The sequence below is a fragment of the Rissa tridactyla genome, chromosome 2 (assembly GCF_028500815.1).
Source record: "Rissa tridactyla isolate bRisTri1 chromosome 2, bRisTri1.patW.cur.20221130, whole genome shotgun sequence".
NCBI lineage: Eukaryota > Metazoa > Chordata > Aves > Charadriiformes > Laridae > Rissa > Rissa tridactyla.
In genome coordinates this window covers 16,197,563-16,269,651 of record NC_071467.1, presented here as the reverse complement: position 1 = coordinate 16,269,651, position 72,089 = coordinate 16,197,563, and the positions used below count along the sequence as shown (strand labels likewise).

The 72,089-nt window shown below is 42.5% G+C and overlaps 1 protein-coding gene across 1 annotated transcript; it reads right to left on the bottom strand.

Moving 5' to 3' along the window:
• Positions 1-17,791: 17,791 nt before the first annotated feature.
• RAD21 (RAD21 cohesin complex component) lies at positions 17,792-48,230 on the bottom strand. The gene is made up of 14 exons (XM_054192729.1): positions 48,051-48,230; positions 38,708-38,881; positions 36,724-36,853; positions 34,473-34,572; positions 30,789-30,895; positions 29,693-29,896; positions 28,984-29,109; positions 28,651-28,773; positions 27,199-27,422; positions 26,716-26,881; positions 26,205-26,356; positions 24,516-24,665; positions 22,263-22,346; positions 17,792-19,613 (listed from the first exon to the last, which is right to left on the bottom strand). Exons 2-14 carry the CDS (start codon positions 38,849-38,851, stop codon positions 19,422-19,424), a joined length of 1,902 nt encoding a protein of 633 aa, XP_054048704.1. The 5' UTR covers positions 38,852-38,881; positions 48,051-48,230; the 3' UTR covers positions 17,792-19,421.
• Between the last annotated feature and the right edge of the window lie 23,859 nt (positions 48,231-72,089).

Here is a 72,089-nt window from a genome sequence, read left to right as displayed (position 1 = left end):
TATAAGATCCCCCCTCAGTCGTCTTTTTTTCCAGACTGGAAAGACCCAAATCCCTCAGTCTTTCTTCATAAGAGAGATGTTCCAGTCCCCTAATCATCTTTTTAGCCCTTTGCTGCACTCTCTCCGGCAGTTCCCTGTCCTTCTTGAACCGGGGAGCCCAGAACTGGACACAGTACTCCAGGTGCGGCCTCACCAGGGCAGAGTAGAGGGGGAGGATGACCTCCCTCCACCTGCTGGCCACACTCTTCTTGGTGCACCCCAGGATGCTACTGGCCTTCTTGGACACAAGGGCACATTGCTGGCCACCATGGACTCACTTCATGTTGTCCACCAGGATTCACTTCTTGCCCCCAGGTCAGGACTGGGGTGCTGGTGGGTGAGAAAACCTCCATCGAACCTGGCTTCAAGGCGGAGACAGGGAGAGCAGGCAAGTGAGGACCAGGAGCTGGAGGGGACATGGTCACGCAGAAGGGACCATGGTTTGCAATATTCCCTCTGTCTCCGCCATAACTGACATGATTTAAAATGCAAAGGGCTTTCGTAATTATTGCAGCTCTACTGCAACGAGTGAAACCATGCCAATTTGTCTCCAGGGAGGATCTAAGCCTAAATGTTTTACAGAGAAAGAAAGAAGATGAGAAGTGTGCATTTATCTTTCCAGTACGTTCTCTGGGCCTCATCCAAGGGGAAAACGTCTACTTCTTGTCTCAGGACCTTCAAATCCCAGCTGTGGGACTCTGGTTAGAGACCCCCATGGAAAAGTCTTAATGAATTTACCATGGGTTTTTTCTAATTCGTTAAAAATATGTCAAATCCAGTAAAGCACGCTAGTCTGTCTGTATGTTTTTCACTTGTCCCGTAGAAGCCTATGGCAGGGGTATCATTACCCACCCAGCCCTCTAGAGTTACTCGGTGATGGCACAACCCCCACTGCTCTGCCAGACGTGATGTATTTATGCCCAGCCAGCTGAACTCCCCATCGTTACGTCATTAAAGTGATTTCAGCTGGAAGAAATCATTTGGCCGTCCTGAGTGTTCGGTGTGATCCGGTGACCACACAGGACTTCCCTGCACCAGGACAGGAATTATATTGATAATTGATGGTACCACGTCAGGTGTGGGGCCACCTTGACTAAGGGAGATTTGACCCTCTCTCTCGTGTAATAGCCTCTGCCTGTGACGATGGACCCCACTAAAAGGAGAGGCACCATTCCCTACCCTATGTTATTAGGAACACAAGGAAACAAAGGCAGAAATAACTTTGCCAGTTCACAGCTGAGGGGTAAAAAAATGACAGCATCTTGGCTTCCTTGTCCTGTGCTATTATAATGTCCTAATTCATTTTTAAAGATGTTCATCTGATGGTCACCCTCTTAACTGAAACAACACACCAGAATGGATAAACATAGGAAAAGATGCCTACCGGGACACTTTGCACAGTGAGGTGCTTAGTACCAGGGGTTTTTTTTTAAGCGTAGGCAAATGAACAGGACAATTTTTCACTTGCTCAAAGCACCCACTCCTTAGGTTTCTAATGAGTTTCTAACCAGCACACCTGGTTTCTAAAGCCACTGCTCTGAGTGACAGAAACTCAGAGTGACAGAAAACACCTTGCAAGTCACCTGTAAAGACAGTTCTAAAAATCCTACAAGCTGTCCGTCAGGATCTTCAAGCATCTTTAAAAATGCGTCTGTCAAAACTTCACCACTGAAGCCTGAACTAAATCTCCACAGGTCACTGTTTTCCTCGCGCTATTCTGTCTTGAGAAGAAAATGCATGAAATGTTTGGAAAATAGCATAGCATTTAGCTTTACAGGGTATGTTCCCCTGAAATTGCCTGGATAAAGGCAGGGCAGCAAGAAAGCCACAGCCACAGCAAGGAGGCTGAGGTCTCTCTTCTGAGAAATAGGACAGCTTGAATTTTAAAGGGACTTTAAACAAAACAAGCAATACAATAAAATAATGGTTCCAAACTGTTCTGAAGTCTCGCCACGTATCTGGCTGATTAGTGGGCAGAGAAGGGGCAGGGCGGGCAGCCCGTGTGGGGACACTTAGCCCCTTGGAGGTAGGATGCCCTGGGACATCCACATGAGGGGCTTTCTGTGTGTCACCATCAATTTGATGGAAGTTTTATACTGGACTAACGAATTCAGAGACGTGGATATTTTTTGTGGAACAGTGGAATAGCCTTTCCCCAAGGCAGACAGGTCTGAGGAGCAGTTTGCTGCTGGGAACAAGTGCCTGGGGAGGGGAAACAGCAGTTGTTCTGGGGGCAGCAGGCTCCTCTTGGTACCACTTCTTTTGTACCTCACGGAAGGAGATTTTATTCTTCCCTGGGAAGTTTCTAGCTTTTGCGGTATTTGGAGAGAACAGTTAACCCGTAACCGCTGGCAGCAACCCACTACGAAGGGGCCGTGTTAAAGAGGAACCGCGGAGAACTCACTAAATTGCATTTCCTCAAAATGAAACAGGATGGGATTACAACATCTCCTTGGCATCGGCCTAAAACCAAAATGATTCTTCACTGACTAAATAATTTAATGTGCTGGTTAGACTACAGCCTGCAGCCTGAGATGGAAAGGAAGCTGGCTTGTCCTTAAATTCTGTCCCTTGCTCTCATGAGAGCTTGAAATAGGGCTAACGCTAAGTAATTCCTTCCATTGCCACCCTCGGACTCCAGTTTGATTACTCGCTGCATTAGTTTAGCGATTCCGTGATTTGGACTCATTGGTTTATTGATTTAGTCTTAATTGGAACCCAGATGCAATCACTGTATCATTCCATATTTAATTAACTTAGCCAAATTGTAGCAGATTAGCCCTTGCTGCCTTAAGAGTAAACTCCCTTGCTCCACTTCAATAAAATCCGTCACACCAGTTTACCCTGTCAGACTGCTCCGCAGGTCAGAAGCCCAAGTGCATGTGTAATTTAGAATAAGACGTTTCCAGCTTACTTGATTCTTCCTTCAGATTAGTATGAATCCCTCCTATAATACTCGGAGAGCGAGAGCAGCGCAGAAGGGAGCACGGAAAACAAAGTCGAACAGAGGGAAAAGACCGGTTTTCTCATACTACTGATTTTTCCAGAAACACAGCATTGAATCACATAATTATTTCTAACTTAACTACTGACAGGTAGAAAAGGTTCAGAAATATGGTTTAGGCATGGAAAAAATAACTGTACTTACTGGTAGATGGATTTCCAGGTGTCAGACTATTCACTAGAGTGGTCATTGTTCATATTTGTACAGTACCTTACAGTCAGCTCTGCCATCTGTCACGTTTGATAAGGAAATAGTCCACTCACTGTATTGAAATTTCAACTGCGAGCCTCTGCAGAGAGTAATCACACATTTTGGGGGCATTTTTCATTCTTGCTAGCTGGTGCTATTATTGAACTTTTCAACTAGTTGCCCGTGCTTTTTGCAGCGTGATCATACTTTTTATTTCTGTCCCAGCGCGCTTTCTGTTAGCTGTTGCCCACAGAAATCTCCAGTGCCCAGCTACAAAGGAAGGCTGCGCAGTCCCAGACCCAAGGGCCTCTTTTCTTACCGTGCCCACATCTGAAACAGGGAGCTCCTGTGCTACGCGCATCCTTCCGGCGCCGTCTTCTTCAGTTTCCCTGGCCCTACAAGTATCACATGTACATCTGGTACTCTTGTTTGGATGAACCAGGGCCAAAACAACTCACCGCAGGCTGAACACATGCATTTGTAGGTGAAAAGCTCTACGAGGTGGTTCTCAAATTTGATTTCTGAATCAAACAATGCATAGAAAGAAGGAAGATAATGAGTGTATTGTCTGCCTAGAAAAAGTAGGATGTCCATAAATGAAAAGATGCGTAAGAAACAACCAGAAATTACCAGAATGTTGATGCAGCTCAATTTCAGTCTCCAAAACTACAGGCAAGAAAATGAACTACATCTCAATGACTTGTAACAGAAACTGGGGCATTGACTACAATGAGCTTGAAGCTGCTCTACTGAAATGATTCCATCAGATGTGAACAACAGCTGGAAGAGGAAAACGGCTGGTGTAAAGACCCTGGGCTAAATTGCTCACCAAAGTAACAGAAACTGCAGAAAAATGTCAAAACCTTTCAAGTTTCAGGGAGAAAAGGCAGCTGCTGGTCACGCTGGTGCAAAGGAAAAGGTGGCTGCCAAAAGAAATCAAAGGTTATGAGCCATGAAACGTCCACTGCATCAACGGAAGAGATCCTCCCTTCTCAGCGGCTCTCACCGGGACTTCTGCCACTTCAGGGAGCTGGGAGAACGGAGGAAAACCAGTGGCCGGAGGTTTCACCGAGCTGGTCCTGAACGTCCAATGCAGGAGGGAGCCTCCGCTGATGACAAGGCTGCTCCAAGCAAGCCCCTGCTGGTCCTGCTGTGGCAGCGGGGATGCACTGGGGACTGCTGTGACCTGCCCTGGGACTCTGCCAGGACAGTGGATGGTGGGGAAGGAGGGTGGCTTCGATCAGCCCATGGCAGGGTTTGCCAGAAGCCGGCGCGGCAGCCCCGAGGCTTTTGTTTTCCTGTATTTGATGTGTTATTGCAATGCTGTCAATATTTGAGCTAGTTTTTGATGCAGAACGAGTCCATCTGCTCTCTGCTAATGGAAATATTTCATTTATCGTCATGCTTTTTCCAGCTTTCAAACGTAGGCTGCCGAGAGAGCTCAGAGGTAATCCCGTGCATCTTGTGAGTGGGATAGAGCAAACAGAAAGGCCACGGCACTGCCAGCTCACCCACTCATCCCATCACAAATCCGTGCTTTCCTGATAAAGTGCTTTACAAACTAATATTGTACATGAAAAAGATTAAGCCTTTGAAATGAAGGAAGCAGGTGGATCACAGCTTGGTGTGCAGTGGGTGAACAGTGGCTGGAAAAAACCCTGCTAAATATCAAATCGAATGGGAACTTTACAGCATATTGTAGGAGACACTTGGTTATGTTAAATCTTGTACAGTGGACCACCCTCACTCTATTCACACACACACGCGGAAGTAAATTAGACAATACTTAATTTCCTATATCTCCCATGGAAGAGTAAGAGGCTGGGTCAACCTAGCCAGAAGAAATGTGATTCCAGAGAGTCCCCACAGTTCCAGCTCAAAGCTCCGATCAATACGGTATTCCTGCGCCTTAGAATAAAGACTTGTAAATATGTACTTGCCACCTGATTCTCTTTGTAATATAACCAGGGGGTATGTCTCAACAAGTGATAATTGGAAAACAACGACATGTGAGAAATCACCTTCCTTCAGAAAGGGGACAGCCAAAAATAGACCTGAGCAGATCACAGCCCAGGGCGCTCCAGGATCTTTCCACATGAATGAGAGCGAGTGGAAATGAAATGGCAAAATCAGAGCTGATGACAGCCTGCCTGCCTGCTGGATGTGACCTGCAAATGGATTTTAAAACATCTCCAACTACTATCACAATTCAGGCTGCAGACCCTCATTACCTGCACGGAGAGGGACATTTCAGAGGGAAAGGGGTGGCTTTTTTCCTCGTTGTGCCTCACGGTGCGTATGAGGTATCCCCAGACTCCTTGGCTTGATCTGCGGTATCTGCTCTGCATCTTTCTGCGCCAAGCAACTCCCATTTCAAGCTCAGCAAACCATTTTAGGAATAACGAAACTGCCATTTCCATCAGACGTGAATGCTGTGCCAGCCCTGGCTTCACGCTCAGGAGCAGAATCCAGCATGGGCGGTGGGTCAGACGAGGAGGCTCCAGCTCCCTTGCCAGCCAAAGCGAGAAGATAGCCCATAAATTAACTGACCAAATTGGCTAATGGCCTCATAATGATAGCGTTTGAATGTTAATTGTGTTCTCTCAGCATAAGGAATATCCACCGGTTCCCTTAATCCTGACAAATCAGCTTTTCGGTTTCTGACAGTGTCGTTTATTAGTCTTGTTTTAAACCATCAGGTTTAAAAATAGGCTTTGAAGGGGGAGCACTGGATCCTGCCTGGGAATGGGTGACAGGGTGAGATTATTAAACCTCCTCTGGCACAAGGAGGAAAAGGAGAGGGTGAGGGGGCAGCTGATGCCGTCCCAGTGCAGTCCCCTGGGGTGAGGGCGGCACTTGGTCACAGAGGGTCACATCCGCCCGCATCCTCTTCCCATGGGGTGATGACGACCAGCGTTCCACAACACCATTTCTGTTCGTTACAGCACCCGGTGGCAAGCAAGAGAGAGCACTGACACAGCACCGGCTCCTGTGGGACGTGATCACCAAGGCTGTGGGGTGTCCCCTGGACAGCCCAGATCCATGGTCCCAAAATCCAGGACCGAAACTCTGACTTCACTGAAACCCATCGGGAAATTTCCACTCGCTTCAACAGCACTGGCATTTTTGCTTCATGTGACAAGGAGCCACACTTGCCCAGAATGAATGGTTTTTCTCCACGTAGCAAAGTTTCTACTAGTATTGGATAGACTTTCACCTGCCTTTGGCCTGGAGCACGTGAGATTCCATACCTGGATGAAGAAAACGGAACATTTATCCTGTAGTTTGAATTTAATAAATTAAAAGAAAAAGGAAAAGAAAAAGACATAGAGGAAGACAGAGCCCCAGCTGAGGATGCTGGGACACTTGGAATGAGAAAGTCCGAAGGAGATGGAGCATTAGAAAGACAATAGGTCAAAGCTGCACAATGAATTTATCACCAGGCTCTGTTATTTTTGACATAGTTGTGTCATCCATCACAGGGAAGTTTCCTCTAAATGAGTGACGTATACGGCAAGCTGCCCTCACAGTTATGCGCACATACAGAAATAAAATACCTTGTCATAATTTTTTGCCAGAAATTTCCTGGTATGCTAAGAACACAAGGAGATTTATTTTTTTTTTCTGATTCCACTTACTATAGGAACATCCTTTTCCCCCTGTTTTATAATAACCCTGCTCCGAAGGTAGGACATCAGTTGGATTCACTGTACTTCATTTATCAAGTTTGCAAAGATACACAGAAGACATTTCCCGAGGGATGAGAAGTTCTGACACTTAGAGAAATAAAATTTAATATCTACTTTGCTGGTGTAATGGAAAATTTTATTACTTTCAGAAATATATTTCAAGTTGGGAGACAAAGGTTTTAGGCAGATCATTCGGAGAAAATTGTGTTTTATTGAAAATGGATATAAAAGTGGATTAAGTCTCTTCCCATACATTAATGCAACATATTTTAGTTTGCTTCAAGAAGTCTGACCAGCTTGTGAAAATGCAAGCTTGTCAAGTTTATCAGGAGACATCCTACAGATAAGCCCAGTGCTCACATGAAAGCGCCCTGAGCTCTGGGAAGTGGCTGTAAAACCAGACAAAAGAAAACAAAGCTGGACAATTAGAAAATCCATTGTAATTGAAAAAATACATATAACAAGCACCTGGGCAAAAATCTCAAAAGCTGTAAAGTAACGTAGCACTGGTAACTTCAGCACAGAAACTGGAACTGGTGCTTTGGAGACATAAGCACAGTTTTGTCTTCCGCTCTTCTGGCAGTGCCTACATAATCAGCTAAGATTTATACCATTGCCGGAAAATTAGATAACTCAGAGAAAAACGCCATCCGCTGGCATGAACGCTCTTCTTACTTGCCAGTAGACTTGCAAAGCAGAGAGGGCAGGGCATGACCACTGAACTTCATCTGTGGTGAGTCTCTTTCTTAGATGGGATTCTCATCACCACGAGAGTCTGAGACACCCATCTCGGTGCCACAAAGGGATGCAGAGGTAGGTCCAGCGCAACCCTGTGATGGGCTGCAGTTGGCACCACTGCTAAGGAGGCTGGCTGCCCTGGGTGCTGCTCTGGCATGGCGGCAAAGTGCATCACACCTGCCTGAGCCTCCAGTAACAAACAGGTTGAGAAATGACAGCCTCTAGAAAAAGAACATGGTCTTTTTCTGAAGGATATCAGGGAGAGAAGCTGTTATTAAACTGGTGCCTTAAAAAAAAACAGTCCTTGACTACAGGAAAACTGTTGTTCCTCCCTAAAATTCTTCTGAACAAATCTGTTCTGCCACACGTTCCTAAGGCTCACCAATACAAACTCCTCTGCGCAATTGCCCCCCAATTCTAGTGTACATCAACACCATTGTCCTTGCCTCCATCCTTCAGGACAGTCAACACCTTCCCATACTTCATACAGGGACGGTGCATGAATGGCTCCCTGCCCAGGAGGTTTCCCGACAGAGCTGTATTGGAATGAGCCATCTTCCTTCCTGCTGTTTCTCTTAGAACCAAAAGCACCAGGTTCTTCCACATGTCCCTACGTTCCAGCCAACCGACAGCGTTTTGTACCAGGGAACAGGCCGCGCATGGACCTTGATTAGCAGTCAACACCTATGTACACTTTCAACTTGGTGAACAATCTGAAAAACTGGAATGTCACTTGGACACTGCTTCCATTGCATCTACAAGAGAAAACTAGAAACACAGTGATTCATATGGGGAAAAATAGGAGGGAAGTCTTTTATGCTACTGGAGCTGGGTTTGTGATGCTTCGCTAAACTAAGTGTTGCTGTTGATAGCAGATCTGTGCCAGAAATACCCCGGAATGGGAATTTATGGGGATGAAGGGACAGCAATTGCCAGAAAGGGAGGTACAAATAGTCCTTCAAGGACTTTCTTGTAAAGAACATTCCCGCTGAGCTGTTTCCTCAATGGATAATTCCAATGGAGATTTTATATTCTCTGTCCAGGATATTTTTCTCCTATGGGTTGTTTTTATCAGTTGAGTAGTTTGGGTAATTTCCTTTGTGACCTGTGATTATCTCCAGGGTGGCTTGCTTGTCCTTTCCTGGGAGGTTTGTGCTCCAGAGATGATGTTATAGAATCATCATAGAATCATAGAATGGCTTGGGTTGCAAGGACCTTAAAGATCATCTAGTTCCAACCCCCCTGCCATGGGCAGGGACACCTCCCACTAGACCAGGCTGCTCAAAGCCCCATCCAGCCTGGCCTTGAACACTTCCAGGGGGGAAGTGCTAGTTCTAGCCACCTTGAGCCTCCTAAAACTTTCTGAAACCTCCCCTTGCTCAGGAGCAGTCCTTCCCCGTCTCGCCTGGCTGTAAACGCCACCCTAAGAATGGCAGCTCCTTGAATAAGAAGCTGGTGCCTATAATCACCTGTAGTTGCCACCACTTTCTGAGTGTGTGGATGACATTGGCCTCTGGGATTTCAAATGAAGGCTCCAAAAAAGCTAGTTAACCTAAATCCAAATTAAGAAGGAAGTGAAAATTCCTTTCAAAGTTTTGCCACATGTCTACGTTAGTGGGAGCATTGTTAAGATGTGGACTGGTTCTAACTAGCAGGGTGAAGTGACCCAAGAAGCCTCTTCTGCCTAGAAGGCCTTTCAGATTTGAACACAGAAGAGGAAGGGAATAGAAAGAGTCTCAAAATCTGTTTTCTATACGACTAAACTTCTCCATGGCAAAGAAAGCATATGGTATGAATGCAGAAACTCATTAGTGCAGACCTTTGGGAGACACCATGATTAAGCAAAACAGAGCCAGATGAACATTTGAGAGAAACAACAAATTGCCAATGCTGGAGAAAAATAACTGAGTGCCACGTGACTACAGTTGCAGATTCATGAAAAGAATATTCAGGAATGTGATTTCTGAGAAAGACTTTTTCTGAGAAAGGTTTCTGGCTCTGTGAGACCAATCCAAGCACGGAGGGAGTAGGTTAGCTCCGTCCTCAGTGGCGGTACGGACAGATACTTAGGTTGGTAGCAGAGAGCTGATGACGTTTTTCTGTGGACTGTTTCCACCTCATAGTACTTTAAGTATTTCAAGAATTTAAGATCCTTCCCTGGATTGCTTAGATTCTTGGTCCTTCTTTTACAATGAGGTCCTCTAAAATTAAAATATCAGCGCAGAAATGCTATGAAGACAAGTTTTCTTCCCCTTTCAGAAGGAAATAAGGAGTCACAATGGAAGATAAATAGATGTGACTTCACACTCATCCTTCAGTCAGCAGGAAATTAACTCCTTTAAATCTTCTTTTCTTGGCATTTTGCCCACTGTTCCACGGCTTTCATCAAGAAGTCGTTGTGCTTCTAAACCCTAAGCCTGAAAAAGAAGATCTAATTTAGCTGATTGGAGGAAAAAATATGGAGAAACTACAGTTTGTAAGGGATTATTTTAAATGCCAGCAACTTCTACTACATCAAACTGGGATAGAATCATAGAATCATAGTATTATTTAGGTTGGAAGGGACCTTTCCGGTCATCGAGTCCAACCATCAACCTAATGCTGACAAAACCCATCACTAAACCATATCTCTAAGCACTATGTCTACCCGTCTTTTAAATACCTCTAGGGATGGTGCCTCGACTACTTCCCTGGGCAGCCTGTTCCAATGCTTGATTACCCTTTCAGTGTAAAAATTTTTCCTAATATCCAGCCGCTCTTCCCCAAGCCTGTAGCGCTGCATGGGGTTGTTGTGACTTGGCCTTGTTGAACCTCATACCATTGGCCTCGGCCCATCGATCTGGCCTGTCCAGAGCCCTCTGCAAAGCTTTCCTACCCTCAAGCAGATCAACACTCCTGCCCAACTTGGTGTCATCCGCAAACTTACTGAGGGTGCACTCGATCCCCTCATCCAGGTTGTTGATAAAGATACTAAACAGAAAAACAGCTAGAAAAAAAATCTAGAAGCTGATTATAGGAGGATGTGTTTTAAACACGTGCAGACTATGCATTGTAGCGATGATTTGTCAAATGATGAGCCAATTAGTTCTGCAATCAAACTTCCCAAACTTCACTGTACCTTTTGGTTAAGCTGGATTTCTCTGTCCTGTGTTTGGAACAGAATTCTTCCAGGCAGAATTAATTAGAAGCTGAAATTTTCAAATAATGTACAGTTTTTGTAGCAGGCTATTCCAATGACCTTAAAACATCATTTTTTGCTTTACATGTCAGCCGCAAATTTACTGTAATATTTTAAATTACCTTTTTGGATTTAAAACCTGGTGCTAACTTGGTAGCTCTCCACTGGAGTAGGTGGAAGAATCATGAACGAGCATTCTTGACTCGCATCTGTGTAATGTACGGGTGAAACCAGCTTGATTTCTGCTTAAAAGTTGCATTGTTTTCACTTTCCTACTATAAAGCAGAAAGACATCTTCTTTTGTCCCTTGCCCTAGTCCTGGTATTCTAGTCTAAGTCTTACCCAAGTGATGAAGACCTGACTGTGCATCAGTGGCTTGGGTGCAAGGACTCTGTCCTAACTGTGAGGCTCCTGGTGGGAGACGCTCTCTCCATCTGCCTCCTCGGCTCTGCCTCTGGCAGGTCGTGCTGTGACAGGGGACAGAGTATTGGCTTTCCTCTGCAGCCGCGACACGCTTGAGGTGACAAGACATAGAAGTGAAATGGCAGGGCACACACCTTAGTCATCTTTACAGGGTTCTCTCACATGGGCTTCACCCACCCTGGCTGGCCACGATCGGGCTTTCTAGTAGGACAGGCTGGGAAATTGCTCTGCTGGAGAGGAAGGAGGGCGGGCACTTCGTAGTCCAGGTGCCCGGCCAAGTGCCGTTCATGAAGGAGCGTTTACACACATGTCCTCACACAGTGCATCCCCTGCCAGCTCCCATAGAGCAGGCAAACCCCGAGTCCAAGGCTGCCAGGGAACTCTTGGCAGCTCACAGTTGAGTACCAGACTTGGAGCCGCCATGTAAGAGCATCCATTTTCTCTTTGGGCAGAACACTCAGGCCAAGGTTTTTACCTGCGTACTCAGAAATGATGTGTGTGTTGGTCACCGTACCACAGGAATCCAACAACTTGAGCAGCGCTGTCTCCCTCAGCCAGACACAAACACTGCTACCATGGGCCCATTTTCTTCACAGATGACAAGTTATGAATCCCACGTACTGCACTGACACGTATCCAGGCGTTTGGCAACCCAGCTCCTCTCACTGTAAGGAAGAAAGTGTTAGGTTCAAAAAATTGCTGTTGTTTAGTCGTTAACTAAAACCACACACATTAATGCAAAAATAGAAGTGCCACACTTAGGAGGTAGGAGAATGTAACCACCAAAATCTGAAGAGTAAGAGTAGTCTCGTCTTTCCTTCCAGTATGGTAAGCATGTCTTGGTTGTGTTTTTCTACCGAGGATGCCTGATGTGCACGTGAGGTAAAGGTGTGCTTTTCTATCCAACGCAGAATGAGCACACGTAGCCCTGGTTGCAGAAATCCGGTCCTTTGACACAAAAAGTCTTAGCCCTAAAATTAGGCGTAAAACTCTCTGTTACAGCTGAAAAGCTGAGCACGGAAATGGAGAGGGGTTTTGCAGAAGGGCCGCCGAGACAGCACGTTCATGTTTGTGCCGGTGGATGTTTTGAGCAGGCGGGTAAGTTTGTCATATCCTCGGCCCGGCAGCCAAACTGCAGGCCCTGGCTCTCACCCTGCCGAATCCACCTCCACAGCTGGCAGAGCTTATGCCTCCACCCTGTTTGCGATGAAAACCCACGGTTCATAGAATCATAGAATTGGAAGGGACCTCTGGAGATCATCTAGTCCAACACCCCTGCCCAGAGCAGGGTCACCTAGAGCAGGTTGCACAGGAACGCGTCCAGGTGGGTTTTGAATGTCTCCAGAGTTGGAGACTCCACCACCTCTCTGGGCAGCCTGTTCCAGTGCTCTGCCACCCTCAAAGGAAAGAAGTTCCTCCTCATGTTTAGGTTCTATCCCTTTCACTCCAGCCTCGGGGTTTCAGAGCCCAGTGGCTCCACTGTACGCACGCCCAGCGCATCTGGCTGGGTTTGGCACCCGCTGGATCTCCCTTGGGGTGGGGGGGACTGGTCTGCACGTCACACTGAGCCAGAAGGGCCCTTTCCTATCAGAAATGGCATTACCAAGCCATCAGAACAAAGTCTGCCATAAATGCAAAATAATTTTAGGTAAGGAGACATTCAAGGCCAGGCTGGATGAGGCTCTGAGCAACCCGATCTAGTTGAAGATGTCCCTGGTTACCGCAGGGGGGTTGGACTAGATGACCTCTAAAGGTCCCTTCCAACCCAACACATTCTATGACTCTAAGGTTATCCGCATACCTATCTAGCTAGACGTAACGCTGCCCTCCGAGGCAGGCTCAGCCTCCTCCTCCTCCCCGGGCTCTGCGTGTTGGGGGCAACCTGCACCTGCCACCCCCAGGGAACATGGAACTCCCAGATCAGGACAGGGAGCTCGAAAACTTCCCCCGCAGCCACCTGCACCAGAGACCGAGCCGCTCGCTCCCTCATGCCTCAGCCAAAGCAGCTCGTTGGGAATCAGTAAAACCCGTCGAACATCTGCAGCACTCCGATGGTCGCGTCACCCCTGCCCAGGGGACAGCACAGGCGAGACAGGGGGTGACGGGGGCTTTGCTGCTGACACGAAGGATGGTTTAAGTATTCCTGGTACATTCCTCCCACGCGTGGCCTTGGTTTTCAACCTTTTTTAGTATTGGGGCTATCTGCTCAGCTCGGAACAGAGCCTCCCTGCAATTCCACCGGCTTGGTGGCGAAGCCGACAGAGATCCCAGCCCCAATTCACGCCGCAGGGAGCCTGCCGCAATTAACGAACTGGAACTACTTCTGACAGATGTGAAGATGAAACTTCGCACTGGAAGCACCCGGTGTCTTCCGCACTTATTTCAGTCTTGAGAAATGATCAAGGAAAACCTGCAGCTTGTGTTGCTAAGCGCCTGCCACCATAACAAACCTTGCCATGGCTTTTCTGGCTCATTGCTGCCTCCCTCAGCATCGTCAAGACTAGCTACAAGTTTGTATTCGTGTAATTAGCAAATGCAAAATGCTACGTTTAGTTTATTTTCAGGGTCTCTCATCAGTTATTTGACCAATCAGGGAAACATTCTTAAGCTAAGCATCAAATTTGGCTTTTGAATCCAAATACTAAGCTGCTTCTCCTTCTATTTTTTCTTACAACATTGACTGTGGTTTCTTATTCCTTAAACATCAGCATTTCTTTTGTTTTGGAGATTAGTCCCGTAGTCAAGGAATATGAGAAGCAGTTTAATTTGCACAAAAACAAATTTAGCCGAGCTTTTCTGCAAAAATGCTCAGCGGTGGAACGGTTCATGGTATCCCGATAAAACGCACCGCGATGTGTGGTACACGCTGCCTGTGAAGCGCACGTTGACACCAATTCTGGCTTGCTCTCAAGTAACACGAGGATTGGGTATATTAACTTTCACAAAATGAGCAGAAAGCTTGTGTAGACACATCCGCTGGCACAGGCTGGACTTGAGCTCTGTCACAGAAATACCCCATTTGAAGGAGAACATTCAACTGCTGCCTTTGGAAAAGCAGAATTTTAACGCTGGTGTGCAAGTTGAGGATAACCATGCCAATGCACCAGTTTTAGCCAATGCTGAGCTCAAGCAGCATTAGCGTGAATAATTTTCTTAGACTGATTTAACACACATGCAAAAGTTGGCGCAGCCATCCGAAAAAGCAATCCTCACCCCTTCCCTTCTCTATTCTCCTGCCTGGTGCTTCTTGTGTTGTGCTGGCACAGGTTTCTGTCTGGCTGCCCAGTGCGCGGGATACAGGCATGGATCCAGCTGGAGGGAAAAAACCCACGTTTCTTTCGGTGGGTTTTGCCATGAATCGGTTCCCACCGTCCTCCAACCTAGAGAACTTAATGGTACAAATCATTACCAGCACTACCTGGGCACTGCAAGGCAGGGAAGGGGGAAGTATTCTGAGAGAGTGACAGCTTAATTTACGGATGAGTCCACGCCTGGAGAACGCTACTGGCCTCAAACCCCCATCTGCTCTAGAAGGATGCTAAGCGTCAGGAGCAAACCTGTGTTTCTCATCACATGTATTCTTGATCGATGTCAAAGGACATCTATAAACATCCATGATGAAAGGTCAACCACACAGTCCTCCATTATTTAGTGCTAGTTTCAGGCTACGTTATAACATTTACTGTTTTTATTGAAAACAAAAGTTGGGCAAACAAGAAGGATGGGAGAACATGTAGAGACTGAGCTCATGACAGCCAAGCTACTTCTTGTAGCCTTCCTGGCTGCTGGGGAAGAGCTGGGGCCAAGTGAAATGGGAGGGTGTGTTCTCCCAGAAAGTTTCTGGCACTTTATTCTACTTATAACACAACATTAACATTACTGTCTGGCTAATATGAACATTTTCTCCTAGCTGAGTTCTGGGTTGTTTTTTTTTCTGGACTCTGCATGAAAATGTTTTGAAATAAAACAAATGTAAGAACGGCTCCTATGAGAATAATGAAGGAAAATCTTCCCTTTTTCTACCTCCTCCTCTTGTCTCTCCAGTGGCTTTATCAGCTGTACAGAGAGAATTGTCCTTTCTTCAGTGTGTGTTAGGACAGTCCATCTCCCACTCCTTTAGCTTTCCTATATTTCACCTTGCAGACGTTCACAGCATATAGCCTAGCCCATCTCTGTAGGTCTAACAAAAGAAAAATCTTTGAAAAAAGCACAAGCAGGAACACGATAACCACTTGAGGAAATATATTCCACAAGAGCTTTGGAAACAGAAAAACTTAGTAGAACCCCACTCCTCCCCCCAAAAGGTCATCTGTTACGTACCACCACACAGACAGACGTGTGGCAGTGGGATGACAACAGGGAGTGGAGAATAACCCTTCCTTTATTTGCAGGTGGAAAGACCAAAGCAAGAAAAGGCAATCTAGTGCCTACAAAAGATGGGCCCAGCTCCACATCCTTACCACCACCTACCTGACCCTCCAACAAAGCCCCCGAAGCCAAGTTGCACATGACAGCTGCCAGCTGGTTGGTTTAAAATCTTTAAGTGCAAGTTCCAGTGATAGCTAAAAGTATTGGCTGAAGGTAAGTTAGAACCTGCCTTAGAAAACGTCTTGTGAGTTATGAAGAGTCCTCTACTCATACCCTTCCCAGAAGCAGAGCACTCTTTAACCTACAGACACAGGTAACGTTACCTGCCTGACCTCCTCCTTCCGCCCCAGCTGGCATGAGAACAGAGCTCTCTCGGGGGACAACTGGAGCAGTGCGTCTTCAAGGCTGTCAGACATGCGCGGCAGGAATTCATTCAGCAACTGAATCTCCTTGCAGGAATATTGCCTTAGATTCAGGAACTGTTTTCTTTTTCACCCACCAAAAAGGAGTAATTTGGAAAGCGGGGCATGCCCAGTAGTTACTGATGTAAATACTTCAGATTTGCAGACAGAACAAACCTGCTGCCAGCAGGGAAGACGGAGCACCGAGAGGTAGCCGCAGCAGTTCCTTCCCCTCACTGGTGCAGCGTAACGCTGTAGCCAAACACGCTGGAGACATTCCAGCCTGCAGGGTAAAGCAGCAAGGAATACGTTTTACAGGAGTGTGACCCATCGCATCTACATCCCTCACAAGAAGATTGGTTTCTGAAAAGTCGATGGTGTTACTCACTGAACTGCTAGGAAAATGGCTCCTTATCTAGTAAAAGCTAACTGAATGCTTATGGTTAATTCCTTTAAAACCATTTAGACATTTATTTGAAGAGGAACGATAATAAAATGCAGATGGTGTACTTTTTTAAGTCCTCCAATACCTTTGTAAAGAACAGCAGTCACAGGGTAAACAGAATAAATGCTGCGCAACAGACAGCCTTTCTGCATCTCATCATCTGTCTGTGCAGCAACAGAGGAGGGAAACACACTTCTTGTAGATATAGGAGAAATAGAGCGCGCGAATGGTTTGTCTATCAACATTCCTTGGACCTTATTCAACAGCTGATCAGCGGAAAGCAGGCTTCGCAGTAATACAAGAAACCCAAGTCTCTCAGTGCTACTTGCAGGCCACATTACAAACTCCTGTATGTTATAAACAAATCCTGTACATTATAAAGCAGAGCTTGCATTCATTGCCTCGGGTTATATTTAACATCATCACGAGTACACATTTGTGCAAAATCTTGTCACGCGTGCTGATCACAGTGGTGTAACAGCAAAACTGGCGACAGAAGTGTCCTAGATTATTGATACAAGAAAAAGGCAGAAATCCCCTTTCATTCTAGTGCGAGTACCCGAGTCCCTATACTTCTCTCCCTTACAGAGCTTTAACCAAAGGAACGAAAAATCAAGTCCTCATATTCCGGTGCGGATGCGTTGTACACATATGCAGACACTCAAGCCAGCTCAACCCCGACCACCCTGCACGCCACAAGGCTCACAGCACAAACAGAAGCAGCCCGGCTGCTTCCACAGGTAGCTCAGAGCAGTACAGTCACTCTTGTGTGGAGCCCAGGCACCGTATTGGATCCAGGCTGGTTCTTCAACTTCCCCAGACAGCCCGTGTCGACCCTGGGCTCCACACAAGCTCTGCAGGTAACCCGAGTGACTCTACGGGAGATGCGCTGCTTCTACAGGCTTGGATCCAAGCATCTGGATCTACCAGGAGCACATAAGTTCAGAAGCACTGACATACCCGCATGCAGAGGGGATTCTAGAAGCAAGGGAACAGCAGAGCTACAAGAATTCAAGCTGGGTAGGTTCTGGCATTCAGAAGGGATTGGCATGGAGATGAATCCCATTTTATAGACAGTCTCCCCTAATTTTCCGCACAGACATTCCTAGCATAGAATGCCTGAACAAAACCACAGTACGGTCAGCAAAACAACTCTTCCTTCTAATGGCAAGAAACCTACAACATATTCAAGTTTAAATCTCTCAGAGCTAAATCACTACACTTCCACTCCTAACACCAAAACAAGCAACCTGTAAATGCTAGGTCCCTACTACAGAAGAATCAAAAGGTGTTCAAGCAAGATACCGAGCTAAAATATAACAGCTTATAACACAACTTTTATTAGAAAAGTTATACATAACAGCATCAACTATTTTCAAGAATATTAACCTTGAAAAGCAACAGACTAAAAATGTGTAACAAGAAACTAATGACCTTTTCTATAATTAAACATTCAAGTTATCTACAGTGTCTCTTTTTACAAAGGGGGAAATCATGGTTTTACAGGCACATCATGTTGAAAATAAAGCTGCAGTAACTTTATACAATTAACTTTTTTGAGGATTATTAAAACATGGTCATCATGTAGTCTCCGATTTTTTTAAAAACATTCACATAATTTTACATTTGAGTATACACTGAAATTTCAGAGTCCCAAAATTATTTCACAAAAGTGCCAACATTAAAACCAGAACCTTCAGTGTGAATAATTTTGCCCTAAAAAAAAGTTAAGACAGGTTTCCATAATCAACATATTCACATAATTTCTGGTGCTACTTGGTCTAACAGTAAAGCTTCATTCTTTATAAGTAAAAATCAAATGGGACTTCTTTTGCAAAACCGATAAAATGTTTTGAACACAGGAGTGTGCATTATTGGAAAAATCGATACTAAAACCATAAATATATCCAAAGAGCCATTAATACGCTACACAATTAAGTGGAACTGTGCCTGTTTGTACTGTATATTCGAGTTTGTTGCCCTTTCGGTACAGGTGGTATCTGAATTTAGCATCTTTACAGAGGCAATCTGTTCAGCTTCTCTTATTCTTATCTTCATATGCCTGCTTAATAAAAATCAGATAATTTACAATCTAGAAGTCTGTTTTAAAAAGTCTGGAGTTTATATACAGCTCTAACAAACCTAAAGCATTTCGATATCTTAAAAGGTTTAAATGAAATGACTAGAGTTTTCATTTGACGCTTATTAACAGTAATTAGCCATTATCAGTAGTGGACTGTAATGAGGTGATAAGTGAAAAGGAATGTTTCGTCTAAAATGCTTAACACATGTTCCGTCTTTTCATGTATGTAACAGTATCACATAGAGGAAGTGCTTTCCACAGACACCCGTTTCCCCTTAGCATCAAGGGCTACAAAAATCCGACTGCAAAAATGCAGTGACAAAGCAAGCTGACATATCAGGCACTACCTTTCATATTGGCAGCTGTAAGAGACCCACAGTATGCACAACGATCTAGGGAAGGGGAAAAAACCCACTACTATGAGAAGCAGACCGAACATTTCAGACGAGTTTGGCAAAGTTTTTAATCAGACAATAGGTTGGCCATTCAGGTTTACTTGTATAGGTTAAAAATATCACTATTGAATCAACTAGGCAAATTATCGTAAGACATTTTCATCGATACTCAACATTACATGCACCAATATTGCACACATCTGCTCTGAGTTGTTAAAACAATCTTCATCTGGGTCCTTGAGCTGTCTGGTTTCTGCAGTTGGAACTCAAGCCACCCACCCCAGCAGTTTCACTAAAAATTTAAGTGGTAAATTTAAAATACAAAACCAAAATAACCCAAAAAGAAAACCAAGGACTTTATACAGACAATAAAATCTAAATTTTCTGCAATGGTCTTGTGGGCCCTACAGATGGGGCAATACACGTACGCACTAGTGAAACAAACACTAGCTCTGCTGTATCTAACCATTCAAATAATATGAAATCTGGGACCAGGTGTCGCAATGATGTCACTGTAAGGCTCCTCCTGTGTCAGCTCTATGGCTTGCTGTTTTTTAAGTACCAGGAAACTGTAGAATTTTGCAGCTGCTTGTTTTCTATTCGTATTTCTGCACAGCTCAAGCAAACTGATAGATTCCGCTCCAGTCTTAGCAAGAGCTCTCTGAAAAACACAAACATTGATACCACAAATTAAATGGAGAACTACATACAAACAAGGAAGTCCCTGGCAAGATTCTGTTTGTTGGCACCCCCAGGACACTGTGAGGGATTGGGAAGGACTCGACATTGGATGGGGACGTTGCAACACATACATAAAAAATTCTAGATGGATCTTATTTAAATGAAACCAAGAAGGCTTCCCAGAGATGTGTGAAAAATCAGTCTTGAATCTGTGCGACTTATAGTCACATATTCCAGAAACACTGTAGTATACCATAAGATTTCCTTTCTGCACCAGCAGCTAGCCAGTCTCTTTTGACTACAGGTCAATTATTTTTAAACAGGAACAAAAAATCCTGTTTTATTTCTCAAAATAAAAATAACTCAAAAAATAATCATGATCTGTTGTTTAAAACAAAATTTCAAGAGCTTAGGTTATTTAAAAGATGCATAATTTTCCCAGGGAGAAAGCCTGTTTATTTCTAGAACTCTTCTGTTTGTCTGAAACTAAGTACCCATGGCCACTTATATTTTTTCAAAATCTTGGCCAGAATATAAAAAAAATAATTCAGGAAAATACATCTGTTTGCTGGCTAGAACAACAACTGACGTCTTCAATTTAAAACAGAACCGTCTGCTCTGGAATATCTACTAGATGAAAAGATATTAGGCTGGCCAAACCGAATTACTTTATATTAAACAGATCTTAACTTTGAATCTCATTACAGACTTAATGTTTCAGCCATCCAGTGTGATGCTCTTCTGGGAACATGGAAGAAAGAATTGAGAGAAAAAAAAAAAAGGTAGATATGGTCCAAAGAGAGTTCTAAAGCTCTCTTCATCAGAAACTGTGATGAAACATTATGAGAAAAAACATTACTGTCTAAACATCTGTACACTTTAAAAAATTATTTTTAAGCAAGTTGCACTGGTTTGGGCTGGGACAGAGTTAATTTTCTTCGCAGTAGCTCATACAGTGCTACGTTTTGGATGGGATCAAATGTTTTCATTTTGGAGCAAGGAGGCTGGAGGTACACAAGAAGCTGGGAGGGGACACAGCCAGGACAGAAGTCCCAACTGACCAAAGGGATATCCCATACCCCATATGACATTCTCAGCAATAAAAACCAGGGGAAAGAAAAGCGGGGGGAGTGCATACATTGGGGGTTATAGCATTTGTCTTCTGAAGTAACCATTATGTGCAACAATTCCCTACTTTCCTGGAAATGGCTAAATGCCTTCCTGCCGATGGGCAGTAGTGAATGAATTCCTTATGTTGCTTTGCTTGCGCATGCAACTTTTGCTTTACCTATTAAACAGTCTTTATCTCAACCCACATGTTTTCTTGCATTTACCCTTCCGATTCTCCTCCTCATCCTACCAGTAGGTACTGAGTGAGCAGCTGTGTGGGACTGCGCTAATTACCAGCATTAAACTACAACAACAGTTTAAAACAATCTTACTTAAACTAGTGGAATTCTTGCAGGTGTGCAAAAGAACTTAGATCACATTAGTACACAATGCAATCTGAACTAAATTTAAGTGTATTTAAGTGCCATAAAGGCTCTTTAGGAGTTTAAAATTAAGGTTTCATTCTTTAGAGATGTACGCAGGTAATTCTTATGGTATAACTCGTAATATTTTCCAGAAACATAAAGCTTTTGCTTGATTATATCATTTTTGAGAAACTTAATATAATACAAAATACTACTAAAATTTCAGTTGACTGAGAACTCGATAGCAGTCCCCCCTTCCTCCCAAACCCACTTCCGTTCAAAGATACAATAATGACAATGAGCTTTTATCAGTAGAGATGGAGCCTATCAATTTCACAAAAAGTGAGGATGGCTTTGGAGAACAAAAACAGCTTAGAGAGCTGGAACTGACACACTTCAGAGACAGCAGAGTTTCAGGAGCTGCCAAAATGTTTATGGGAACAAAGGGGTAGGAAAGGCAAACTAGACTGAAAGGTAAAGGCAGTCCAAGAATATATGAAGTAAATGTAGAGACCTATATGAAAACAGACAGCAGTTTGCACTTAAGTTCAAGTGTATTCTAGGGGTGTTCAATTATCTTCTAAGAAAAAAAGCTCTTGAGCTCTAGCAAGCAATAAGCCATCCTACAAAGGTTATCTGGCTGTGCAGACTGAAGCCACATGCTGAAAGTAATGCTTGCACCTCAGCCAAGGTCAGGTTCCCACGGTTGTTGTGTATTCAGCTTATCGTAGCTTGAAGATTTTGAACCAGCCTAGCTGGGAATAAACATCCCATAAAATGGTTTTATCTCTAGACCTTGACTAGGCTTGCCTAGAGTCAAGTAGCACAAAATCAAAGATACTAAGGTTTTATTAAAAAAAAAATCATACCCAATTATTTTAAAGTTTTGATTTCTGGGAGTCTTACTTGCACACCAAATGTGAATATGAAGGTTGAAAAACAGTTAAATGAAAGATTTAACTTCAAATGTTCTTTTAAATAAAGTGTCAATTATATTATGATTTAATCAATTACAAGCGTTTTTTCCCCTTTAAGGCAGAACTGGCATTTTAAGTCTGTAACATCTACTGCAAGGAAAGCTTTTAACTCACGTCAAAAGTGTCGGTAGGCACACTCAAAAGCAGCTTTAAGAGAAAGCAGATTATCATGTGTACCTGAAGTCCATGAAGCATTTGTTGAGTCCTCTTGTTCCATCTCCTTTCTTCTTGATCCTGATCACCCCCTGTGCCATCTTCTTCCTGCAAGCAGTCAAAATTCACGCATTTACAAAACAATAATCTTTTCATCCACTGAGTTATGGAATAAATGAGGTATTTCTAGATATCACTGCAGCTTCTTCTTTTCATCAAGCCAGAAGGTTTAGACAACTTGAGTCACAGGATACATCTAGGAGAGGCAGGTAGTGGGACGGAAGAAGACACACACGTTAAGTTGATGTATCATAGTAAGGTTGCCTGCCACTATGATTATACCTCAAAACATTATGCTGACAATTAGTAAACACAAGAGTTCGGTCATGACAGCTGAATGAGAAGAGACACTTCAATCCAATCTAGGAATGCTAGCACTGAACATGGTATCAACAGTGCTTTTATTTTGCAAACATTAATAAACACAGACATGTTCTCATTTCACTGTGGAAACAGAACCATTGAAAAGCAAACCAGGTTGTTGCTGAAAGCCGCAAAGGCCAGCAGTAACAACTCACCTCTCCATGTCCTGTGAAGCACTCACCTATGCAGAACGCTACTTGTTTATGGAAGATGTGTTATGCTTTTAAAATTAGAGCTTTATTTCAAACCAGCAATTAATTAATGAAAGCGACACATGCAAACTACTTTGTTTCTAGTCTTAACTCAGGAACCTCAAGCTGTACAGAAAAACTGTTTGGCCAATTATATTATTTTTCAAAAGTCAGCCAGCATGTATTTCTTCCTCTTCATTGTACGACTTTAACATTCATCTGCATCCAGCAACATCCTGAAGTGGTCAGACAATTGGGCTAGACAATAGTTGTAGGTCCTTTCCTTCCAACTGAAAATATTCTGTTCTATTCTAACAGGTTTTTTTACATTTCTAGGAAAGTCATCTCAATTAAAGTAATTCACATTTCTTTGTGTGTGTGACTTGTTACAGAAGGAAAATTCCAGATACGTTACTTCAACAATAAAACAGTTTTTAAAAAGCTAATTTAATGTTATGCAGTTTGGGTGTAAAATAAGAAGAATCAATGAAGTTTGGTTTAATAGCCACAGAATATTCAACACTGTAGCTAAGAAACAACTTCAGTTATCAGATTTTGGGACATGGACAGTTGTATTGGTTTTGCATGGCAAGGTTTTGGTAATGCAGGGGCTACAGGGATAGCTTCCGTGAGAAGCTGCTAGAAGCTTCCCCTATGTCCAATAGAGCCAATGCCAGCCAGCTCCAAGACAGACCTGCCACTGGCCAAGGCCGAGCCCATCAGCAGCAGTGATAGTGCCTCTGGGATAACATATTTAAGAAGGGGGGGGGGAAACATGCAACAGCAATTGCAGCCAGAGAGGAGCGAGAATATGAGAGAGCAGGAGGGGAAGAAGGTGCTCCAGGCACCAGAGCAGAGGCTCCCCTGCAGCCCATAGTGAAGACCATGGTGAGGCAGGCTGTCCCCCTGCAGCCCATGGAGGTCCATGGAGGAGCAGATATCCACCTGCAGCCCATGGAGGACCCCACAACAGAGCAGGTGGATGTGCCCAAAGGAGAGTGTGACCCTGTGGCAAGTCCAGGCTGGAGCAGGCTCCTGGCAGGACCTGCGGCCCTGTGGAGAGAGAAGCCCACGCTGGAGCAGGTTTGCTGCCAGGGCTTGTCACCCCATGGGGGACCCACGCTGGAGCAGTCTGTTCCTGAAGGACTGCACCCCATGGAAAGGACCCACACTGGAGCAGTTCATGAAGAACTGTAGCCCATGGGAAGGACTCACGTTGGGCAAGTTTGTGGAGAACTGTCCCCGTGGGAGAGACCCCACACTGGAGCAGGAGTCCGCCCCCCTGAGGAGGAAGGAGCGGAGACAGTGTGTGATAAAGTGCCTGGAAGCCCCATTCCCCATCCCCCTGTGCTTCTGAAGGGAAGGAGGCAGAGAAACTGGGAAAAAAGTTAACATATAGATTAATATATAGTTAATATATAGATTGGTTTAATCCAACTATGTGTATGAACAGGAGAACCATCTAATTCAAAGCAGAATGTATATGCAATTTATAAAAACGGTCATGGAATAATTTTAAAGTCTACGTTTCCAAAGGTTATCATTTCCCAAGTAAGGACCGAAGGTTTCTTACACCATTTAATGAATCCAAAGTCAAACAGTGTTGGGGAACACACAAATCCTTTCTTTCTACACAGCTTGCTTTTAAGAGCTTAGTTCTTACCTCCTCTTCTTCCTCCTCCTCTTTCTCTTTTTCCTTCTCCTTCTCTTTTTCTGGCAGAAGTTCTAGCTCTGGTATTAGCTGACAGATGTTTTGGGGCTCCTCTGGAGGCATTTCTACAGGTGGTATTTCCAGCTGTTGTGATGGTGGATGCTTTAAGAGTACACAATATAGTTAAACAGATAGCATTATTTTATCAGTGCTTTTACAACAGAATGCTGATGCTACAAGCCAGTTTCACAAAGTCCAAGTCTCTAGATCTTAGCCATTTGTCAGAACTTTTCATTTTTGAAAGATGAAGAGCCTTCTTGTTTTGTTTTGCTGTCCATACGTGTATCTTTAATCCTTTAGAGTCTACTCAAACCAGAAATGATGATACCGCTATAAGGAAAAAGGCTTTCCAATAACTTAGTCCACCATCCAAACAACTGACCTCATTTCTTGGATCAGAACATGCAACTTTAAAATCCCACATAACAAGATGCAGTGCTACATGAAGACACTTTAACTCACTGGAACAAGACATCTTCAAAATATCAAAATGTTGTTCTTTGCAATACAAGCATGAAGGAATTAAAACATAGGTACTTCGTAAAGTTTACAAAAATGTATGATAACTTGAGCACAGAAGTCACCCATTCTCAGAAGACGTTTGTATCAAGAGGAAAATCCAGAAAAGCAGTTTAACAGGATCTATGTACTCAGTTTTATTAAAATTAATGTACAGTATTCTCCCCCTGAATCTATACACAGTTAAGTGATTGCCAATAGCTACCTTAATACCTGAAACTGTTTCTACATGTACCCCAAAACAGCTCTATTAAAATAACTTCTACTTTAGAGTCATACAGCAGGTTATTGCTACAGGTACACTACTAGAAGCCTGATCTGGTTGGCATGACAGCATTGATTTCAGCACAAACAGCTGATGCCAATTTCACCCAATGACATGGCCAAGAGGAGCATCAGCTGAACCCTTTTTAATAAGGCAATGTGACATCTAAACAGTCTCATTCTACAGCAAACAACCTGTTAGCCAAGAAACATATGAGAAGTGGAGTTAAAAAATGCACAAATATGAGAGACAGCATAAACCAGGGCTGTTCTCACCAGGTAAGCATTCAGAAAGAGCATACACCTTTCATTTTGCCCATTTCCTCTCCCTTCACAAATATGGCTTCCTATCACACTGCATCACAGCTTTTACAGAAGAGGTAGATGCGACCTAGTTTCCAAGTCTACTTATAACTCAACTAGAAAACCTTTCCTGAAGATCCAAGTTTTTCTTTGAACTGTTAAACCCTAGAATACAAGGACTATCTTAAAAAGGAAGTTTGTGCAGCTAGCACAATCCTTTTTTCATCAATGAAAGCTGTTCATATACATTTGCCAAGCAGAAGAACTTGATAGCTTTGTGAGTAATAAACTTTACTCCTCGAAGACTTTTTTCTGGAGGAAACAGTGTCATTTCTTTATCCTACCTACATTTTAAATGTTTCAGTAAGCTTCCCATTTAAGAAAAACACCAAAAAGACTACCCAAGGCCAAAGATTCTGATACTGTTCCAGCATATTTCACAACACCACAGAAAGCCGGTGCCTCTAATCTGCTCAAAGACACTACCCACTTCTCATTCTTAAAAAAAAAAAAAAAAACAACAACAACAAAAAAAACCCAGCACATCTTACTCACAGGTAACACCGGCTCTGGTTCTACTTGCTGCAGTTTGCGTTTAACACCTGTCTGAGGTGGTGGGGGTGGCATAACAGATTCATCCAGGTTGGTTCTGCTGCCTTCCATCATCGATTCTTGTACACGACTTGGTTCTTCCAGAATAGGTTCATCTAATTCAACAAACCCAGTTTTAGATACTTTGGTACCATTTGAAATTCCATTACTAAGTCCAGTCTGCTATTAATTTAGAATTGAGCACTCCTAACAGTCTGCATAGCCTTTGCCATGACTTAAATAGAATTGGTACAGATGTGCATAGAATCCAGTCCAACACCCATTTAATCCACAGGAGCAAACAGAATCTCTAAGTGTCATCCTCTAGAAAAAAAGCTATTTTAACTCACAGACTGTATATCAAGCTAATCAACCATTGCTTCATTCATAATCTTTGGTGACTTAATATAAAGCACAAACAAAGGAGAAAAATAAGCTCTGAAGGAAAGCAGAGCATCTTTAACAAGACACAAACCAATGACATCTCGTTGCTGCTGTTGCTGTTGTTGTTGCTGCTCCTCCCTAGGAACCTCTGGGTTTTCAAAGTCTTTAAGGAACTCATCGAGGTTGTCAGCCTCTCCACCTTTCCTCCTCTTTCTTAGGTCTTCTGGTACCAGGGGTGTAAGACAACGAGTAAAGAGCTACGGGGGAAGGGTTACATTATTCACTATTGTAGTTCTCAGTGTCCTTAATTTCATTTTAGGCCAAGTAATTACAGGCCATCTTCCTTTCCCATTTAACCTCTTCTCCAGCAGTAGTAACATTTTAAGAAAATCATTTAATTCTGTAACTGATAAATAATGTAAGCCTTGGTGTTACTTTAGTTGTTTTACTAGTTTATTTTTTTAGATGATGATTACCACTATCACTACATTGCTATTCATGTGCTGATATTTACTATACGAGGCACAATCTTGAATATAGTCCATTTAGAAATGAACCAGCACAAAAACATTACCTTCAGGAGCCTGTTATTCCACAAAGGCTGTGCAGGCAGAGAGAAAAGCTTTTCAACTCCACCAGTTTCTTTCCACATCATCAGTTTCTTAGTAGGAGGTGCCAAATCCAAAGTAGTAACAATATCAGAGTAGTCACTTAATTGGGCTCGAATAGTCTTGCTATCCAGTTCTTTAACGCTGTCCACAATCAGCTTCCTCTTCCTCTTTGCTTTGGTTTCCTTGACTGTTGAGATTTTTAGCAAGTAATGAAGGTTAGCCTAAACAGATACCACGCTGTAGAAGAATCTTGCACGTTCTCTATAGGTTTTATTTGCCCATGTACAAAGCTGCCTGAAGAATCTAAGGCAATATTAGCTTTGGGAGAAGGAACGAAAAGCTATAAGCACTATGAAAGGTCAAACACTGTGAATAGTGTTCCATAACCTACAAATTCTTCTGCGTATACTCGTAGTTCTACTGCATCTACCTAAGCCTCATCAATGTCCTCACCTGCACATACCTCCCTTCCTCATGGCTCACTTGTCAGGCTGGTGTTCTTCAGGAGCAAAGCCCTGAGATGCAGGGGCTCTCTGACAAGGAGTCAAAATACCACAACAAGTTTTTCCCCTAAGCCCTATTTGAGCTTTGGTAGTGTTAACGTGGGCGGTTATCTTACCTGTAACTCCCATCCTGTTCTAGAATGACTTTACTGTAAATTGCTTACAGCCTGGCACTCTGCAGCAGACCCTGAGGCTCTGGCAAATGCTGTCTTTGCTGGTCCCAGCTGATCAGCTAGGACCTCTGTTGCTAGCTTGCCACCAGAGGGCAGTGCTAGGGCTTTTTAATTGGTCAAGCAGCAAATGAGGGGCTGGAGTTCAGTCTGAAAACACAGGACAAACTGCATTTTTTACAGATCTTAATTTTTTTAAATGAAGCAGGGATCTGTTTATAATGAGCCAAATACAATACCAGTTAAAATAAAAAAAGTGTCTTGCATTAGAGAAGACGACAAGGAATTTCACTATTTAGTGGAACTTCAAGTATAAAGATGCACCTCCTCAAATCAGCAATTCACTAAAGCTATGAACTAGAAAATCACTCAGTCTCAGTGTAAACAGTCACTTCTGGCCCTCATAGGGTATTGAGAGTTGTGCTGCACTAGATACTGTACTAGAATTAAAGACATGATGATGTCTATTCCAACTCACTGTATTTTAACTAGCACGTTTATCAAAAGCTACAGTACCATGCCGCTATACATACCGACTGCAGAAACGACATCAATGTAAGCTACCAACCTGGAACATTCTGTAAGGCTATCATTAGAATAAAAGGAATTCAGTACTTGGTCCCGCATTTCTCTTTCCACTGAGAAGTAGAGTCAGCAGCAGTGCCAGACATTCATTTCCACTCCATCAAGCTAAGGTTGTCTCTGATGACCCAAGTAAAACATTCCCAAATAGCTCACTCACCGGTTATGTCAATAGGCTCCAGAGCAAAAGCTTCCTCTTCATTGGGAACAAGCGTTGTCTGATCAGTCATGGTTGGTAATGGTTCAACTGGATCTACTGAGTCCGGGCTGTCTGGTCCACCCACTGCCAATTAGAACAAGTATCTTGCACTATGTCAAAACATTAAGAAACTGTGCTACCGTTCCCAACCACTCCTCCACATCTTAAAGTGGTTTACCACATTTCATACTTTTGAGCTCAACACGGTTTTAGGGATGGAGAGATGGGGATGAGAACCCCAATTAAATTAGTGGAAAGCAAGTAATTCTAGATCTAGCCCAAGATCATACTCACTTGATACATTATCATCATCATCCATATCATCATGGGGAGGCTGCTCCGGTATCATTACTCCACTTTCTGAGAGTGCAGGTGGGTCATCAAAAATACCACCATCATTATTACTGAGCAGTTTGTCATCTGAAACAACCATATGGAAGAATGAGTTTTGCATCCACACATTCACGAAACAAGTACGGACAAATTTATGACAACACAGATAAAGACAGTGCAAAGGTTAGAGAAACCTATACTTTCAACGCTGACACAAAAGCAATTAGGAGTGCTTTTTCGAGGTGCATTTCGGCTCAAACTTTGAGTTTACAGATAACCTTTTTTACAATACAGTCGTCACATATTTGCATCTTAGTAGGTTTCTTAGTACTTCACAGAGAAGCACTCAATACAGTTCTCAACATATTAAATAAAGCCTTGGAAGGGGTCAAAGAACAAAAAGAGTTGCACATTAATTTTTCTCTAAAGAACATTACGTATAGAATGGAAAATCTCTGGATGATTTTATTTTACTTCATTTAGAATACGTCAACGCTTAACATACTACACCATCTATATTGCTGTAACAGTCACAAACTAGAATTCTGCTGCTGAAGGCATAAGTTAGACAGGGACCTTGGCAAAGGAAACAACCTCCCCCAGTTCCCTGAAGAACTAATTATTGAGGCAGAAGGTAGGGCAGAGGAAAACACAAATTTCTCAAACTTACCCAATATCCCACCATCATTTCCTTCTCCAAAATTATCATCTTTGTATTGGTCTTCATATTCCAGGTGATTGGATTTCTCATTGAGGTGACTGGTGCTCTGTTCAGGTTCCAGAAGGAGATTGGAAGCACTGGTGCTCACCAGCATGTCATCCTCAAACGCACTACCTTCTCTCATCATCTCACGATCATCCATCCCAAAGTCACCTGCAAGAACACAATTTCACTGCTATAAATGCCGAAGAACCAAGACACAAGACACATAGTGAATCAATCGGCAAAGGCCCAAATGTAAGACCAAACTTCATTTCAAGTTATCTTAATTGCTGAGTTAATGACAAGATGTAAATATTTATGTCCAGCAATACCATAATAAAAATACCCTTCCAACAATTATAAAAATAACCATCTCCTCTTCAAAGCATTTTATTATACTTATTTGAATTGAATTTAGCAGGATTCTACTAAATTTTAGCTGCACTGAAACCAAAGAATTCAAAGGAATTCAAAAAAGTTATACCTTACACCTCAAGGTTGGGCTTCAGGTACAGAGAGCAAACCAATACTGAATCAACAGCACCATCAATACCTAGATTATACTTTTTAAGAGATTACTAAATTATGGATTACGTTATTGTACTCTGGAAACTAGATATTCAAATACAACCATCTCCAGGCTTTGATTCATATCTTGGAACACTGTCCTTGAAAAGATACTGGAAGAAGTAAGCTAGTCACTGCTGAGTGCTTCAGCTTGAGAACTTTCGTAACAGTTTGACTGAAAATATGCCTATGATTACAACAACGGCTGACTTCATATTCACACCATGTTTTGAAAATTATAATTGACATAGTACTTCACTAATTAACCTGACTGAATATTCTTCAGCTTTATATAGGTAGCTGGAAGCTTGCTGAATATTAGAGGACAGGCTTTTTGGAAAAGCCAACATGTACAAATTAAAAGTTAAATATATGGAAACACAGCATGTTTGATGTAATTTGTCTTGTAGCGGGCATTCTGTAGTAATTGCAAAACCATAACTTTACAAGTACCAAAACTAGCTTAGTAACATGTAAAAATACATGAGATTTTTACCAAAGTCATTATCCTGGAGGATACTGATGTTGCCTACTTCTTCTCTCATTGTAATTTCTTCCACTCTACTCTGGTTCAAGCTGAACTGCTGGGCCACATCAATATCACTTAAACAAACAGAAGGCAATTATTAAAAATCTCCATTTAAAAAAATTAACAGATAAAGCCTGCTTAGATAAATGTGAAATTAGTTCCTAAAAAGTACACTATACACTTAAAAGTCAATTAAGAATCAGGGGCAGGGCTAACAAGGCAGATATCGTAGTAGGAGTCTGTTATAGACTGCCCAATCAGGATGAGGAGGCAGATGAAATATTCTATAAGTGGCTGGGAGAAGTCTCAAGATCGCGAGCTCTTGTCCTCGTGGGGGACTTCAATTTGCCGGACATCTGCTGGGAATACAATACAGCAGGGAGGGAACAGTCTAGAAGGTTCCTGGAATGTACTGGGGATAACTTCCTGACACAGCTAGTGAGAGAGCCAACTAGGGAAGGTGCCCGGCTGGATCTGTTGTTTGTAAACGGGGAAGGTCTTGTGGGGGATGTGAAGGTTGGAGGCTGTCTTGGGAACAGTGACTATGAAATGATAGAGTTTTTGATTCTGCGAGAAGCAAGGAGAGGGGTCAGCAGAACTGCTACCTTGGACTTCCGGAGGGCGGACTTTGGGCTTTTCAGGAGCTTGGTTGACAAAGTCCCCTGGGAGGCAGTCCTCCAGAGCAAAGGAGCCCAGGAAGCCCGGATGATTTTCAAGAAGGAAGTCTTAAAGGCGCAGGAGCACGCTGTCCCCACGTGCCAGAAGACAAACCGTCAGGGAAAAAGACTGGCCTGGCTAAACAGGGAGCTAGTGTTGCAACTTAGGGAAAAAAAGAGGATCTATGGCCTCTGGAAGGAAGGGCAGGCCACTCAAGAGGACTACAAGGAGGTAGTGAAGCTATGTAGGGAAGAAATCAGGAGGGCCAAAGCCCAGCTAGAACTAAACCTGGCTTCTGGTGTCAAGGACAACAAAAAAAGTTTCTATAAACATATTAGCAATAAGAAGAGGACTAAGGATTATCTCTGTCCTCTAGTAGATGGGGCCGGCAACATAGTGACCAAGGATGAGGAAAAGGCTGAGGTACTTAATGAAGTCTTTGCCTCAGTCTTCAGCAGTAGGACCAGTTGTTCCCTGAGTACCCAGACCCCTGAGCTAGAAGACAGGGATGGGGAGCAGAATGAAGCCCCTGTAATCCAAAGGGAAACGGTGAGGGACCTGCTTCAGCACCTGGAGGTGCACAAATCTATGGGGCCGGATGGGATCCACCCAAGGGTATTGAAAGAGCTGGCGGAAGTGCTCGCCAGGCCACTTTGCATCATTTATGAGCAGTCCTGGACAACCGGGGAGGTCCCAGCTGACTGGAGGTTAGCAAATGTGACACCCATCCACAAGAAGGGCTGGAAGGAGGATCCGGGGAACTACAGGCCAGTCAGTCTGACCTCGGTGCCTGGGAAGGTCATGGAACAGATCCTCCTCAGTGCGATTACACGGCACATGCAGGAGAACAGGGTGATCAGGCCCAGTCAGCATGGGTTCGTGAAGGGCAGGTCATGCCTATCAGACCTAATATCCTTCTATGATAAGGTGACCCACTTAGTGGATGAGGGAAAAGCTGTGGATGTTATCTACTTGGATTTTTGCAAAGCTTTTGACACTGTTTCCCCATAGCATTCTCCTGGAGAAACTGGCTGCTCATGGCCTGGACAGGTGTACTCTTCGCTGGGTAAAAAACTGGCTGGATGGCCGTGCCCAGAGAGTGGTGGTAAATGGAGTTCAATCCAGTTGGTGTCCAGTCACAAGTGGTGTCCCCCAGGGCTCGGTGCTGGGGCCGGTTCTCTTTAATATCTTTATCAATGATCTGGATGAAGGGATCGAATGCACCCTCAGTAAGTTCGCAGATGACACTAAACTGGGCGGGCATGTTGATCCGCTTGAGGGTAGGTTGGCTCTGCAGAGGGATCTGGACAGGCTGGACTGATGGGCTGAGACCAATGGTATGAGGTTCAACAAGGCCAAGTGCCGGGTCCTGCACTTGGGTCACAACAACCCCATGCAGCGCTACAGGATTGGGGCAGAGTGGCTCGAAAGCAGCCTGGCAGAAAAGGACCTGGGGGTGTTGGTTGACAGCCGGCTGAATATGAGCCAGCAGTGGGCCCAGGTGGCCAAGAAGGCCAACAGCATCCTAGCCTGTATCAGGAACAGTGTGGTGAGCCGGACTAGGGAAGTGATCATCCCCCTGTACTCGGCACTGGTGAGACCCCACCTCAAGTACTGTGTTCAGTTTTGGGCCCCTCGCTACAAGAGGGACATTGAGGTGTTGGAGTGTGTCCAGAGAAGGGCTACAAAGCTGGTGAGGGGTCTGGAGGACAAACGTTATGAAAAACGACTGAGGGAGCTGGGGTTGTTCAGCCTGGAGAAGAGGAGGCTGAGGGGAGACCTTATCACCCTCTACAACTACCTGAAAGGAGGTTGTAGAGAGATGGGGGCTGACCTCTTCTCCCTGGTGACAAGTGATAGGACAAGAGGAAACGGGTTCAAGTTACATCAGGGGAGGTTTAGATTGGATATTAGGAAACATTTTTTCACTGAAAGGGTTAGTAAACATTGGAATAGGCTGCCCAGGGAGGTGGTGGATTCACCATCCCTGGAGGTGTTTAAAAAAAAGGGTAGATGGGGCACTTAGGGACATGGTTTAGAAGTGGCTTTTGTCAGGGCAGGTTAAAGGTTGGACTTGATGATCTTAAAGGTCCCTTCCAACCTCAGCAATTCCATGATTCTATGATAATGAAACAGCTGATGGTGAATGCAAACCAGAAAACACTACTTAAAACAGTAAGACCATTCATGGTTAAAACCTATCATCCAAACTGTGTTAGCTTCTGGGAAACATATCAGTAACCTCTCTTACTCCTTGCTATATTGTAGTCCTAATTTTAAATGCCAAATTAATAACTAAGAACAGATGTACCCCCCTTCAACTTCAAAAGCTATTAATATAATTTATCAAAAAAATATATCTAGTAACAGTACCAAGTTAACACTTTGTGATGTGTTAAGGTACATTTCTTAGAACACAATTTTTTATGTAGTTTCAAATTAGTATATACTCTAATTTGAATATAAACAAAATAGAACACTGAGTAAAGCAAACTATGTCCCAGAAATTCCATTATGAGTAATCCAAAAGGGTAACATCACTTTTTTAAAGATCAAGAACTATGCAAGTTGTATACTTGTTATGTTTACAAGTAACCCATTAGTATTAAACAGTTTTAAGAATTAAAAGTGCCACTACAGAAGGTCAACAAGGACATTTCCAAAACACTAATCTTGTCTAACCTAAGAACGTATGTGATGTAGACTGCCTTGCGTAGAAGAAAAAAGAAAGAGATAATACATACGAGTTTTTCAAAAGCTTCTGTAATCACAACTTTCACTTTGGTTAAAATTACATGCTATTATGAACTTAAAATCAATACAAACATGATTGCGTACTTGCTTTGTATACTAAAAGACTTAAGAACACATGGTACCTACAGGCTTTTATTTTAATTCGGCAATGAGTTTGCTGTTAAAATCAGGTTCTCCTCAACTGAAAACAAAACATGGAAATAAAAAAAAAAAACACCCAAAACAAGAAACCAAGCTTACTCTAGATCAGGAAGTGGTTGGTCAAAATCATGAAATTCCTCAGGTAAGGTAATAGCATTGTAAGCAGCCTCTCTGTTTTCCTCAGGCAAATCAACAACCCCTGCAGAGAAGAACAGTCAGACATGAGTTCCCATTCCTTACATGGGCAGCATTTTTCCCTGTGCTTTCAGTATCGCTCTTTCTGCGTGAGCTTCTTGTCTTTAACTAGCTGATAGACACCCATGAAGAAACCTTAAATAAGGCTAGTATTGAGATTCAGTCTAAATTCAAAATATATACCCTCAAGCCTTTTTACTGTTTTGTATAAACCTGGAAGCCTCAAATCACTCATTGTTTGTATAGCACAGTGCAGAGCCGTGCAGCTAACACAGGCAGAGTATGTCATCACAACGCTATGCAGGTACTTGCTACAAAATCATTTTATCACGATGCTCCAGATGAGCTAGTTAGTCCTATATTTTGGTTTGGGTACAGCAGTGGCAACATAGTATGACTACTTTGCTACTAGTCATTTAGTCAGTTCAATTAGCTCTCTAAGTCCCAGCACAGTATTGATTGTACTTGGGCCACACAAACGCTTAGGCTTCTGCATTTTACAGAGCTGGATTCCTAAACCACATACATACCTTTTCTTATCCTTGCACGATGCTTAATCTGCTATTCAGTGGCATTCTCAGAGCATGACTATCAGACTAGGCATCACACAAAATCAGTAACAGTAGTTGGTGCCTCTCTTTTTATTCAAAGGCTTAGAGGTCAGGACACTCGAAAGCACATGGGAAATGCGGGTTCAATTTCTTCTGTAACTTGCAGAAGATTTGAACTCTACGTTCTGCCTTCTGACCCACACAACACAGGCAATTATGAGGTACAAATACTTCTGTGCCCACTGTGTTCCCCTCCACAATGAATAATCAAAGAACCACTGCCCAAAGAGGCCAGGAACAAGCATGAGTCTGTAGTTTACTCATCTTGGTAGTTGGCTAGGAATGAAGAAACCTATTCCATCCTTTCAGAGCTATCCAGTATTTTTACCTGTTGGCTGCTTAAAATAAAACATGTCAATGATTCTCACAGCAGACAGGATCAAGACAATGCCTAAACCACAAAGCTGATAAACTGAGAACAAAGACAAGTGCCACAACTTGTTTCATTTTTTGTAATTCTTGTTTTAAGGTGCTTCGCCTTTTATATGAGCTCTGTTGCAAGTGGAAAAATTGGGAAAACGGATTGCCTTGTGAAATTAGACAAGTTTATGTGTTCTCATCACCCAGGGAAGTTAAAGGCAACTAGTAAACAAAAAATTGGCAACAGTCAACAAATTGCCACTGAAACCTACTTAAAAGTTCAGTGCCTGAATCACAATGTGAAGATCGGGAAATGAAGCTAAAAGCATTATATACCTTAACTTTTCTCTAATGTTGCACCAGCTTTCAAGAATTGCCTTTCAAAAAAAAAAAAAGTCTTCCTTAAGTTCAGCTTTTAAATCTATTACACTCACAAACTTAAAGGCAGAATCTGATTCAGCAGCTGAGTATCAAGCAGCATCACTGCCACAGCTACACTCCATCTGGAAAAGAGTTTCCCAGGACAGAATTAAAGAAAACTACCAACTGCGTGTAAGCCAAGTAATTAATTGCTGGATGGAAAGTAATTTCGGGTATTAATATGGCTCTCCATCTTCACGGAAAAAACCTTAGAGTAAGCAACAATAGAGGGGGAATTTGTGTCACAAACACATAAGGGAAATTTTGTTGCACACATTACAGTTCACATTATTTCCAGAAACTAAAATGTGAGAGTGGTAAAAAACCAGCTTACTTTATGTTTCTTCTGTAACTCATGGCAAAGCAATCTTTACCCTTGATGGAAACAAGCTCCCTTCTGTGCTTCTATTCAGTACATGCGACTGGCCTTTTTCAGACTTGTGACAGAAGGTAAAAACCATGCAGCGTATTTCCATTTAACATCATACACCAACAACAGCCAAAATCATAATTGATATTTAACTGAATCAGCATTAATAGGAAAAGTTTTCATTCAGAATTCAATTTAAGGATGATTTTCAGCATATAACTCAGTCACATAGCCAGCCTGAAGCTGCACTGAAGAAAATAACTTCTCCTTTAATCCTGTATAACTTCACGTAATTCTTCTACTGAGACAGGAAGGTTAAACAGTATACCTTCTAAATAAATATCATTATATAACAACATAACTTTTCAGAGAGTGCTTAGATAAAGAGAGATACCTGGACGAAAAGCCATCTTAATCTTAATGAAAGCCTCATTACAGTCTGCAAGAAGATATTTTGCTTTCCTGTGGTAGATTCTAACAACGCCTAGTAAAAGATGTCCTGAGGTTCGAAGTGCCATCTTCACCTAAAAACATATTGCACAACCAGTAAATTAGATGTAGCATTATTTTCTTTTAATGAAATTTCATTCAGCTTTGCATGAGTTTTTCAATAACATCAAATATCCAAAACATGTATAAAAATCAGCAGAAAAATAAAAGAAAGAAAGAAAGCAAGCAAAGTCTACAGTTCAAGACCATGCTCTACATATTATTTACAGATGATCTGGCAAATATCAGTAACTAAATAGCAGCTCACTCCAGGAATTCCCAAACACTGCTCTGCCTAGTAAAAAAAAAAGATGACAAGATAAAACCCTTTTACGACACCTTTTTTGACATCTGCGTTACTTTAAATGTGAAAAAAGTGAAAAATACAGAAGCTTGGACAACCATAAATTACAATTTGGTTAAGTAAAATTTGGTTAAAAACTGTTACTTGTTACTTCTCCATCTTCTGTCCTGCAATTAAAAATAAAATCAGAGAGGAATAGTGGAAGATATGGGGTGTCCATAAACAAGCACTGACACATTAAAACATGTTTTAAGTGCCTTTCCTCTTTAACCTCACTCCTTTACTATGTAATTAAGTATGTGCTGTGGGAACAGAAAACTGATACAAAAATTTACGGAAGGGATTCTTCTTCAGTACTTTAGTCTGAAAGAGCATGAGACCTGTGTTGAAGGGTACATGGAACAGTTGTCTCGCAGAAAGATTAAGCCATACAGGGTTGAACCTCAGCCTCTAAGAATTCTAAAGTTTTATTGCATTTCAGCTGATGAAACCATTATACAAAGTTAAATATAAGAAAGAATGCCTATCAATTTATCCTTTTTCTAAAAGAACACTGCAGCTCACTAGTGAGTCCATGAACATTATCATCTTCTTTCTAAATCCTTCCAGAGCTGACACTGAAGCAAATCACTGTTCTGGAATTGTAAATATCTATGGGATTGTACTATACAGTTTTTGCTTATACTTAGCAATTTTTTCCAAAATCCAGAGTAGCATTATAGAAACATTGTTATATTGTATCAACCAAAAGAAAAGATCAAAATAAGTTTTCATTCTTTTTCACATAGTTGCTTTTCTTGTAAAATATTCAGACATCTGTTAAGTGACAAAAGTCACAACCATCTCAGTCCACTGGTTCTTAAATGGAAAATTTCATTTTCATGAGAAGTAGAAGGAAAACAAAACCCCACACATTTAAACACCCAAGTTCCTCAGAATTTCCTCTGGTTTCACAACAGCAATCCAAAAGCATTATGCTCTTTCAGTTTTGTTGCCATCTATTCACTTCTCACAAAACCAGAGACTAAAAGCTTCAAAAGCAAGGCTTTTTCACTAGTGTGTAGTATTTTTATTATATGGAAAACTATCGTCGTGTAACCAGTAACATTACAAGCTACCACAATACTTCAGATCTTTTTGCAGTAGCTAAGCAGAAACATGCTATGAACTTAGGTCACAAGCAGAACCAAAAATATCTTAAGTGTTATTTCTACAGCTCCCAGTAACAACAGCACTGAAAGCGCATCATCATGAGGCCTTTAAGAGATAATTCTTAGAAAGCCTAGGATTTCCTCTCTTTCAAACACTTTCTTCTAAACGATGCATGGTACATCAAGATACAAGTCCTCCATTTATGCAAAGCAAAACATTTTGTAACTAAATTGCATGATACTTTAGCTTTAGAAAATTCACAAGAAAATACTCTTCTGAATCAGAGTATTTTACATCTGAACAGATCTTTCCACTCTTTAAAATAGCAACATTAAGAATTTTATTTGTTTCAGTGACCCAAATAGTACCTACCACCTGTACACACAATTTCTTTTTGTTACAAGATAACATTACATCAGTGTAAAATAGATACCTTTGGTGAAATGATACTCTCCACACTGCTCTCCAGATTACATTCAAAAACATGGGCTTTGGTTAGCTTCTTATCCCAGTGGGCCGCCAGCCAGATTTTGGCCAGCGGCCCACGTTTGCTCAGGACAAAGTGAGCATAGAACATGGTCCCAGATGTCTAAAACAAAGTGCAAACCTGTAAAAAGAAAGGCAAATTATTTTGGCTTCTAGAAAATCTTTTATGAGGAACATCCTTGTAAACACACCCTTTACCTGCAGTAAGCAAAGCACATGTTTGCTTTTCAGTCATTAAGTCAGCCTATTTGTATAAAATATTTAAGGCAGCAACACTTGGAAGCATTGGCCATGTAAAAGCATATATATTTATTGCAGAGGAAATATAAAGCAGGAAGAACAGCAACCGATGACCATTTACATAATTTAAAAATGTTTACCATCCCACAAGAAAAAAAATCTTGAATATATTAAATTTTATCGTAATGATACCAAAATCATATGATGCAAATAAACATATCTCAGTTTTCAGTCCACTGTAGTTTTCTACCACATCAATTTCTTTCTATTCTTAATTCAGTAGCTACTACTATACTACACCAGTATATATATATATGTTCTATAGCATTCCAGTTAAACATTCAGCATTATAAAATACACAGCCCTAAACTTTTGGGACTTCACCATATTTTGTTAAACAGAAAGTACAATTATGTCTTCATTTCTGAAGAGACTGCTCTCCATTTCATAATCCTCTTCGTAACGCTTCACATTTTTTGTTCAAGCATTGATAAAAATGCATTATTCTAAACTTCCTGAAGATTTCATTTTCTTCCTTCTCCTTCACCAGAAAAACTGACTTCCTTTTATCTACTTGTCGCGTAACTACCTTCCTACGGCTGATAAGATGCCAACATATCAAACCATAGGGAAGCAGAACAGCATGGTGTCTTATGATCTAAACATGCCAATTTTATGCACGAGGTAAGCATAAGATTAAGTTCAACTACAAATTGAGAAAAGTTTGAGAAAAGTTTGCTTTAAAGAGGTAGAAATTCTCCACAAACAGCTTTTTCTCCAGCAATACCCATAACAAGGGAAAAAGAAATGAAAGAACAGAAGAGATGCAACAAGTGCATTTCAGTTTTTACCTCCCCCGTGCCTACAGAACAACTTCCAGGGGAAGCACAGCAATGTAACAGTGAAAGCAGGGCAGTTTAATCTGGGCACGCAGAGACAGTGTGAGGAGCATCAGTTTATAGCCATAAAAAAACCCTGGTGTTTCCCAAATACATGCCAACACAACTTATAAGCAAATAGGGAACACAGGGAAACACAAAGCATTGGTAAACATGGCAGCCAGACAGAGATTCTCAGGAAGCCAGTTCCTAAACCATACCAATTTACTTGTAGGTAGAAGAAACAAGTTTCAAAGCAGCTAGGGTAGAGGTGTTGATATTATAGAGTATGCTTCACACAAAAGAAAAGAGGAAAAGAAAAAAAAAGGGGAGCACAGTTGTGACGGCTAGAAAAATAAGTATAGGAGCAAGAGAACCACTGGCATTACTGGTTCAGTGGAAGCAAAGGCAACCGCTAGACACCTGGGTAACAAACTAAAAATTGTAGAACTAGGGGTAGATCTCAAAGTAAAGGCAAATAATCTTTTGGGTATTTTGTGCATTTGTGCAGCAGCATTTATGTTTCAATAAATGGGAGTTGAAGGATAGGGAAAATTATCTTTGCAGTGGTACCATATTCTGTACTTGAACGACACCTATGAGTGGGTACAACACGTAAAACGATGAAAGCTTTGAATTTCAGCTGCATTAAACAGAACAGAGCTGTCTGGACAACAGAACAGATTACCACGCTTATCTGTCTTAATGGCAGATTAGCCACTGATTCTGTTCATAACCAAGAATGGACACAGTGGAGAGGATTTAAAGGAAATGAAGGCCATGCTCAGCTTGAGCTCAAGTTAACACAGTAGAGAAAGGATCATAGAATTGTTAGGGTTGGAAGGGACCTCAAGAGATCATCTAGTTCCAACCCCCCTGCCATGGGCAGGGACATCTCCCACTAAAGCAGGTTGCTCAGAGCCCCATCCAGCCTGGCCTTAAAAGCTTCCAGGGATGGGGCATCCACCACCTCTCTGGGCAACCTGTTCCAGTGTCTCGCCACCCTCATGGTGAAGAACTTCTTCCTAACATCCAGTCTGAATCGTCCCATCTCTAGTTTTAATCCATTCCCTCTAGTCCTACCATTACCCGACATCCTAAGAAGTCCCTCACCAGCTTTCTTGTAGGCCCCCTTAAGATACTGGTAGGCCGCTATAAAGTCTCCTCGGAGCCTTCTTTTCTCCAGACTGAACAACCCCAACTCCCTCAGTCTGTCCTCATAGGAGAGGTGCTCCAGCCCTCTGATCATCCTCGTGGCCCTTCTCTGGACACGTTCCAGCACATCCATCTCTCTCTTGTAGTAGGGGCTCCAGAACTGGACGCAGTACTCCAGGTGGGGTGTCACGAGAGTGAAGCAGAGGGGGAGAGTCACCTCCCTCGACCTGCTGGCCACACTTCTCTTGATGCAGCCCAGGATACGACTGGCTTTCTGGGCTGCTAGTGCACACTGACAGCTCACGTTGAGCCTTTCGTCCACCAGCACCCCCACGTCCTTTTCTTCAGGGCTGCTCTCAAGCCAGTCGCTGCCCAGCCTATATCAGTGCTTGGGATTGCCCCGACCCAGATGGAGGACCTTGCACTTGGCCTTGTTGAACTTCATGAGGTTGGCATGGGCCCACCTCTCCAGCCTGTCAAGGTCCCTCTGGATGGCATCCCTTCCCTCCAGCCTGTCAGCCGCCCCACACAGCTTGGTGTCGTCGGCAAACTTGCTGAGGGTGCACTCAATGCCACTGTCCATGTCGCTGACGAAGATGTTAAACAAGACCAGTCCCAGTAGTGATCCTTGAGGGACTCCACTCATCACTGGCCTCCACTTGGACCCACTGACAGCCACTCTTTGGGTGCGGCCGTCAAGCCAGTTCTTTATCCACTGAATTGTCAGTCCATCAAAGCCACATTTTATCAGCTTGGAGACCAGGATGTCATGCGGGACAGTGTCAAAGGCTTTGCTTAGGTCCAGGTAAATGACCTCAGTTGCTCTCCCCTTGTCTGTTGATATTGTGACCTTCTCATAGAAGGCCACCAGGTTTGTCAGGCACAATTTGCCCTTGGTGAAGCCGTGTTGATTGTACTCAAACACCTCTTCGTTATTCTTAATGCCTCAGCAGTGCCTCCAGGAGGATCTGCTCCATAATCTTACCAGGCACAGAGGTGAGACTGACTGGCCTATAGTTCCCTGGTTCATCCTTCTTTCCCCTTTTCCAGTCAGTGGGGATTTCACCAGACTACCATGACTTTTGGAATACAATAGAGAGCGGTTTAGCAACCTCATCCGCCAGCTCCCTCAGTACCCGTGGGTGTATCCCATCAGGTCCCATGGACTTGTTCATTTTTGGGTTCATCAGATGGTCACGAACATGATCTTCGCTTACGATGGGCAGTTCTGTCTAACCGTCTAACCCCTGCCAGTCTTCTGTGACTCCGGGAGTGTGGCTGGAGCCCTTGCCAGTGAAGACTGAGGAAAAGAAGTCATTGAGAACCTCGGCCTTCTCCATATCACTTGTCACCAGCTCCCCCGTTTCCTTTCTGAGGGGGCCCACACTCTCCCTAGTCATCTTCTTACCATTAACGTACCTATAAAAATTTTTGCTGTTTCCCTTGATCTCCTTGGCTAGATTTAATTTTAACTGAGCTTTAGCTTTTCTCACCAGGTCTCTTGCTGTTCGGACAGCTTCCTTATATGCCCCCCATTCTAGCTGTCCTTTCTTCCACTCCTTATAAAGTTTCTTTTTGTGTGACAGTGTGTCCAGGACCTCCCTGTTCATCCAGGCAGGTCTCCTAGCATTCTTTCCTGCCTTCCTCTTTGTTGGTATAGTTTGCTTCTGGACACAGAGATCAAAACTGTTCTTGGGAGTGAAATTAATAGCTATGAGTTATAACAAAGCTGCAGATTAACAAAAAGTTAAAATGACGGTTTTATTTGTTGAGATTGGGGGGGGGCGCTAAGGACAGCACTGCAAGAAGATGGACATGAGCAAGGTTTTCAAGGAAGCACAATGAAACAATTATGGAAGTCTCCTTCATCAATAGAAGTTACCTAAAGGAAGGTCATTCTACTCCCCCAGTGTTTCTTCAAAAGACATCACACTGTCTCAAAGGCCAGCTGACAATTCAATCCCTTGTGCATTTTCAAAGGCCTCACAATATTTTTGCATATGCAGAGACATAATTTTGCAGCACAGCAAGTTGATATCTTGAGTTACTACGACAATCATGCGCTGTTCTGGTAACAGCAGGCCTGTTAAGTTATCCTTAACTATGAAAAATAGGGAAAACCACATACAGTCAACAAAACCACTTATATAGCTCTGCTAAAAACTTCCAACAACAGTTGCAAGAGAATGTACTTTGATTCATGGAGTTTAGCACAATTATTCACCAATGTTTTACAATCATTAAAATATGTAGCATTAGCTTCACAAAACTTCAAGCATACAGTTAACTGTAACCCTGAAAATATACCAAAGATTTCCTGTTAAATGTGAAACATACTATTTGGCCAAGTCAGACAGAAACAACTTACCACTTTAAAACCCAGATAGCAAGGGTAATGCAAGCTTAAGACAAACTATCTAAGATAGCTAAAAGAAAGCAAGGTTCCCAAAAAAACTGAGATGTCGGGATCACACCACGGCTAATGATTTCACAACTTTTTTTTTTTTTTGAACTGACAATCCAAGTCAAAGCACTCCCCATAACCGGGCTTAACATATGCGAATGGTTTTCAAAACATATGCTTTGTTAGCAACTAAATCAAAGAACAGAGGCTGAAAACCTCTGCACCAAGGGAAGACTCAGAAACAGTAAGTGGACACCTGCGTTCATGGTGTTTCCTAGGTTTGACTACCACTCACTACTGGAGTTATGGATCAAACCTAAAACCTGCTTGGAAGACTAGTGAGAAGCTTACACTACATGTGCAGGGTACCTAAACTTCAGGAGCAAATAAGAACCAAAAATAACTAGCTTCTGACAGAGGTCATCTGTTTCTCTTCAGCCATTAATGAAGCCTTGTCACAGCAAAATGCATGAAGAGAAACAGTGACAACCAGACTACAGATAGTTTTAAAGTCTGTTTTAATCTGAACTGTTATTAACAAACCATACTTCTATTCTCTGAAGAACCGATTTCCTATGTCATAACAGGAGGCTCTGCCACTTCCAAATCCCAGCAAACACCCTGCTCTGTATGGTAACATGGGGGTTACAACAACTGTACAAATCGCACCTTTACAGTTCTGAGCTGCAGCAATTCAGCTACTGTTGTTTAGAGTATCAGCGCAATTGCCTAAAAGCAGGCCCCAATGGTTGCTCTCACCTTCTCCAGATTTTTTTTCCTTTCTTTTCAGATAATCCTATTCCATATTTCAGGCTTTTTGTCTGATCTTTAATTCACGGGGCAGTATGCTGATGCACTGGCACAAAAGGAGAAGAAAGATTTTCTGGCATAATTCAAGACTGGGATGAATGTTAAAGGAACTGAGAGTTCCTGGAGTAGCAGAGTGCTCATGTAGACATGTAAAACATATGTCATTGGCTGCAAAAGCAATTCATAAGAATCCTCAAAAGATAAAGGGTAGCTGATGTCTCTTAAAAACCTTGTAAGGTAAGATATAGAATCATGTATCTTGGGGTTGGAAGGGACCTTTAGAGGTCATCTAGTCCAACCCCCCTGCAATGAGTGGGGACATCTTCAATTAGATCAGCAGCTGTTAATTTTTGAAATTGACTGGATATGAACCAGGACCTTAAAACTTGTTCTAAGAATTTACTCATTTTTTTGTCTTGCTTGCACTACTCTGAAGCAAAAATAATATGTACTCACATCTGACCAGGTGGGATCAAATCCCAAGCCTGCCAAATTGAGCTTTTAAAAGACTTTATACTTGATTTTAATTAACTTTGAATTTGCTTCAATGTGCCACAATTGTCTTCAGGTTCCTCTGCCTAAATTGGTCCTCAACAACTGAATAATCTTATTACTATTTTTCTTTCTGTAGAAATGTAAAAAAGGCTACAATTCTATACACAAAGTAATTGAACACGTAAAGTGAAACTAATACAATACAGATAGCACGCAGGGTGTGATCCAGAATCTGCCTGTTCCATTCCCCATCTGAGTATCTGGAAATTGATCCTCCCAAATAAGCAACATGAAAATTGGGTAGATGCTACCTATGAAGTTAATCTTAACCATCAATTCACAAATACTAAGTCTTAAAATCCTTCCAGATGTTAGAATGGCTAGGTATTTAAATTCTGAAAAGCACTCCTGTGTAATTTGAGTCCCATCCTTCAAGTCATTCATAAAGAAACTTAGCTAACTAACATTTGACAATAATATTCCAGACAACATATACAATATTTTACTTTGACTGTGGTTCACTCCAGCCCATTAAATCCATTTGCCTGTTACTCTACTAGGTCAGATTATGTATACACATGCCAGTTCATAGGTTAAGTTCAGTCTTCAATTTGTTTTATTGTCACCTACTTTTGCTCCTGTTGTAGGGCTACTCCAGAACCACATTCATCCACCAATCAGCAGACAACCTTCTACTACAATTTAGAAATCAGCCAGTCATTTTAGTTAATTTGTTCTTATGCTATCCTTCCATCTCTCTCCTCTGCTGGTTAAGCACACACACATTTTCTTCCTAGGCTGTCTCTCTGTTTCTGCTTTGCTAAGCCAAGCCAGCCCTGGATGATCTGGGGATGTGATCTCACCCTGGGCACCTGCAGCAGTCCAAGTTGGTCCCGCCAGACTTCAGAAGTCTGCAAGGATTACCCTGACCCTGCAATTGTACTTTGAGCTCTTCAGTTTTACTTCAGAATGCTTCACAATACGGTCCTTCTTAAATGTCTAAAACTTCCCTGCTGCAGGCACTTAATAATGTTGTCTCACCAGCAGCTTTCATTAGCACACTGAACACCTGGTGCCACTAAAAAAAATAAAATAAAATTCATCATAGTACCAGTCTTTACAAGCTCCACTAATAACTCCTTACTCCAATAGCTCTTTTCAGCACTACCTTATTTAACCTCCTTTCTTCAGCCACTTTTGTAATTCTCTGGTCAATTCAGATTTTTCTGAATTTTAATATATTTCTTTGTGGCACCTGCAGCTTTACTGAAGTTCACTGACAAGTCACCTCAATTTCTTATGTCCACAAAATCAATTATTGAAAGGTGAAACTGAACCAGTCTAACTTGGCATACCTTTGCTAAATGCATACAGCATTTTCCATTTGTCTCCAGGCCTTGCTTTTTCCATCAACATTTTTTCTGAAATCCTATGGCTGAGGTTGCACTGTCAGGTCTGTAATTCCTCAAAACACACCCCTCTCATTTACAGAAGCTGCATTCACTGTTCTCCAATTACCATATACTACACACCTACATAATCAAATTGCTAGAACCAGCGCCCTACTAAAGTTACTAATTCAAAAGGCAGATCACACAGAATTATTGTATAGCATTTGACATTATTGAACCCTATGAATTTAAACCTCAGCAGGTTGCCCTTGCCCCTGTGTCCACTCATCCAGTAGAAAACAATCTTTTTAATTTTAGGCCCCTATCTCAATTATTCCAACCTGTTTTGTGCAATTCCAGTTCCAAGTCAAACTAATACACTTGTAGAAACCATGTATTAACACACTCCTTAAATGTACATAACTTGAATAAGAGAACAGAATTCCTTATGTCACTCTCGTTTGCAGTGCTTATTTCTCTGCACTGTTCACCCAAAGAGCCCAAATGTAAAAAAAACTAACTTTCTAACATTTTACCTCAAAGAGGTTAAACTCATGCATTAACTGAGGCAACTATTCTCATTTCTGTGGAAAAATCCCATGATATCAGCAACCCTGATAGCAAGACAAGACTAATTAAATTGTGTGGTAATTTAAGTTTATTGTAGGTCTCACTAACTTTTTGCTCCTCCTTTTAATCCCACATCACACTTACTTCCTTCTCTAGTTAAAACATTAGATCAGTGGGCTTTGTGTTTCCAAGTTTCATAGAATTTAAAGTATTCACAAATGAATCTTCACAAAATAAAACGCAAGTCTGGCCCTAATAATGCTTTGTTGTTGCCCCACTTTTCATGTATCTAGATTTACTCAGGAACAGATTAATGAAAGCACAAGCTTACTGCACAAACACACAATACTGGCCTAAATGGTAACTTCTCCAAATTTACAGTATTTTCTTCCATGTGCCTAAATCTAATAAAAATCCATTTTTATTGAAGCAGTGCCATGCCAATATGTCACAGTGATCCCCAACTTCCTTTGTTATCAATAAGAAACCAACAACTCGTTTTATATTGAAGTCTTTCATTTAGGATCAGAGAGAAATCTCAAAAACTATAGGAAGATTTACATCAGTGTCCCTAGGAGCTGCTAGAGTAAGGTCTTAATTCTTCAAGAGGCAGGCATTTTTAAAGGGGCCTATTCAACAGCCACAGCGCCCAGAAGCTAGTTCATATGTTACTAGTAAGGACTGCGAGAATATTTGTCCAAGTGAAAAGTTAAATCACATGAGAAAATAAGCCACGGGCAGACGAAACTTTGCTCCCCTCCCCGGACTGCGGCAGCCCCGCAGCTGCCCCGGCCCTTCTGCCAGTCCCCCGGTTGGGGATCTGGTACATTATTCCGGCCTCCGGACGCCCGCACACCACTCTCTCGGCTCCCCCGTGAACCGTCTCCCCCATGGAAGCGGAGAGATCACTGAAGGGATCACTGCGCTTCCACGCGTGGGACCGCTCCAGGCTTCAGACCGCCTTCCCCTCGGAGCGCACCCGCCTCTGCCTCCTCTCCGCCCCGGGGCTCTGCCCGTACCGCCGCCAGGCCTCAGACGGGGCTCCGCTCTGCCCGACCTCGCCGCAGGTCACACCAACCACCCCGGCCCAGCTCAGGGCCCGGAGCGGCCCCACCGCCCTGCCCCTGCCGGCGCCGCGCCCCGGGCTGCCAGGCGGGCGCTCCCCTCCCACTGCCGTTCGCCGGCCCCCGCCGAGAGGGCTCGGCCCAAGAGCCGGCGCGGCCCAGCCGAGCCCGAGTAGGCCGGCAGCGCCCCGAAAGCCAGGCTGCGGCCGGCCCGCCCCGCTGTACCCCTTCGGATGACGGCAGTGAGCCGGGGCAACCGAGGGCGGTCGGAGCCGCTCCTTACCCTGTTCCGGTGCAGGGAGAGGCTGGTGCGGCGGCTGGCGAGGCCGGGCTCGGTAACCGCTCCGCTCCTCCTCCGCCGAGCCGAGCCGAGCCGCTCACTCAAACAAACAAGATGGCGGCCGCGGCCCTTCCTGCCGCCCAAACCGGCCGTTCAAACCGGCCGGATGTTTACTGTTAAACTGCCCCCTCCTCCCCCGCCCTCGCGGCGCCGCCGCCCACTGCGCCTGTGCAGGAGGCGGGCGCCCCACCAGAGCCGGCCGGCTGCGCATGCGCCCGGCCACGCCATTACGCCCCGCGCCGCCGCCGGGGAGAAGGGGCGGGGCGGCGGGGGGTGACGCCGGGCCGGGTGCGTGACGCGACGGGGAGGGGCGGGGCCGCGACCGAGGCCGGGGTAACTGCGCCTGCGCGGGGGAAGGGCCGGGCCCGGCGGCGACGTTCCGGGGGAGCGGCGGGAGGCGGAAGCGGCGGTTGGGCGGGCGCGTGCGGTTGCCATGGTAGCGGTGCGGCCTGTCAGGGAGCCGCGGGGCACCGAGACGGGGCCTTCTCCGGGGCTGCGTCCTACGTGGGGTCGGGCAGGCCGGTGGGCCGGGCAGCCTGCCGGCGGGATGCCGGGGTGTCTGAGCCGGGACGTGCACCCCGGTCGGGCCCAGCCCGGTGACGCTGATGGATCGGGGGTGGGTAGCACAGCCTTCGCGTCCAGGCCGGGTTGCACCTGGCGACCAGCCTGGCTGCATGTGGTGCTTAGCTCTCGGGTTACCCAAAAAATAAAAGAGCATTGCCTTGAAGGTGGCTCTGAATTTTTAATTCACTTTTTTTAAAACAAAACAAAAGTCTCTCCTTTAAAACAAAGATCCTTTTTTACACCAGGTGTTCTTTCTGAGCTTTGCAGCTTACTCTCTGCTATCTGGGATGCTGCAGGTGCTCCTTTTATGCTGTGGGGTGTTTTCTGATCTAAGTTAGGAACAACTGCAGGCACCGTGCAATTTCTTTGTTTGGAGTAACTTGATTTCAAGAGGACTTAGAAAGGTTTTCTTCTTTCTAATTTGCTAATCTATGATAGCCACCTGTGCCGTAACAGAGAGGGAACTGTGGCTACAACTGGACTTGCACAGAAGGAGTCAATGACTAGGTAAAAGGAACGGAAAGGGAAAACAAGGAGGCTGGGTTTGGGAACAGGATTTTTTGGTCTTCTGTCTGAGGCACTAGGAAGTCTGATGCTACAAGTAAATAAAATAACATTCTGGATCAACAACAAACAGTCTTTAGCCCAAAGCGACCCAGAATACAAAAATCTTATTAAAATAACTTCTCAGAAGTAATATTTTTTGTGTAATGGGGCATCAGTTTACAAAAATAATGTTAAAATACCAAGAAAATCTGCCTGCCAGGGGCTTAAGAAGTATTGCTGCTATTTGTGACACTCAGATAATGTATTTTAGTGGATGGTAACGTAAACAAATGATATGTAAAAACATCCAGTCTCCCAGTTCTCTTTCCTCAGATTCAATTTTGCAGATTTCAGTATTCATTTTTGTTCATAATGTCTCATTAGAACCTTTATTCAGAACAAACATTGATTCTCCGCGTGCTACACATGCAGTTCTGCTCAGGGAAGTGGTTGAGTACAACAGGCTGCCCAGGGAAGTAGTTGAGGCACCATCCCTGGAGGTATTTAAAAGATGGGTAGACATAGTGCTTAGAGATATGGTTTAGTGATGGGTTTTGTCAGCATTAGGTTGATGGTTGGACTCGATGATCTGAAAGGTCCCTTCCAACCTCGGCAGTTCTATGATTCTAAAACCATCACTAAACCGTGTCCCTAAGCACCATGTCTATCCGTCTTTTCGTTACCTCCAGGGACGTCGATTCTACTACTTCCCTGGGCAGCCTGTTCCAGTGCTTGATAATCCTTTCAGTGTAAAAATTTTTCCTGATACCTAATCTAAACCTCCCTTGGGGCAACTTGAGGCCATTTCCTCCACCATCACATCCACCAAAAGGGTGGACCAGCAAAGGTGCGTCGTTTGCTGCTATAGGAAAACAATGACTCGCAGGGTAAAAAAAGAAAAAGCCACACCAGTCAAGTAATGGCACAACTGTGTGAGCTGGAAATCTAAATGCTTCATACCCCAACCCACATTATTACTGAAAAGTCTATAGCATGGCCTTGCTTTGGCTCTTGCCACATTACTTCTCTCAGTTGCATGCATTTTGATAAGAAATCCTTCTTTCGCTATTTCGGCAGACACTGAGTATTAGTGGCTTTTGGCCAAAATTGCTTTTCTAGCTAGTATTGGCCACTGTGTGCTGGTTGCCTGTCTAGAAGCACTACATCAGATTGCCTTTGACTGATAGCAGAAATTAATGATGGGAGAGAATTATGATAACTTTTTAATTGTCACTACCATTTCCTTAATTATTGCCCATTTTTTTTCATAAAATAATGAAAAATGGGTCTCAGATTTATTTTTTTTGCTTGTGCTCTATACTGTTTGAACAAGCAATTCTGCCTATAATAAAAGATATCCTATTTGGAACCAAAGCTAGGATGCTTAAAGTTAAGTTCTTGGTAATACCCACCATCTAATTAAAAGTACAAAGTTAATACATAGGTCCAGTCCTTTCCAGATGACTCTCTGTAGTCAGATTTTGCAATTCTTCCAAAGTTTCATTTCCAGTCTTTCCATACTTAGTTATTAGGGGGCTTTAAAAATACACACTTCAAAGAAGCAAGTATATGCAAATCCCAGAGAGTTTATAGTCTAAATTTGACTCAATTTAAATCTAAAGGATTTGAATTGTTATCACATCTGTTTCTCACGGCAGTATGTGACTACTGTGAAGATCAGTCTGTGATCTTGTCCTCTAATTTATTCTTGAATGTATTCTAAAATGATGCCAGTCTAATTTAATATGGCTTATTTTTTCCAAGGTCTCTTAGTTTGATACTTTTCTGCTTCATCTAACAAGAATGCTTCCTTCCATCAAAATTGAAATCAAGACAGTTCTTTTGCATGGTCCAAAACTAAGGTCAATTGCCCAATATAAAAAATGTTTCATTTTTACTGTGGAGATGAATGCACTTCATGAGCAAGTTGATATTTAAACTTCAGCATAATTTTCAGATATTCTACTAAATTTTAAAACAATTATAGCACAGTAAACAGGGAAGATCAAAATACATTGTCTTGGAACTCACGTCCATTGAGTTCCATCCACTGACCTATCAGTTTTAAAGAACATGAATGAGCTCTCTTCATTATTAATCATATATTAAACTATTGCATGACTCCTTCAAACTCATCGTACTCATCTTCCTGAACCATTTTTTTTTTTTTTTTTATTTCTAACGAACTACCACAAGAAAAGAAGCACACTGTTTGATTTGTATGCGGCAGTCAGTACTTTTTGCTGAATTTCTCCTCTGGCTCTGCTCAGACACATGCATTCCAGATGGTACTTAAAAAAGCAAGTTTGTGACTATTATGTACACGCTTGCTGGCATATAGCAGATCACGTTATGCAGTGACATTTAGAAAGAAACTAAGGCAAAAAGCGTATTTTCATTACCAGCTTCAATCAAGTGTATCTATCAAGCAACACACCAGAAGAACTTAGTTCATATATAAATAATCTTCTCTTAGGAGAAAGGATGACGTTGTAATTCCTTTTGAATAACTGAAGTAATCATTTTCCCCTGATAAACATTTTCCCTTGAAATTTGAGATCCAGATCCTTTCTTAAGTCACACACCCATCTTCCAGTTCCTTCCAATCTAAGCTGTTTTGCCCAATAGCTTCAAAGTACTAGCAACACAGTTGCCAGATAAATTGCTTTTTTTGAGTCATCAAAGAAGAAATTTGGGACAGTCACAGTCATGCTTGCCTCATGTGAAGTAGAAGTAAATTGATTAGAACCTGCGTACTCTAAAAACTTCAACACTTCAAGGCAGATAATCCAGTTTGTCCATTATGTTGGACCTTCTCTGAGAAAGAATTTCAGCCTCTGTTTACAGCAAGTCAGCTCTGCTGCGGATGTATAGAAGAGTGGGAGGTGCTGGAAAGGGACCTCCTACTGCAAGTGCACATGGACAGAAGTTGGCAACTGTAAGCCACAACTGCCTTTAGGTGGTCTGTGGGTGTAATGGTTTCTGAAACTGGCATTCAGCTGCCACCACCAAATCAGCACGATGCTCTCGTCTGAACATTGGAAGACAAACATTTGCACTCTGGCTGGTACTTTAGGCCTCCTGTTTTCAGTAAGGGCCGCCTGGCACAGATCCCATGTGAAGTACTTGAAAGATGGGAGTAACTGAAAGCATTGCATTCTTGCCGCTTTGGCTTTTTGTTCACAATACATGCTTTTGCCAGTAGCTCCAGGCAGAAAGGTTTAATATTTGCTGGGAATTCTTTACATGGCAAGTCAAAGATGTTTCCTACCACTTCATTTCATTTGAGGAACACAAAGAAATACAACTGAGGGGAAAAAAAAAAGTCTAAATTTGTGAAGTTGCAATAGAAATTCATCTCTCAACATTTGCTAATACTGGGTAGGTGGAATGTTGTTAAGATCTGACACAGCAAATCATGCACCACATAATCAGTACAAATAAACTTGTTTGTATCGGGGTTTTCAAGGTCTCCGTAATTTTGTTTCTTAGAATGAAAAGGATTTTTCCCCAGCTCAGGAGAAATGGTATAAGAATTTCAAATTATCTGTAGACTCAGCATTCTTGTACTGGCCTTTTTGACTCAATTACCTGTCAACCCACGTCTGCTGAACAATTTTGAAAATACTTAAGTTTGTTGTTATTCAAGAAGAAAACTTTGCAAGCATCCTCCCTTTCTCTTCCTAACACATTTTGTTTCCAGTAAACTGAAATATGCATTTAGACATTTGTCAAATTAATTTTCTGGAAAGGCTTGCAGCTTATCAGATGAAGTTTTTCTTGCATACTGGAGCTTAATAGATTTCACATTTTGCCAATAAACACCAGTAGTGCTTTCTTGGACCAGAACGTTTCAACTTGCTGTTCAGTTGCAGTCTTTTTTCTCTCCCGTCTTCTATTACACTCTTCTGACACATTTCTGCCTTTCTCCTCCCAACCTGCTAGTTGCAGTTTGTGGTCATTTTTAACTACTAAAGTCGATCAGAAGGGTGAAACTGTTGAGGAAGCTGGTAATGGATGGTCCAGGGAAAAGAACACAGGGACAGCTCTGCAGGGAAAGGAGAGGCTGAAGGCGTGCATCAGAAATACAAAATAAACATTGATTTTTGAATGGATTTTCAGTCAAACCCACAAACTTTATCCATACCTTGAGTGCTGATGCTCTGCAGCATTTTAATTGAGAACTGTCTTACATTGATGTAAACTTTCTAGAAATTAAAGTATACATCCGATCTCTATCAGCGTGGTCATGTTCATGTAATACTTGCCCTGGGAGTAGTTCAATACTAAAATGCTGTTGGGATCATTTTATCTGATTCATAGAACCAGACAGGGGTATAATGCTGAAGTATATGAAAATTATTAAATACATAATTGTACATATGTACATAATTAAAATTATTAAGGAATCATGAAACCTTCTTTAACTGTGTCTCTGACGCTAGTACCTCTCTGAAAGATAAAGTACAAATCAACTAGATTATGGCACACTGTAGTAATTAAATGGATTTAAAAAATTTAGAATTCATAATGACAGTGTTAAGTATATATTTTTGGTTCAGTTATCATTAGGCAATTTGATTTTACCTCCCTCCCTTTTATCTGACTTCTCAGGCTCCTGTGATGTCAATTGATATCGTTATTATTTTCCATGCGTTGACCTAAAAGGTGTGTTTATATCAAAACTATTGTTTTACTTATCTGCTCTACCTATAGCATCATTCTACCTTGTTGGTAGGAATAAGTCTTTTGAGTTAAAATTATCAAAGAAGACAAATCTGATGCTTTGGCAAGTGCATACTTGTAGGCTTTCCAAGTTATGCTTTCCTGCATTTCGCCATTTCCTCAAACTGATAGCCATGGTGCAGGCAACGACCACGAAGTGATCTTTCTGACTATATACACCAAGATGCGGCAAAACTATTAGTAGTCTCCTGGCAAGCTCTGAAACCTGTGGGTGTCTATTAAATAATGGCGCCTGTCTTCATCACAAGATTTCTTGCTGTCTGTACCTCATTGTAACTTCCCGGTAGCAATGCAGAGCGCTGGGCCGAGCTGTCAGGGGAGAGCAACCACGCGTTTTGGTGCTCCTGAGGCAGGCTCTGCAGAGACCACCGGGAAAGTACCCACCTTCCTTCTGGTTGTATTACAGCTATGGAGCTGACTGTACCTAATGTGCCTATCAGTGTTTTTCACAGGTCTGGCAACAGTTTTGAACAGAATGAAGCTGCTCCAACAACCGTCCCCAGTGTCGCCCAGCTCTCTCACTGCAGTGGTAAGATGTAGCTGCCGTTTTGAAAACCGCCGTCAGCGGCTGTGCCTGGCCTCCAAAAGTGCAATCATCCAGTGATGACTTATCAAAGACAGAAGGTACAAGTTGTACCCTGCTCCTGAGCACTGTCCTTGCAGCACGGGAGACTCTTTGGAAAGAGTATGGAAAAATACATCAGGATTATACTTTGATAAAATTATATTATCAGTGATGTCTGGAAACAAATCCTGCCACTTTAAAAATTTGATTCCATACTCAGAATTACATTGCCTTCCAGCCTAACTGGCTTCTGGTAAGTATCCTCCAGGCCTTCATAGAAGCTGTCCTCCGAAGCATGGTGTTTGAAAGGGGAGTGAAGAGAGAAGCCTACCTCCTCCCCAAGTTGGGTTTGTCATTCAAAATAAATTCCGTTCTCTGTATAGAAACAATGCATCATGGTAAAGTAAAAGATCAACGAACATGGATGACGCATCTCCATTAGTATGACATGACTATAATGAATATTCTTACTGCAAGGTAACCTTCTTGTAGGCAAGGCTGAAGTCTCGGGAACAAACGTGAAATATAGATTCTGCATCAAACTATGTAACATGAATGGATGTTGAGCAAGGTTGTCCAGTAGTATAAATCCGCCTGCTATTAACTCAAGTACTTAAAGTTAGTAGAAATACAGTATTTCATATACGATAAGTATCAGGTCTTAAAATCTCTTAGGAATGAAAAGGCGGTTTTCCCACTGAATGAGATATTTTTTTTACTTATGCACTTTCCCTCTGTGAGTTCTTATTTCACAATTCCTGTTTGCTGTTGCTTTAGTGGCCATTTAATTATTTTTCAGTACAAATTTTTTGGGACTATCTATCTGTTGAAATTTTCTCCTGGATATTTTACTGTTTTATATAGGTATGGCTATATTTGTTTCTTTGGTCAAGTAGAACAATTATTAAACCATTTAAGTGCGCTACATGATTTATAGAGAATTATGGTAGAAGTTAGAGCAACATGGCGGATCAAAATAGCTATTAAATAAAGAATGAAGCCAAAGACTGTTCATCCATAAACCCCTATATATTATATATACAGTATAATAGCTATACCATTCAATTTCTAGTACTATTAAGCATGTCAGCATAGTTTCTCTGTCTTTATAATCATGAATGATTTTTACAGGATACTGTAATTTAATTCTGTTAATAATAAAGATCTGTTTTATATAATATAACCTCCCAAACAATAGATTTCTGTAGATGAATGAATCATACTTTGTATGAAGGGTACATTTATAAATGCTTAATGTCGAATTAATAGATGATCAATAAATGTTACAAGTAAGTTACAACTACATATAGGTTAAGTTGAAGGTGCCTGGAAGCATGTAAGTGGAAAATGTTAGAGATTTTCATATACCAAACTCATAAGCAAGCGATAGACACATTGGCTGTTACAGCAGTCTTGAAGAGTGACCGAGATACAGTTTGATGTACATTTGTAGACTGATGAACCAGAAAAGTCTCCTCTGGTTGTCACTCTTCTGTGAACAAATGACATGACCTGGAACAGATCAGGGATGATTACGGCAAGCTAGGGAGAGATGCTCAGGAAATGGAGCATCTCTTTCCATTTGTCCTCTACTCGTTTAGCCTTCATTTACCTTCTCCATTTACCCTCTGCTTAAGACTGGTGAGGCCACATCTCAAACCCTTTATAAAGGCTGAGCCCTGCCCTGTGCAAGGGAGCTGTCAGCAGACTGCAGAGAACTACTAAACCATTTGGTGAGGGAGTTGGAGTATATGGTGTACAAGGGAAGGCAAAGCAAAGTGGACTTCAGCCTAGAGAAGAGAAGGCTCTGGTGGCCTCTAAAAGCAGTCAGGGCTTTAGAAAAGACAGGGCCAGCATAGTGAAAGAACAAGAAGCAGCAGTTCCAGGCTACGGTGAGGGAAATTTTGATTTACACATAAGAAAAAGAAAGCTTTACCATGAACATGGTTTTGCCCTGGAACAGGTTGCCCAGGGTTCTGTGAATCTTTGGCCTCGGAGACTTTTAAAAATCAACCGGATGAGTACAAAAAAACGTAAGTGCGTGTCAGGGCCCTGAGTGGCCAACAAGCCTTAATTGCCCTGATGAGTCTCACTTGGGGCCCCCATTGTCTTCCCAGGGGCCCTGCAGTCCCATTTCTGCTGGGTCCTCCCTGAGCTGTGCTGTGGGTAAGTGTTTGCCCAGCCCCGTCCCTTGCTGACTTGCTAATGGGACTTCCTGGGCTGATCTTGGACCTGACCCATCCCTTTGCATCCATCTGATTGTCACTGGACTGTCATCAGGCCCTGTTCCTGTCAGCCTGGCCCTGCTCCCCTTGCTCAGGGGCGGTGGGAGGGTGCCGGGTCAGTGAGGGCAGTACCTCTGCCTGTGCGTGATCACCCTCAGCTCCTGGCTCATCTCCCCTCAGGGAGCAACAATGCTCTTGCTACCCCCTGGAAGGGGGACTGGAAGGTGCTTTACTTTAAAAGAGTACTGTTTTCATTCATGCTCTCTCACAGTCCTACGGACAAGCACCAGGACATATATACCCAAGTAGTCTGTCCAACACGTAGGCATCAGGATGCTTGAGTCCAGGTGGTCTGTCCAGGAATCCTGTTGAAGGACAAGGCTGCCAGCTATTGAGACCTCATCTTGTCTCCTGGTCTCTTCTTAGGTTGGGAGCTGTGTGCTGATTTTTTGCACGTGCTTTTTTGTACCCTTTAGGGCATCTCAGTGATGAGTTTCTCCATCCTATCTCACCTCTATGAGTTGTCAGCATTTACTCAGTGTTCTTTGTCTCTGATCTGGGCGTCCTGAGAAGCTGATATCTATGCGCTAGGATCATGATGAACTGCTAATCTCTAGCTGCCTTCAATAGGTCATTCCTATTGCTCTTCTCCTGCCTTTGATCCTTCCTGCTGCTGCTTCCACACCCTGTTTTCTGTCCCTGAAGCCAGCCCTGCCTGGAGCAGCAAGGTTAGACTTGATGATCTGCAGTGGCTCCTGCAGTTTACGTTTCTTACAATTCTGTGACATGTTCATAACAATATAATGCAGCCAAGGATTTTCTCTGTGAAAAAAAAAAAAAAAAAGATTTTAGGATAACCAGCTGCTGGAAAACATTTATGATAACAGTACTGAGCACCAGGGATACTGGTCTCTTAGGAGTCTGTTATGTGAGCGAAGAAGTGAGAGGAATTATGAAGAGTGGAAGAGACATCTGGTTTTAGCACAAATTAAACAAGATCTGATTAAAACGTACACAAACAACAAAAAAAAAGGATAGGTCAAAGAGCAGGAAAACACTGCTAGCTAGAAGAAATTATTCATATTAATGAAAAAAAGATATAGAAAGGACTGTGTCTCATCTGTCTGGGAAATTGGATATAATCAGTAAAAAGCAATTGAAGTATCTATACAGTAATTACAAGGGGCTTACACAAAAGAAAGGAAAGAAATTAGAACAACCAATGCCGAATATGAAACTAGGTGTTATACGAACAACAGGGACACAGTGAATAGCAATCATCTTTGTAAAGCAGAAAATGTTCAGAAATAAGTAACTAGAAATTGCACCTTCAGAAAAAACGTTAAAGGCAGTTTGGATTGGAAAAGATTGCCAAATGCTAGAGCCTATAAAGGGCCTATAAAGGGGATAAAAAGAGCAAAAAATTAGCTTTACTATCCCTTTTGATGATTGATTGTTAAAAAAAGTAAAGTTTCCCGAAGGGTGTGAATGAAGTTTGCCAGAGATCTCCCCTCAGCTTTCAATTTAGACATAGATGCAATTCACTTAAGCGTTAGTCTGTCATTCCGGTATCGGTTGGAGAACAAATGGTAAAATTTAGATATTTCTGAGCCTGGTATCTAACAAGAACATGTGCCAAACAGCCACAGAACCAATCAGAAATGGTACCATACTAGACTGGCTTTGTGATGTGATGTTATTGAAAAGGTGGTCATCGAAAAATACTTTGAAATGAGTGTTCAGAAATTAATTCAGCTATAATTAAATGGCAGTGTAAATAAAAGCAGCTTCTAAGTGCCTCAACTGCAAAAGGTCAGTTGGTGTGATGTCGTCCATGTAATGTGTCCTTGAAAACAGAAAATGCAGTCATCAACTGTATCAAAGTGTCTGCTGTGACAGCATGTAAATGAGGTCTCGTTAATGTCTGAAATTCTGCGGCTATATCTATATTAGCAAATAAATGGCTCATAAGCTTAAATTGCATTCCCCCTTCCCAACTGTCAGGCCTAAAAGAGAAGTCCAGGATTCATCTCAAAGCATCTACTGGGAACGGCCATGACTTGCTCTGTCCCCTGAGCCATGCGTTGTCCGGAGGGATGCTGGGTAGCATGGACTAAAGTTGTGCCAGGGAACAGGCTAGTGTTTTGATGGTATGGATGATCCTGTACTTGTGTCCTCATGCCCTGGTCCTACGTAACTTTTATTGGTATAAATACCGTCTTTACAGTTTTCAATTCCCAGAAACGCAGACTTGGCTTGCAGTACTGGGAGGCGGGAGTACTGAGAGAATCAGGAGAACAAAGAGCCTGTTTATGTCAAGAGAATAAAAAGAATTGGTGTATTTACGTTAACGAAACAAAAGCAGAGGGATATGATGGGGTTTTGGCAGGAGAGGTAAATGCCACAGAAGGTGAAGATTCAGTTCAGCCAACTGGCAGTAATGACTCAAGGACAAACATATGTAACCTGTTCACAGGAAAACTGAGGCCAGAAATTAAAATTTCCAAACATCAGAAAACTACGACTATAGGATAGGAAATGCAAGAGCCAAAAGAACTCCCCAAATGTTTTTAATATAAAGCTTGGTTAGTTTGTACAGGGAGTAATATAACACGATTGGCAGATTGTTTCTTGTTAGACATTCCTAAAACCTGTGATTGTATTTCCTGAATCTTTACAGATAATCTCTCTTCAGGAAGGGCATTTCTATTTCAAGTAGAGATAGACAAAATGTGTTTACGTTATTTTGTTATCTTTTCAGTACAAAAAAGCATTAGTAATTTTTCTGAGTTGTAACCTTTTCAAAACTTATATAATGTGGTGGGGATGATTATATTTGTTCCTAAATTATACTATGATGGGCCTAGTTCTGAGCCGCTTTCTCAATCACAGCTCCCTGTAAGCTGTGAGAATCTAGTCAGCAAAGGAGCAAAGCAATCAAACCGAGATCAAAAGACAGGAGGGGCTGGGTCTGAGTGGGAGTTAGGCAGGACATACTGTAAGACAAGTGATAAAAGAGGAAAATACACACCATTAGCCTACCAGAGACCCAGGGTGCCAGGAAACAGTGAGGTTTTTAATGCCTCCAGCCACAATCCAGAAAGATCAATGGAAAAAGTCTTATTTACATCTTTGGGATTTGAAGTTTCCAGTGGAGTTTATTTTGCTTCAGTTGTCCTAGTCTAAGTTAGCAGCCTAGGCCTTCTAGCCTCAAAGAAGGTCAATAAATGGGTGAGACTGAGAAGGAGACGAGAATGTAGCCTGCCCCTAGTTTGTAATAGGCTGCAAAGTTTAGCCACTAGAGAAAGCTTACAGTGGAAACCGCAATGCAATTAGAAGGCAATATTTATAAAATTCATAAAAGAAAACACGAAGCATCTGATGCAAGACCGACCCATGGCACTCATGGTCAGACGCAGGTCAAGGGCTAAGTGAGGTACATAAAAAACTGGATATTTATGTAGATAATATACTCAGATTTAGACAGAAATATCTCCAGTAATATAAACCCAGTGTGTAATTGCATAAAGCCACTGCTACTGTATTATGAAAACGAGGGAACATTTTCTATGAAAACAAGGGAACATTTTTTCCTATCTGCAGGTTGTCTCCAAAATGTCTACCCTATAATTGTTAACTACACAGCTTCTAGCATGTTCTATTGACATCTATTACTGGTCAGTGTTTTTTTCTGTGATACTATAACATAGATTATATAGCTATAGAATATATATTGTCTAATAACAATAGCAGCAACCTTAAAGCAGTAGGAGAAATTAAGATACAGTTCACAATAATAAAAGATGCAGTAAAATAAATTGGCATTGTACTCATTTCCCTTCCTTGTGGGTCTGCAAACTCATTTGTTACATTACGGAACATTTTTCAAGCTCGCCTTCTATTGAGGTTGTGCAAAAGATAAAGGAATTCTTGACTCTGATAATATTATACGTATTTTAGAATCAGTTTTGATTTGCTGGAAGAGCTTTCATGCTCACTGTAATAGATATATCAAAAAAGCTACAGGTATTTAAAATCTAAATACTGCAAGACAAAATTTCATCTTACAGTTAGGAAAGGAGAATTTTCACTTTTTATTGTCGTTCTTCCCTTTACCTATAGTGGCCTTCCTGTTGCCACCAGAAATATGTTTACGTCCCTGAGGTTCAGATAAAGCGGCGTTAATCAGATCTAAACACATACATGTATATATGTATATGTATACATATCACAGGTTTTGTGACCTTCATGCCAAAGGTCAGTTCAGCAAAAAGGCTTCTGTGTGATACCATGATGATTATGGTTAATAAGCAGGAAGCCACATGAGCAGCAGCACTATTAAAATCTCATTTCCTATCAATTTGCGTCTGTGTTACTACATATTCCCTCTGCCCTCACCTGGGAGAGCACTGGCCTCCCTCACAGCCCCTAACACTTTGCCTTTTTCCCCTTCATGCACCTTAAGCCTTTTTTTTCCCCACTTTGTCTTCAGTTTCCTGCCATGGGCAAGGCAAGAGAAAGCGTGTGCTGTGGCTGGTTCTGAACTGCTGGGGTGATTATTCCCTGGCTGCACCAGGATACCAATTCCCTGGCTGTACCGCTGCTGAGGAGCTGCCTGGCAGGCCAGACACACCAGGTAACTTGAGCTCACTTGTCTCCTCCTCTGGGTATGCAATATTTAGTTCTTCTTTTTGTATTTGCTGCTTTTCTGAAAGCTTTTAGGAACTTCGGGCTGCAGAGACTTCCATCCCTTTGTAATTTTTTTTGCTTTTCAAACTGGCCATCTGGTTCAAAAGTTATTAGGGAAGGATTGACAGAGACCTTAATTGAATAAGCCTCATTTCCTTTCAAATTCAGGCTAACAGCTTGCTCTGCTGCAGGCAGCATTTCCCAGAGAAAGCCAAAGACACATCAGTAGGATCATGCTTGTATTATGCCACGTTCCAAATTCCTACTTCAAGCCACTGGAAAACTAAAGCTGCTAAACCCATCTAAATTGTTTAACATGAATAAATAACTGTTTTTCCTGTCTTGTGGCTCCCTCCATTCTGAGAAAGAGATTAATTGCCTTTGGTTGAAATTTGGAAACAATACTAGTAGATAATCACCTACCTACTTACCTACCTGTGTTCTAGTTTAAATCTCACAAATCCTGCTTATCTCTAACTCTGATATATAGCAATCTCAACTTCAAAAGCTGTTTTTTCAGCTAGTAACTATATCTATTAGTGTGCACATTTAACAGGCTAACTGGGGCACAACAATCCCAGTTTTTTGTTGCCTTTATCAGTATAGTGTTTTGAGGATGGAAGCCATGTATGTACACACACCCCCTCACATCCTATTCTGAGGTCTTTGTGTAGCCTCAGAATAAAGTTTTGCATAAACCTTATACAATCTTTCAGCACAGCAGAGAAGTCCACCTAGTCAGCACATTATTTTTTATTTTTTATAAAAACTAAGTTTTTCTTATCTGGGAACAAGGCAGTACTATTTGCCTATAGCATGATAATTTTCGTTTCGGGATAGAATTGATGTCACTGAAGCCCACCTGAGTTCTGGTTCAAAATCTAAATATTCCCAGAGGTGTCACAACTAATATGCAGAAATTCCTTAGCTCTGAGCTTTCCAGTAAACTTCCTGTATATAACATCCTCAACTCCCAGCAGTTAAACACCACATGCCATAATAAATTTGGTTTTAATGTTCCTTCGAAGTAAGGTAGTTTACCTTCGTATTGTTACCTTAGCGCAGAAAAAAATAAGACTATTGGAAAGCACTTGAAAATCACTGATGATGGGAAAACGTCCACAGTGACCCCGGGAGAGCCTCAAAGTCAATTTATATGCAATTGTAAGAATATTATTTAGAAGCATAGAAATCTGGTTCCATGTATAGGGAGAAAAGTAGCTTTTAGTCTGATTCATCCGTATGAATTACACTACTTCATAATTTCTCTTTATGTGTTACTTGCTTATGTTTTCCTCAGATGTCAGCAGAATCCTGTTTTTACCTTAGTGATGAAAGGACTGTATGGACGGTTTGGTAAGGAGATGCAGTCAAAGGAGAAAGGGAGGGATGAGGAGCGGAAGGGGAAGGGGAAAGAAGGGGAAGGGGAAAGACAAGGAGAAAAGGAGAAGGAGAAGGAAGGAGAAAGAAGGAGAAGGAGAAGAGAAGGAGGAAAGAAGGAGAAGGAGAAGAGAAGGAGAAGAGAAGGAGAAGGAGGGGGGTTATCTGATTTTAACTAATGAGGTTTGTAGAGTTAAGCTGAAGGACTGGACTAATCTGGCCCTTGGTCTTTGCACGGTGGAGGCCAGCCTCATTTAGCAGCAGCATTTGCTTTCTTGTGCCGTGGTCCAACAGGACTGAGATAACAGCCGTGAAAGTAGCAATAGTAGAAGTAACCAAGAAGCTGTACTTCAGAGTAGGACTTGGTCTAGGAAAAATTGGTGAAAGAAAGGTATTTCTGCATTCAGCCGAGCCTGCTTACCCCTGAGAGTACTGTTACAGGTGAGCACTGCTCGTGGGGTGGGCAAGAACGCTGAACCGTAACAACGTGAAGTTATGGGGTTTGTCAGAGTCCTGGTGTGCTGATTTGGATGCTTCGTTTAGATCCTTGGCTTTGATACTTTTCAGGACAAGCTTTCAGCCAGAAACACTTCAGCAGTTTTTGTCTGACACACAAGCTCCCTGCACATCTCCACGCACCGCACTACTGCGGGCAGAAATACTGAGCAATGATGTGGTGCACAGACATCTGAATGGCAAAAAACAAAGCTAAAATGGCTCTGCACTGAAATTAATAAACATAGCAGGAGACCACTTGGCTCCAATACTTCATGCTGGCTGACATTTTTAAGCTGCTGCTTAAAAATAAGCAGAAGTGTAGCCATTAAGGACAAATTCTCTCCTTGGACATATACCGATTACTTAGCAGAATCTGTGCTAACAGCTGAAATCCTATCGTACTGCGATTTTTAAAACAGTTTGTCACATCCATAAAGTCAACATCTGGTTTGCTCTGCTATAAAAAAAAATCTCTTAAGAGCTACTATTTCAGACAATTATGGCTTTCCCTTATTATTGGGTACTGTTTATCTTGCAGCAAAGTATGACATTGGATTTAGTGCTGCACAGTAAACGTGGAAGTCCATAGTTTAGTGGGGTTTAAACTGGGATTCATCCCACATAATGTTAACTGCTTGTCCAGGTTTCCTGCAATGCAAAAGGCTTGCTCTTGGCTCCTGCTGCGGTGTCCCAGAAGATCTTAGGCGGCCTGAATAGACTATCGTTCTCCAGTCTCCATAGAAGGTCCCTCAGGCAAATGACTCATCCTGTAGGTGCTTTGGAAGTGTATCTAAAGAAATGAGTGAATCCGAGTCTTACAGCAGCCCCACTGCAACAGTACATTTGTGGTGAGCTTTGTCTCATTGATCTTCAGTCATGTAAAAGTCAAGATGATTGTCTAAGCTAGCTGTCTTCTCCTTTAGTGGGCTGCACAGGAACATCCAGAGGGCAGTTCCTCTTATTGGTGTCAAACACACATCTTGAGATGTGTATCTTTGCCCATTTAAGATACTTGTCTCCCTCCACTGACTGAAGAGGTTCCCTGGACAACTGGTTTGAACTAGATGGCCAACTTTTAGATAACAAATGTGGAGATAAACGCACCCTGGATGACTGGATAATGGTCCCTTTGGAATGTCTGGGGAGACATTACCACTGGTAGTTGTGGGTGCACACTTACATTTTAGGAAGACATCTGCATGGCAAGCAGTCAAAATGTTGTAGCTGAGAAAGACTGCTCAATGTTGAAAGGGACTTTTCTTATAGCAGCTGTATTTTCTTCAGCTAGATCTTGATTTGAACATTTAGCAGAACAGACATGTAAGGGCAACGAAGCTGGTGAGGGGTCTGGAGAATAAGTTTTATGAGGAGCGGCCGAAGGAGCTGGGATTGTTTATCCTGGAGAAAACGTCCTGAGGGGAGACCTTATCGCTCTCTACAACTACCTGAAAGGAGGGTGTAGAGAGGTGGGGGTCGGTCTCTTCTCCCAGGTAACAGGCGATAGGACAAGAGGAAACAGCCTCAATTTGTGCCAGGGGAGGTTTAGACTGGATATTAGGAAAAAAATTTACACTGAAAGGGTTATTAAGCATTGGAACAGGCTGCCCAGGGAGGTGGTTGAGTCACCATCCCTGGAGGTATTTAAAAGATGGGTAGACATAGTGCTTAGAGATATGGTTTAGTGATGGGTTTTGTCAGAGTTAGGTTGATGGTCCCTTCCAACCTAGACAATTCTATGATTCTAAGTACAGAAGAGAACTTTCATATTTTGGGTCTTCTAACATATTTTTTAAGTATACCTTTACGGTATACCCTTATGAAAAAGTATATCCCTATAGTTTGCTTGCTGTGTCTTTTTTTTTATCTTAAGTTTTGGTTTTTCCCTTGTCTTGCTAGGACTGCTGCTCAAATGATTCCTAAAACTGTACTGTGATAGTATGTCACATCATAAAAGAAAGTGTCCCCGATGTGATATTGTATGGCTAAGACATACTTCGCATACAGCAGGAACAGAGCACTGAGAATACATGAGACAGAAAGGACTTAATGGAAGAAAATGCAGCAGAGTCCTTTTACAGAGAATTGCAGGGTTTTAAAGGTGACTGGCAGAGAATTTTTTAAATGTTGTTCATATCCTGTTTGTGTTTCCTTACAACGTGCAAAGAAAGCTTGAAATGCGTTATTTTTCTCAAAGCCAGTAACAATTTCAAAAAGGAAGTGTCTTTTCAAAGAGTAAATTCCGTGCCTGCTTTGTGAAAAGTAACCGCTGAGAGAAACGCATACCTGGCTCCGAAACCCTCTTCGTGCCAGCAGTTTGTACTTCCAGCTCACTCATCAGTTTAACCACAACCATTCAAGTATCAGCATATGTTTGTTCAGAGAGAGAGGCCCTTATAGTTGTGTGTGTGTATAAAATAGGCTACTATTTTGCAGCATGAACAGGAATTAAGAGAAATAACGTTTTCACTAAGCATCTACCTGTTTTTCATAGAACTTAGCTTTGGGAAACAAGTTCATATCCAAGGCTATACCTGCATATCCTTTTAGAAACCAGGAGAAAACGGTGAAGTTTGGGGCTGGAGGGAGGCATGAAGGCAGTTTTAAAGGGCTGGTTTGCGCAAAGAGAAGCGGAGGATGGAGAGAAGAGGGCAGAGCAACACATAACACCCATCTGGGCTGTGCTGCTGAGGACTGCACGCGTGCAGTGGTCTCATCACCTGCTCACTGACCATGCTTCCTGAGAGTCATGGACCACTGCTGTAGGACCTTTGCTAGTGATTGAGTTCACCTCCCATCAGAGAGGTTCAATGCATTTTCTCCAGTAATGCTGGTCCCAGTCATGAGTCAAATCACCTTAAGAATAAAATTACATCCAAATTAACCTCTCCATCACCTCCTATTTCTTCTCAAAGTCTTCACTGAGGAGGCTTTTCTTCACACAGCTAAAACTTTGGTGGATTGTTATTGTTTGGAGTTCATTTTATTGTTGAGATTACTGTGTAATCTTCTGATCAAAGAAGGAACAAACATCACAAAAGCTGAAAACGCGGTCTTTCCTGCTCCCTAGGGCACCTATCCAAAATGAATTTGCCTCTGGAGAGAAGATGAGAAATATGTAACAGATTTATACACTGATTTATTTTCTTCTGTGCTAAAGCTAAGGTCTGGCGAGTCAAACACAGAGGTTGGAGGCTTGGTTCTCTATTATATCAGTTTTACACTGGGATAAAACTGATACAGTGGAGTAAACAAGCAGGCCCAGTACGCATCACATGTGCCAGACTGGTGCCAAGGGTCTCAGGAATGTTTTAGCCATTCCTGATGAAAGAAATTCTAGGGAATCCCTGTAGAGTTGAAATAAAGTGGTAGTTATTTAATGTTGAAGATTATGATAATGTTAGAGATTAATGTCAGGGCTTGTGCTTTAAATCCGTGCATACTAGGACAAGGTTGTTTTTAAAACTTCTTTGGTCAGTGGGTGGCTGTACAGCGTTGCAGTGAGATTGTCTTCATCCACACCGTATCTTCACATGATGACTCTCCCTGCTGCTGAAAGCTCAGCAAAGCTCACCCATCTCTTGTCATAATATCCTGTGCATGCCCCCGTGGTGTGCACATTGCACACTACCGGCTCTGCCCTGTCTCTTCTTGGGAATAAACGACCTCGGTCCCACTTCTGTGATGCTCATACCCAAGTGCAGCCATTCTCGGTGACAAACCTCAGCTTCACGACCCTCCGGATCCCAAGCTTGGCTAGTACATAGTGTTCCTGTGTATGGTATCCTGTACCAGATAAGGATGGGGCAAAAAGAAAGCCGGACCACTTGCATCCACTGATCTGTCACAACTCTGAAGGAGAGTTTTGTGTAAAACCATTTGAACTATCCTCGCAGAAGGTGTTTGTCTGGCATTTGCTGTCCTCCCGCTAGAGGCCTCTGTTACCATAACTAAACTGACCCAAGCGTTTCAGCTGTGATGGACAACAAATGTACAGTGGGAGGGGGTGATTCTGAGTTTATCCACTAAGCAACACTATCAGGTTTGTTAGATGCCGGTATCCTCGCTCCTGCTCTTTTGTCCAGCACTGCACCGCTCTGCCTTGTCCCTCCTCCCGTCCTGCTTAGGGGTATTGCAGTGTCTGTCTGTCTGTCTGGTGCTCTGGAGCTACCGTCTCCTTCTCCTCCCTCCTCAGCGAGCCTCTGGGGAGAACTGCACTGGGATAATGTCTCCAGTACTCAGATGAAGGGGGGCAGGGGGAGGAAGGGGAGCTCCAGTGCCACCGTACAAGCTGAAATCTCCCTGGGAGAGCTCCTAACCCCAGCCAGGTCAGGTCAGTTTGAAGAAAGGGTTAATAATGGGAAAGAAATTATAAGCATGAAGTACAAATCTGTAGGTCCCACAAAAATTATGGTGCTAAAAATAAGTATATCTTAATTTTTTTTAATGCATATAATTAGACTTAAATAGAATTCTGGCAGTTCTAAAATAAATGAAATGTAAATCCCCAAATCCTGAGTTCCATTTGTTCTCCCTCCGTTTATGTCTTCTCATTTATAAAAAGATCATGTACAAAGTGCTGCTACTTAAAGGTGCCAGCATAAGAATGTTGAACAGTGAAATCCTATGTTGATTCACAGAACAAGTGCAATGAAAGTTTCAAAATTACAAGCTACCATGCACCATCAGTACAAGTGCCCTAGTAATATTTTAAGTAAGAAAATGTTTTAGCCTTGTAGCCATGTGGTTCTTAGCTCCTGAAGAGCCACCACCACACACCGTTGACTGCATGGTCAAATGTTGTGCTGGCTTTTTCATGCAAGAATAAACTCACAAGGACTTGCAATTAGACCACAGCTGATTTACTACCAAACAGACAACCATTATTAATGAATACCAGTCATTAAAACACAACCTGGGGTTGTCCTGGATTTCTGGTGCCCAGGATATCTTTCAGCTCTGATGACTGGTTTCTGAATCATGGGAGAAACTGCAGGTTTGTGAGTTGTTATGTGCAATGCATCTTCCCTCTAAATTTCTGATGTGTCTTTTCATGAGTCGTATATGCTTTTGGTTTTCAGGCATTTTGTGCCAAATCTCATCTGCCAGATTTTATCATCCTCTTGTACTTCCTTTAACTTTTCTCAGAATTAAGATTTCAAAAGCAAGTTAGAAGTTCTGTCAACACCTACATGAGAAACAAGAGTAGAGAAATCATACCTTTCTGTATTTCTCCCTAGGACAGACTAGTGCAAATGAAATAAATATTTTCTGTAAAGAGATTCTGGGTCTCTTTCTGACTAGAAGCTTTAGCAGAGTTCTTGCCTCTAATTAGATATAAGTGGATCTGAGTTGTGAGAAATTCACATGCTATTAATCACCAGATGTATTAATGTATAGATTTGCATAGATTCTCTAAAGTTATTGTCAACCCAGATTCCTAATGAGGCTAGGCAGCCTCTCTACTTAAGCCATAAAGAATACGTAATCTTTGGGGGAAAAAAAAACCAAACCACCCTGAAAGCATCCTCCTACTATGCCATTTTTAAATAGAAAGATGACTACTGTGTTGCTGATTTTGTGTGGCATAAAAAATTCATTTTCAAAGCAGATGAAATTCAGTCTTTTGGTTTGTGTGATTTGAAGGGCGATCGCTTTTTAAAAATGCATTGCTTGTTTAACATCTTTACCAAGATCAGCCTGCAAGAGGTCCTGTCAAGGAGACAAGTCACTGCCCTACTAAATGAACTTAATTACGCTAAGGCACACAATGGCAGGTGGCCATCTTTAGAAACATTTTTTATTCTTATAGCATTTATTATTTGGTACTCTTCTACACAAGGAAGAGGGAACGATATATTTAGAAAGCTCTTTTTACAATTTCTTTATCTTGTCCGGTTGCAGGGAAGTTAGTTGTCATCTGCAAGGATATATTTCTTGTTAGTTATAGGGAGAGTGCCCTAGCATTTTCAATGTTGAATACATAAAGTCACTGGTATATTTCAGATTAAGCCATGAGCCAGCCTGACAACCTTAGTCGGTGGTTTACTGTAGGTCAGCGGCTTATTCTATGCTCAACTAATGCAATGCTGTTAGCACGGCTAACGCTCCACCGTGTGCAATGAGGATGTGACAAAGAGCAGCTACATACTGTCCTGGCACTGAAGCGACGGATATTTTGGTGTCTGAGGCAAACTTACTGAATTTGTAAGGGGACTGCGGCCTTCACAGCAGTACGGGTATAGCACCAGAGTACCAGTACCGCACCCTGCATCGTTGTTGCACCTCGCCTTGGAACCAGGGCACAAACAGTTGGTGCCAAGGTGCAAGTAGAGCCTGTCTCAGCAGCAGCCCTTCTGAGCAACAGAAATCGTTTGGTAAACCACAAGTAGCTTGGAAACTGGGAGCTGCCCTCCTTTGCCACAATTATTTAATGACTGGAAAACTATGACAGATCCGTGCTAACTTCCTAAACTAATCACCTAGGCACAAGTTCTCCTCTCAGACCATGCCAGGTAAATCAATCTTCTAGTTACCGAGAGAAATCAAAAGGAGCCTGCCTTGATACTTCAGCCTCATGGCTGGTGTGGCCTCGCTAATCCCTGCAGTCTCATCAGAAAAAGAAAGACCGAAAATATGGGTCCCCACAGATTTTTATTCTGTAATTCACGGGGCCTGTAAATCTATTAATCAACCCTAATGATTCTCCAAAATATTTTCACCTCAACGCTAATGGCTAGATTGCCCCATAACTGAGACAGATTTTATGATATTTTGTCTAGTTCTATTGTACTTTCAGTGGCTGGAAAGCTTCCATATAAGTTAATCTCTTGCCTCTCCTTCAAGAAACAAGGTCAACTATAGCATCAGTTTAATATATGACACTACATCTATTGAGACTTCTGGATCTTGCATTTGCAGGGGACAGTTTTGAAGCGTGCAACCCTTTGCTAATATTAAATAGCAAAATCCCCTAAAAGATGATTAAAACTACTTTGATTTTTCTACCTCCTCTGTTTGCCTCTCAATTAAATGCAACCTCCCCTTGCTTTCTGTTCCTTGGAGGGTAAGATTTCTGTGGCGTTACCTCTCTGTTCCCTGTATGACACGATCCTGCTGCCCCTTGTTCTCTTATTCCTCAGCCATGTCGCTGCTGCCTTGCCTCAGTTCTCTGGCTTCTTTCAGCCAGCCTGGAAACACCATTGCACTTTCTGCCTTGAGCTTTTCCCACACCCAGTTAGACCTCCAAACATTCATTCCCAGCTAGCATTTATCAGACTTTCTTTATTATCTAGTTTTAGTATGCACTGAGACCTCCTTCACTGATGTTCTTTCCTAGCCAAGCCAGAGGGCTTCTTTCCATTCACATCCTCCTTGATGCGGCTTTCAGGACCGCTGGCACCTCTCCACGTCTTCTTCCTTTCCACCTTATCCTTTGGGGAGCCTGTGCTCTCTGCTTTCTACTTTTACCTCAAACACTGTTCTCTTAGCACCTCCTCTGGTAGATCCTCCCACTCTCTCTCCACTATCTGTTGGCACCCTTCAGATTTTCACCCTCAGTCCTCCTCCTTTTATCTTTATAGTCTCTATTTTGACTAACTCGTCCTCCCCAACAGTTTCTGTTACTTACAACTTTCTTTTCTTCTTGTGAATTTTTGCCTCCATCATATGTTCTTTGATGTTACCATGCCATCTCAAACTCCCTTCAGATAAGACTTTCTTAGCTGTCCCAAGGATGTTCTTTTCTCCCTTGTTTGTTTATTCAGAATTTTACTGTCCTCCTCCTCTTAACATTGCCTTTGATTTCTCATTCTTCCTTTGCCTCTCTATCTACACACTTATTAAATCAAATAATTTTATTCCATGTGACATTAGCAAGCCTATCCATGGCAATTTATCTTCATCGCTAAGTTCCTTGTCCGTTTCTGCCCTCATTTCCAAACATCCTTTTGCTGTTATCTAAAACTAATTTGCTAAACTCATTTTCACCTTCTCTTTTCTAACCATGTCTTCCTCCAATCTGAATCATTTCACCTGCTTTGTGAGTTTTAATCTGTAATCCTTTTGAATGCCTTGGATAATCTGTCCTTCCAAGAACCTCTCTGAATTTACCTATAACCCTCTCCTGCCTTTTTGACTCCCAGGGTCTTCATTTCATTGCCCTTTTTTTCCAGGCTTCTTGCCAGTTGGGGAGGAGTAAATATTCTGGGTCCTGTTTCTTCATCCTATCTCTGACATTAGCAGGCAGATTAATGCCTTTAATGCTGTCGTGATGCTCACGCCTGACACCAGCACATACATACTAGAGGACTACACATGTACGTGCCGTGGGGTGAGGCTTCTGAACTTACTACGTCCCTTTGGTTCAACACTTATTTACATTGCTTTCCAAAAAATCTCATATCAGTGCTAGTGATCTGCAATTAGCATCCTTTTGTCTCACCGACCCAGGGAGACAGGGGAGCAAAAAGGTAATAGGGAGACAGTCTTTCTTTGCTTCCTATATGAATCGTGTTGGATGAAGCAATAGTCACATTCCTTTTGTGAGAAAAAGTGTTTTTCTGTTTCCTATATGAATCGCGTTGATTGAAGAGTTAGTCGCATTCCTTTGTGAGAAGTAAGCACTCCCCTGCAGAAACCAGCTGGGAACATTAAAATAGTGCAGTGGGAACATGCAGCCAGCATTTTAGCCCTGAAATAAGCAGTGTGACAAGTAATGTCTTTGTCTTTTTACATACTGTTTTATAGGATTGCCCTTTGTTTTATCTTACA

What these genes read in the sequence shown, in the direction of transcription:
- RAD21 (XM_054192729.1), bottom strand. Translation starts at nt 38,851, where the DNA reads ATGTTCTATGCTCACTTTGTCCTGAGCAAACGTGGGCCGCTGGCCAAA. An exon ending in CCTCCAGGATAATGACTTTG is followed by an intron (nt 29,897 to 30,788) that starts GTAAAAATCTCA and finishes GTGTTCTTGCAG; the next exon opens with GTGACTTTGGGATGGATGAT. An exon ending in AACCAGAGCCGGTGTTACCT is followed by an intron (nt 24,666 to 26,204) that starts GTGAGTAAGATG and finishes GTACTCTTAAAG; the next exon opens with CATCCACCATCACAACAGCT.